This window comes from Pongo pygmaeus, chromosome 18 (genome assembly GCF_028885625.2).
Source record: "Pongo pygmaeus isolate AG05252 chromosome 18, NHGRI_mPonPyg2-v2.0_pri, whole genome shotgun sequence".
Taxonomy (NCBI): Eukaryota; Metazoa; Chordata; class Mammalia; order Primates; family Hominidae; genus Pongo; species Pongo pygmaeus.
Window position 1 is genome coordinate 54470087 of NC_072391.2, and position 70284 is coordinate 54540370.

At 47.1% G+C, this 70284-nt stretch overlaps 2 protein-coding genes across 6 annotated transcripts; both read left to right on the forward strand.

Annotated features, from left to right (window-relative positions):
* Positions 1–23165: 23165 nt before the first annotated feature.
* Positions 23166–38694, forward strand: CCL22 (C-C motif chemokine ligand 22). Of its 3 annotated transcripts, none has more exons than XM_063655174.1 (4): positions 23166–23289; positions 30879–30981; positions 32939–33062; positions 36004–38694. In XM_063655174.1, exons 1-4 carry the CDS (start codon positions 23257–23259, stop codon positions 36086–36088), a joined length of 345 nt encoding a protein of 114 aa, XP_063511244.1. In that variant the 5' UTR covers positions 23166–23256; the 3' UTR covers positions 36089–38694. The 3 variants fall into 3 exon arrangements, with proteins under 3 accessions (XP_063511244.1, XP_063511245.1, XP_054310973.1); XM_063655175.1 differs by lacking the exon at positions 23166–23289 and adding an exon at positions 23305–23418 and having other exon boundaries at positions 36004–38687; XM_054454998.2 differs by lacking the exon at positions 23166–23289 and having other exon boundaries at positions 30875–30981; positions 36004–38693.
* A 5807-nt stretch (positions 38695–44501) lies between these two features.
* CX3CL1 (C-X3-C motif chemokine ligand 1) lies at positions 44502–57132 on the forward strand. 3 transcript variants are annotated; one of them, XM_054455000.2, is made up of 3 exons: positions 44502–44671; positions 51691–51811; positions 54116–57132. In XM_054455000.2, exons 1-3 carry the CDS (start codon positions 44602–44604, stop codon positions 55116–55118), a joined length of 1194 nt encoding a protein of 397 aa, XP_054310975.1. In that variant the 5' UTR covers positions 44502–44601; the 3' UTR covers positions 55119–57132. The 3 variants fall into 3 exon arrangements, with proteins under 3 accessions (XP_054310975.1, XP_054310974.1, XP_054310976.1); XM_054454999.2 differs by having other exon boundaries at positions 44508–44671; positions 51673–51811; XM_054455001.2 differs by lacking the exon at positions 51691–51811 and having other exon boundaries at positions 44609–44671.
* The last annotated feature ends 13152 nt before the right edge of the window (positions 57133–70284 follow it).

The window sequence follows — 70284 nt, forward strand, 5'->3', positions numbered from 1 at the left end:
AAAATTGTTTTTGCCATTCTAGGCCCTTTGCCTTTTAAAATAAATTTTAGAAACAGCTAGTCAATTTTTGCAAAAAAAAAAAAAAAAAAAAAAAAGCCTGCTTGGATTTTGAGAAGAATTGAATTGGATCTATAGATGAAATAGAGGAGAAATTCCTTATTAATAATGAGTCTTCTGATTTGTAGAGAATGTCTATTTATTTAGACCTTCTTTAATTTCTCTCAGCAAAGATCTGTAATTTTCAGTGTAACAATATTGCATGTGTGTTAAATTTATTCCGAAGTTTTTTTTTTTTTTTTTTTTTGAGACAGAGTCTTGCTCTGTCACCCAGGCTGGAGTGCAATGGCGCGATCTCAGCTCACTTCAACCTCCACCTCATGGGTTCAAGCAATTCTCATGCCTCAGCCTCCTGAGTAGCTGGGATTACGGGTATGTGCCACCACATGTGGCTAATTTTTGTATTTTTAGTAGAGGTGGGGTTTCACCATGTTGGCCAGGCTGGTCTTGAACTCCTGACCTCAAGTGATCCTCCCACCTTGGCCTCCCAAAGTGATGGGATTGTTGGCATGAGCCACTGCACCCGGCCCCAAAGTATTTTATACTTTTCGATATTATTGTGAATAGAATTATTTTCCTAATTGTATTTTTTATTGTTCATGAGTAGTATATATAAATACAATTGATTTTTTTTTGAGACGGAGTCTTGCTCTGTTGCCCAGGCTGGAGTGTGATGGCACGATCTCGGCTCACTGCAACCTCCACCTCTCAGGTTCAAGTAATTCTCCTGCCTCAGCTTCCCGAGTAGCTGGGATTACAGGCGCCTGCCACCACGCCTGGCTAAGTTTTGTATTTTTAGTACAGATGAGGTTTCACCATATTGGCCAGGATGGTCTTGAACTCCTGACCTTGTGATCTGCCCACCTCAGCCTCCCAAAGTGCTGGGATTACAGGTGTGAGCCACCGAGCCCAGCCACGTTGATTTTTTAATATTGTTCTTCTATCCTGCAACCTTGTTCTACTCCTTTATTGTTTTTTTGTTTGTTTGTTTCCTTTTTTCTTTTTTCCTTTTTTTTTTTTTTTTTTTTTGAGACCTTTGTCACCCAGGCTGGAGTGCGGTGGTGCAATCTCGGCTCACTGCAACCTCTGCATCCAGAGTTAGTTAAAGTGATTCTCCTGCCTCAGCCTCCTGAGTAGCTGGGATTACAGGTGCCTGCCACCATGCCCGGTTAATTTTTGTATTTTTAGTAGAGACGGGGTTTCACCATATTGGCCGGGCTGGTCTCGAACTCCTGACCTCAAGAGATTTGCCCGCCTTGGCCTCCCAACGTGCTGGGATTACAGGCATGAGCCACTGCACCCGGCCTGCCTTCACTGTTTAGTAGGCTTTGATTGCAGTTCTTTTAGGATTTTCTTTGTATAAGATGATATCATCTGTAAATGGGAATAGTTCTTCCTTTCTGACCTGATTGCCTTTTTTGTTGCCTAATTGCCTGGTTAGAACCTCCAATAACATGTTGAATAGAAATGGCCAAAGCAGACATTCTCGTTTTATTCCTGATCTTAGGGGAAAATCATTCAGTCTTTTACCACCAAGACTGATGTTAGTAGTTTTTCACAGATGCCTTTTATCAGCTTGAGATCCCTTCTAGTCCTAGTTTTTGAGTTTTTTTTTTTTTTTAATCATGAAAGGTGTTGGACTTTTGTCATTTTTTTTTCTTTTTCATTTCTCTCTCTTTTTTTTTTTTTTTTTTTTTTGAGACAGAATCTTGCTCTGTCACCCAGGCTGGAGTGCAGTGGCGCGATCTTGGCTCACTGAAACCTCTGCCTTTCAGGTTCAAGTGATTCTCCTGCCTCAGCCTCCTGAGTGGCTGGGACTACAGGTGCATGCCACCACACCCAGCTAATTTTTGTATTTTTAGTGGAGATGGGATTCCTCCATGTTGGCCAGACTGGTCTCAAACTGCTGACCTCAAGCGATTCCCACCCAACTTGTCCTCCCAAAGTGCTGGGATTACAGGCATGAGCCACCGCACCTGACCTGTCAATTTTTTTTCTGTGTTTATTGAGGATCATGTGGTTTTTGTCCTTTATTTCACAGATATGGTGTATTGCATTGATTGATTTTTATATGTTAAACCAACTATATATTCTTGAGATAAATTCCACTTGGTCTTGGAGGATTTTTTTTTTTTGGAGAAATTTAGCATTTATATTTATAAAAGATACTGGTTTTAGTTTTCTTTTCGTGTGTATGTGTGATGTCTTTTTCTAGTTTTGATATAAGCGTAATATTGGCCTCACAGAATGAGTCAGGAAATATTCCTTCCTCTTCTATTTTTGGAAGGTTTTGAGAAAGACTGGTGTTAAATCTGTGCCTGGGCTCTTCTTTGAGGGAAATTTTTTGTTTTGTTTTGTTTTGTTTTGTCTGAGACAAGGTCTCACTCTGTCTGTGCAGTGGTGTGGTCATAGCTCACTGTAGCCTTGACCTCCTGGGCTCAGGTGATCACTCCCCTAAGCCTCCCAAGTAGCCGGGACTACAGGCGCATGCCACCATGCCAGGCTAAGTTTTGTATTATTTGTAGAGATGAAATTTTGCCATGTTGCCCAGGCTGGTCTTGAAACCCTGGGCTCAAGAGATCCACTTGCCTCAGCCCCGCAAAGTGCTGGGATTACAGGCATGAGCCACCACATCTGGCTGGAAACTTTTTGATTATTAATCTAATCTCTTTACTTGTAAATAGATCTATTCAGATTTTCTATGTCTTCTTTAGTGAGTTTGTGTCTTTCTAGGAGTGTATACATTTTATCTACATTATCTAATTTGTTGTCATAGAATTGTTCATAGTATTCCATTATAGTCCTTTATCTTTCTGTAATGTGGGTATTAATGCCTCTTCTCTCATTCCTGATTTTTTTTTTTTTTTTTGAGACAAAGTTTCACTCTTGTTGCCCAGGCTGGAGTGCAATGGTGGGATCTCGGCTCACCACAACCTCTGCCTCCTGGGTTCAAATGATTCTCCTGCCTCAGCCTCCCAAGTAGCTGGGATTACAGGCATGCGCCACCACACCCAGCTAATTTTGTATTTTTAGTAGAGACAGGGTTTCTCCATGTTGGTCAGGCTGGTCTTGAACATCCAACCTCAGGTGATCTGCCCACTTCGGCCTCCCAAAGTGCTGGGATTACTGGTGTGAGCCACCGCACCTGGCCCTGATTTTGTTAATTTGTATCTTCTCTCTTTTATCTGTGGTAAGTCTAGCTAAAGGTTTGCCAGTTTTGTTGACATTTTCGGAGAACCAACCTTTGGTTTCATCAATTTTCCCTATTGTTTTTCTACTCTCTATTTCATTTATTTCCACTTTAATCTAAATGACTTCATTCCTTCAGCTTGCTTTAGGTTTATTTTGCTCTTTTAAAAAATTAATTTCTTAAGGTAGAATGTTGGATTACTGATTTGAAGTCTTTCTCTTAATATAGACATTTATGAGGAAGCTGTAGCTGTATCCTATAAGTTGTGGTGTGTTGTGTTTTGTTTCATTTATCTCAAGTCTCTAATTTTCCCTGTGATTTCTTTTTACCCACTGGCTATTTAGGATTTTGTAGTTTATTTTTCACGTATTTGTGGATTTCTGAAATTTCCTTCTGTTATTTCTTTCAACTGTGGTTGGAAAACATGCTTTGGACGATTTCAATCCTTTAAGATTTATTGAGGCTTGTTTTATGGCTTAACATATGGTATATCCTAAAGAATTGTTCATGCACCTTTCAGTAGAATGTGGATTCTGCTATTGTTGGGTGGAGTGTTATATAGATGTCTGTAAGATATACTTTTTTTTTTTTTTTTTTTTGAGACAGGATCTTGCTCTGTTGCCCAGGCTGGAGTGTGGAGTGCAGTGGCAAGATCATAGCTCACTGCAGCTTCAACCTCTTGGGCTCAAGCCATCCTCCCACCTCAGCACCCCGAGTAGCTGTGACTACAGGTACACACCACCACGTCTGGCTAATTTTTAAACTTTGCAGAGATAAGGTCTCACTATGTTGTCCAGGTTGTTCTCAAACTCCTGGGCTCAAGCCATCCTCTGGCCTCGACCTCCCAAAGTATTGGCCTTATAGGTGTGAGCCACTGAGCCCAGCACATCTAGTTGTTAATGTTGTTCGAGTCTTCTATTATTGATCTTCTAGCTAGTTCTGTTCATTATTGGGTATTGAGGTCTCCAACAATTATTGTTTCATTTCTTTTTTTCTTTTTTTGAGATGAAGTCTCGCTCTGTCACCCAGGCTGGAGTGCAGTGGCATGATCTTGGCTCACTGTAACCTCTGCTTCCCAGGTTCAAGCAATTCTCCTGCCTCAGCCTCCTGAGTAGATGGAATTATAGGCAGCCGTGTTGGCCAGGCTGGTCTCAAACTCCTGACCTCAGGTGTTCCACCTGCCTCAGCGTCCCAAAGTGCTGGGATTACAGACATGAGCCACTGTGCCCGGCCTATTGTTTCATTTCTATTTGTCCATTCAATTCTGTCAATTTCTGATTCATATATTTTGGGGGTACTGCTGCTAGATGCATATATGTTTATAACTGTTACATCTTCTTTTAATTTGAGTAAAAGATTTTGCCTTAAAATCTATTTTGTCTGATATTAGTATAGGTACTCTAGCTCTCTGTTGGTTAATATTTTCATGGCATATCTTTTTCTATTTTTTTTTTTAAGAAAAAACAGGTTTAGTTCACTTTATTTATTTTTTGTTTGTTTGTTTGTTTTTTTAAAAAACCTTATATTGTAGCCACAGTTGGAGCCTGGATCCTCTATACAGGAACTCTGGTTTGGGTCTTGACAAGATAGTCAGTGAATTCCTAATAGGAAGAGTTGGTGATACTATCTCTTTCCAGATGTTGGGGGTCAGATAGCTATAGGTCTTGGCATCAAATGTGGGCTTGGCAAAGTTGCCCAGGGTGACAGTGCAGCCTCTGGCTTAAGTGTGGCAGCCCTGGATGCCACTGTGGAAGCCTCTAGGTCTTTCCACTGTACCGGAGTCAACTGGTATTTGATATTTTCTTGGAGAAGAAGCTCTTTTTTATCATGTAACTTTCAATCTATATGTGTCTTTGACAAGAAAGTGTGTCTCTTGCAGACAGAATATAGTTGAATCATGTTTTTAAAGAAATCCATCCTATCAAAATCTGCTTTTAATTGGGAAATTTAATACATTTATTTTCAATGTAATTACAAAAAGGTAAGACTTATGTCTGCCATTTTTCTATTTGTTTTATACATATATATTATATCTATATATATAGATAGTCTTTTTTTTCTTCTGAGTACATTCATGTGTAATTTTTTTCTTCTGAGTCTTTTTTTGTTCCTCTATGCCTCCATTATTACCTTCTTTTATGTTGAATAGATATTTATAGTATTTTATTTCATGTGTGTGTGTATGGCTTTAAAAATAGTTTTCAACCGTATTTTTAGTTATCTTCTTAGTGTTTCCCCTAGGGAGTACAATTAAGAACTTAATTTAAAAGAATCAAATTAGGATTAATGCCACCTTAATTTCAACAGTATAAAAAACCTTTGCCCCAATATAGCTCCAATCCATTTCTTCTCCTTGTGCTATTATTTTCATATAACTTACATCTTTACACATTTTAAACACATCAACATAGTTTTAATAATGATTGCTTCATGCAGCCATTTTGTAAATCAGATAGAAGAAAAGATTTACAAACAAAAGAAATTTATACTATCATTAATATTTACCTATGTAGTTACCTTTGTTAATGCTCTTTTATTTCTTTGTGTGAATTTGACTATCTAATGTCCTTTCATTTTAGTTTGAAGAATTCTCTTTAGTATTTCTTGTAGACAGGTCTGCCAGTGACAATTTTGCTGTTTGTGTTTATATAGGAATATATTTTATTTCTAATTTGCTTTTGAAGGACAGTTTTGCTGAATATGAAATTCTTGGTTGACAGTCTTCTTTTTTTTCTCAGCACTTTGAATAGGTAATTCTATTACCTTCTGGCATCCATAATTTCTGGTGAGAAAATGCCTGTTAATCTTTTCTTTTTGAGATGGAGTCTAGCTCTGTTGCGTAGGCTGGAGTGCAGTGGTGCAGTCTTGGCTCACTACAACCTCCATCTCTTGGGTTCAAGCAATTCTCCTGCCTCAGCCCTCTGAGTAGCTGGGAGTACAGACGTGCACTACCACATCCAGCTAATTTTTGTATTTGTAGTAGAAACGAGGCTTCGCCATGTTGCCAGGCTCGTCTAGAGCTCCTGACTTCAGGTGATCTGCCCACCTTGGCCTCCCAAAGTGCTGAGATTACAAGTGTGAGCTACCATGCCCAGCTGACAGCTGTTAATCTTATTGAGGATCCTTTGTCTGTGGTGAATGGGTTTTCTCTTGCTGCTCTCAAGATTCTCTCTTTAGCTGTCTTTCCAAGGTTTTGTAATGATGTGTCTAGGTGATGATCTCTTTGAGTTTATCTTACTTTAAGTTCATTGAGATTCTTTTTTTTTTCTTAACCCAATTTCACACTGAGAGATTCTTAAATGTGAGGATTAATGTTGCTCATTAAGTTTGGAAAGCTTTCAGCCATTGTTTTTTCAAATAGTTTTTCTACTGTTTTCTCTTTTCTCCTTCTGGAACTCCCACTACACATATGTTGGTGTGGTGTGTTTGATAGCATAACACAGGTCTTTGAGGCTCTGTTCACATTTTTCATTCCCTGCCCTCTACCATTTTATAGACTGGATAATCTTTCTTTCTTTCTTTCTTTTTCTTTCTTTCTTTTTTTTTTTTTTTTTTTTGAGATAGAGTCTCACTATGTTGCCCAGCCTGGAAGGCTGTGTCACAATCTCGGCTTACTGCAACTTCTGCCTCTGGGGTTCAAGCGATTCTCCCACTTCAGCCTATGAGTATCTGGGATTACAGGCATGTACCACCACATGCCCAGCTATTTTTTGTGTTTTTAGTAGAAACGGGGTTTCACCACGTTGGCCAGACTGGTCTTGAACTCCTGACCTCAGGTGATCTGCCCACCTTGGCCTCCCAAAGTGCTAGCATTACAGGCGTGAGCCACCGTGCCTGGCCAAGACTGAATAATCTTAATTAACCTATCTTCAAGTTCACAGATTCTTCCTTCTGCCAGCTCAAAGCTGCTTTAGAGCCCTTCCAGTGAATTTTTTCATTTCAGTTATTATATTTTTCAACTCCAGAATTTCTGTTTGTTCCTTATTTTACAATTTCTATCTCTTTATTGGTATTCTCTATAGGTGAGACATTGTTTGTATATTTTAATTCTTTAGACATGGTTTCTTTTTGTTCACTGAACATATTTATAATAGTTGACTTAAAGCTGTTGTCTCACAGTTCAATGTTTGAGCTTCCTCAGGAGACAGCTTCTATTGACTACTCTCCCTCACCTAATGTGTGGGTCATACTTTCCCATTTTTTGACATGTCTCCAAAATTTTTAAATTAAAAACTGGGAACTTAAAATGATATAACATGTTATCAAGCAGGGTCCCAAGGAAATAAAAGAAAAAAATAAAATGCTATAACATGGAAACTCTAGCAATCACATTCCACCTTCCCAGTTGCTTGTTATGAACTGAATGTTTGTGTCTCCAAAAATCCATATGTTGAAACTCTAAGCCCCAGTGTGGCTGTATTTGGTGATGGGCCCTCTAAAGAAGTAATTGAGGTTAAATAGGTCATAAGGATGGGGCCTTGACCTGATAGGATTAGTATCCTCATCAGAAGAGATACCAGTCAGCTCGATCTCTTAGTGTTAGCTACACTCGCATTGATGTGTGAGCAGTATGTAGAACATCTTCATTTTGCAAAATGGAACTCTATGCCCATTAAACAGCTCCCCACTCCCTCATCCCCCACAGCCTTTGACAACCACCATTGTACTTTCTGTCTCTGTGAATTTGACTACTCTAGTTACCTCACATGAGGGGAATTATACAGTATTTGCCTTTTGAGACTGGCTTCTTTTATTTTACTTGGCGTAATGTTCTCAAAGTCATCCATGTTGTATGTGTCGGAATTTCCTTCCTTTTTAATGAATAATATTCAATTTGTGTATATGCCACATCTGGTTTATGCATTCATCTGTTGATGGACACTTGGGTTGCTTCCACCTCTTGACTGTTATGAAAAATGCCACAGTGAACATGAATGTGCAGGTATCTGTTCAAGATCCTGCTTTCAATTCTTTTGGATATATACCCAAAAAAGGAATGTCTGGATCACATAGTATTCTACTTTTAATTTTTTCAGGAACCACCATACTGTTTTCCATAGTGGCTATACAATTTTATATTCCCACCAGCGGTGAACAAGAGTTCCAATTCTTCCACATCCTTGCCATCACTTGTTATTTTCCGTCTTTTTTTTTTCATTAGTCATCCTAATGGGTGTGGGTTGATATTTGTCTTGATTTGCAATTTCCTAATGATTAATGATGTTTAAGGTTTTTTCATCTTGGCCATTTGTCTATCTGTTTTTTTTTTGTTGTTTTTTTTTTGACGGAATCTCGCTGTGTTGCCCAGGCTGGAGTGCAGTTGCGTGATCTCAGTTCACTGCAAGCTCCGCCTCCTGGGTTCACGCCATTCTCCCACCTCAGCCTCCCAAGTAGCTGGTACTACAGGCGCCCACCACCAAGCCCAGCTAATTTTTTGTATTTTTAGTAGAGATGGGGTTTCACCATTCACGGGATGGTCTCGATCTCCTGACCTTGTGATCCACCAGCCTCAGCCTCCCAAAGTGCTGGGATTACAGGCGTAAGCCACTGTGCCTGGCCGGCCATTTGTATATCTTTTTAGGAGAAATACCTATTCAAGTCCTTTGCTCATTTAAAAATTGGGTTATTTGTCTTTTTCTTATTGTGTTGCAGGACTTCCTCATATATATATATATATAATTTTTTTTTTTTTGAGACAGAGTCTTACTCTGTCACCCAGGCTGGAGTGCAGTGGTGCGATCTCAGCTCACTGCTGCCTCTGCCTCCTAGATTTAAGCGATTCTCCTGCCTCAACCTCCCAAGTAGCTGGTATTACAGGTGTGCACCACCACACCTGGCTAATTTTTTGTATTTTTAGTAGAGATGTGGTTTCACCATGTTGGCTAGGCTGGTCTCTAACTCCTGACTTCAAGTGAACCACCTGCCTTGGCTTCCCAAAGTGCTGGGATTACAGGCGTGAGCCACTGCACCCGGCTGAGTTCCTCATATATTTTGGATATTAACCCTAGATATGTAATTGCAAATACAGTCTCTCATTCTGTAGGTTGTCTTTTCACTCTGTTGATTGTGTAATTTGATGCACAGAAGTTTTAGATTTTGATGGCAGTTTAATGTACCTATTTTTACTTTTGTTATCTGTGCTTTTGGTATGATTATCCAGAAAATCCTTGCCAAGTCTGATGTCATGACGCTTTCTTGTATGTTTTCTTCTAAAAGTTTTATAGTTTATTTTTTACATTTAGGTTTTTGATCCATTTTGATTTAATTTTTGTATATGGTGTATAAAGTAATGGTCTAACTTTATTCTTTTGTATGTGGATATTCAGTTCTCCTGTACCATTTGTTGAAGAGACTGTCCTTTCTCCATTGTATAGTCTTTGCACTCCTGTCAAAGCTCATTTGACCATATGAACAAGAGTTTATTTCTGGGCTCTGTATTTTGTTCCATCCATTTATATGTCTGTCTTTATACTGGTACCACACTGCTTTGATTACTGTTGCTTTGCAGAATGTTTTTTATTATTTATTTTTATTTATTATTATTATTTTTTGTAGAGATGGGATCTCACTTTGTTGCCCAGGCTGGCCTCAAACTCCTGGCCTCAAGCATTTCTCCCGCTTTGACCTCTCAAAGTGCTAGGGTTATAAACATGAGCCACCCTGCCTAGCCTGTAGTATGTTTTTAAGTCAGAAAGTGTGATGTTTCCAACTTTGTTTTTCTCTTTCAATATTATTTTGGCAATTTGGGTTCTCTTGAGTTTCCATATAAATTTTAGAATTTTTTTAAAAAATGATGTTGGGATTTTGATAGGCATTGGATTAAATTTGTAGATTGCTTTGGTTACTACTGACATCTTAAAAATATTAAGTCTTTTGATCCATGAACATAGGATGTCTTTCCATTTATTTGTGTCCTTGTTTCTTTCAGAAACATTTGTAGTTTTCAACATATAAGCCTTTTACCTTGTTGGTTAGGTTAGGTTTATTCCTACATATTTTATTCTTTTTGATGCTATTGTAAATGGAATTATTTTCTAAATTTTATTTTCAGATTGTTAATTGTTAGTGTGTAGAGATGCAATTTTTTTTTTTTTTTAACAAGATCTGGCTCTGTCACCCAGGCTGGAGAGCAGTGGTGCGATCTCGATTCACTGCAACCTCTGCCTCCCAGGTTCAAACCATCCTCCTGCCTCAGCCTCCCAAGTAGCTGGGACCACAAGCATGCACCACCACACTCAGTGAATTTTTGTACTTTTTGTAGGGACAGGGTTTCACCATATTGCCCAGGCTGTTCTTGAACTTGTGAGCTCAAGCGATCCATCTGCCTTGGCATCCCAAAGTGCTGGGATTACAGGCATAAGCCACCACACCCAGCTGCAATTGACTTTTATGTGACCATTTTGTGTCCTGCAACTTTACTGAATTGTTTGTTAGTTTTAATAGCTTTTTAATGGATGCAATTTTTAGGGTTTGCTACATATAGGATCATGTCATCTGCAGATAGAGATAATTTTACTTCTTCATTGTCAATATGGATGCCTTTTATTTCTCTTTCTTGCCTAATTGCTCTGGCTAGGATTCCAGTACTATGTTATTAGAAGTGGTGAAAGCAGGCATCCTTACTTGTTCCTGGTCTTAGAGAACAAGCTTTCAGTCTTTCACTATCAGGTTTGTTTTAATCTGTACATAACTATGCTTAGGTAGTTTCCTTCTATTCCTAGTTTGTTGTGTATTTCTCCATTGTTTTTGACAAAAGTCATGTGTTAATCTTATTGTCATTTCTGTGTATATGATGGATTTTCTTTTCTGCTTTCAAGTTTTTATTTTTTTTCTTTTCAACAGTTTAATTATAATGCACTCATGTGTGGATCTCTTTGAGTCTATCCTCCTTCTGGCTCATTCAGATTCAAGGATGTGTAGATTGTTTTCATCAAATTTTGGAATTTTTCAGCCATTTTTTTTCTTTGAATATTTTTTCTGCCCATTTCTCTATTTTTTCCCTCTTTCTCAGAGTCCTGTTACCTGGATGTTGGTGCATTTGATGCTAGGCCACAGGCTTCTGAGTCTCTGTTCATTTTCTTCAGTCTTTTTTCTCTCCATTATTCAGCTTTTACAACCTCTGCTGATCTATCCTCAAGATTGCCAATTCTTTATTTTGTCAGCTCAAATTTGCTTTTAAGCCCCTCCAGGGAAATTTTCATTTTAGTTACTATACTTTTCAAATCCAGAATTTCTATTGGTTCTCTTAAAAATAATTTCTCTTGGCAGGGCATGGTGGCTCATGCCTCTAATTCCAGCACTGTGGGAGGCTGAGGCGGGTGGATGACCTGAGGTCAGGTGTTCAAGACTAGCCTGGCCAACATGGCGAAACCCCATTTCTACTAAAAATACAAAACTTAGCAAAACTTATAGCAAAATACAAAAACTTATAACAAAACTGTGCAAAACTGTGAGAAAAAATAACCATTTGAAAACTGGAGATTGATCAAAATTATAAGTAGTAGGTAGAATAATGGGTGACAGAATGAGATTCTATCTCAAAAAAAGAAAAAAGAAAAAACTAACACAGTATGTAACAAATTGAGGAGTGTTTACTTTGAAAAGTCTTGAACTTTAATGAGAAAAGAATGAGGGCTTTGTGTGCGTGGGTGGGTGTTTCAGAGCTTCCTCACTCAGTCATTCTGGAAGTCCCACCCATATATGATACATTCTTACAATGGAATACTGTGGAGGAATGAGAATGAAGTAAAAGGACAAGCAAAGACATGGCTGAATCTCCTAAACATAATGTTGAATGAAAGAAGTCAGGCACAGGCCAGGTGCAGTGGCTCATGCCTGTAGTCCTAGCTGCTAGGGTAGCTGAGGTGGGAAGATAGCTGAGGTTGAGGCTGAAGCGAGCTGTGATCGTGCCACTGCACTCCCGTCTGGGTGACAGAGCGAGACGCCGTCTCAAAAAAAGAGAAGAAGTCAGGCATAAAGGAATGCTTTCTGTATGATTCAGTTCTTTTTTTTTTTTTTTTTTTTTTTTTTTTGGTTCTTTGTTTGTTTGTTTGTTTGAGACAGGGTTTCTCTCTGTTACCCACCGGCTCACTGCAGCCTTGGCCTCCCAGGCTCAAGTGATCCTCTCACCTCAGCCTCTCTAGTAGCTAGGGCCACAGGCTTGCACCACCATGCCTGGCTAATTTTTTTTTTTTTTTTTTTTTTTGTAGAGATGGGGCCTCACTACATTGCCTAGGCTGGTCTCAAACTCTTGGGCTCAGGTAATCCTCCTACCTCAGCTTCACAAAATGCTGGGATTAGAGGCATGAGCACCCAGTGCACCCAGTCACTTTTTCTATGATTCAAATAGAAATAACTAGTTTAGCTATTAGGAGCCAGAATGGGCTTTCCTTGGTGGTGGCAGCAGAGGGGTTGTGATGGAAGAGTTCATGAGGGGGTTTCTGGGTTCTTCTTCTTCTTCTTCTTCTTCTTCTTCTTCTTCTTCTTCTTCTTCTTCTTCTTCCTCTTCCTCCTCCTCCTCCTCCTCCTCCTCCTCCCTCCTCCTCCTCCTCCTCCTCCTCCTCCTTCGAGATGGAGTCTTGCTCCGTCACCCAGGCTGGAGTGCAGTGGCGCAATCTTGGCTCACTGCAACCTCTGCCTCCCGGATTCAAGCAATTCTCCTGCCTCAGCCTCCCGAGTAGCTGGGACTGCAAGCACCCACCACCACGCCTGGCTAATTTTTGTATTTTTAGTAGAGATGGGGTTTCACCATATTGGCCAGGCTGGTCTCAAACTCCTGACTTTGTGATCCGCCTGCCTCGGCCTCCCAAAGTGCTGGGATTACAGGTGCGAGCCACCATGCCCAGCTCTTCTTCTTCTTTTTTTATTTTTTAACTTTTTACCTTCAAGCAATTTCAAACTTATAGCAAATTTGCAAAAATAGAGTAAAGAAATCCTGTATTTCCATCATCCTGATCCACCAATTGTTAACATTTTACCACTTGAAAAAATAGTAATTCTTTCCATATGAGGAGTCCAAGCCCATGTAGATATAGCATCCCTGTGACAGTGACTTCCAGGATCCCACACTAAAAGAAGGGCAAGAGGAGGAGCCTTCTGCCACATGGTTGGTCCTGGGGGACCCATTCCTTAGGTAGGTGGCCACTGACCACAGAACAGATGACACTGTTCATTGTCCAGTTTGAAGGCTCCTGAGATTCCAAATGCTCTTGGTTCCCCACTGTCCTTCTCTATAATTCTCCATCTGTGTCCAGATTACCAGGCTTCAGGGTGAGTAAATAACAGGGAACCGAGGCTTGGGAGGCACTATGGAAAGAACCCTGGGCTCTGGGATAAACGTCCACACATTTTCTTCTTCTTTCTTCCCCTCACACAATTCCTCATGCTTTTCTGCTTCCCCTTTCTGCTTCCTTCCCTATAAGATGTCACCTCCTCTCAGTTTCAGCCACTACCTCTTGTCTGGGGACTGCGAGTTGGAGTTTCCCTGGGCCAAGCATGTCACCCTCCAGCTAGGGTGTTCCATCTGTGAAATGTGCAAGGGGCATTTATACCCTTTCAACCACCAAAGGCTGTTGTAAAGATCATTTGGAGCAGAGAATCTGCAAGTTGTTGATCCTCAAATAGCCTGGCAGTGGCAGGTATGACCAATCCCGTTTCACAGAGTCAGGGCCTAAGTCCCAAGGGCACGGGGCCTGGTAGTCAAGCTTCACTGCCAGTTGGTGGCAGAGCCCATATCTCTGAGACTTTGGATATAGCCATACTACTCACACCCTCACCCTACAGGCTATAAGATGACTCTCATTTTTATAGAATACCAAAAAGCCAATTGGAAATCCATGAAACATATCAAATGGCAGAAGAGGTAGATGGAATGTGTAGAATTGTTTGCTTTTCTAAGGGTTTTCTTCTTGAAGAAAGAGCAATTGTGGTTTTATAATGGGACTTGCTCTGGAAATCCAGGCCAGGACAAGCTGCTTATTCAGAACAAAGTCCTGGAGGGTAAGTCATCTTCTCTTTGCCCAATCATTGTTCCTTGGAGGACGTCCATTATTTGCAGAGCCTGGCTGGCTCTTTGCCAAACCTATTTCCTCTTCTCGAATACACCTCTTCTGTTTCCCAGCCTTCCTTGCAAAGAGGTGAGGTCAGGTGTCTGAATTCTGGCTAATGGAATGTGATCAGAGCTGATGCACCCAACTTCCAGGCTTGGACCAAAAAAGTTTCCCACGCTCCAGGCCTGCTTCTATTTTCCCTTTTATGACTTGATGCAGATGAACAAGGCGATCTGTTAACAACAGCAGAACCACAAATGGGAGGAGTCCGGGTGCCTGAACCGCCACTTGGAGAAGAGCTGCCCATTAATCAGGAACATCTGTTTTGGACTTATGTGGTGAAACATAAACTTACTGTGTCTGAGCCATTATACAATTTGAGGTTTGTTTGTTATGACATCTGACGTTACAGCATCTAATACATGCTAGTTTACCTGGTTCCAATGGTTCCTTTTTTAACTACAGAAGACATTTATATCCTTCACGTGTTCAACGACTTCTCCCACATAAATCATAAGTATTTTCTTAATCCCCTATTAGAACCTCAGGAATAAACTGTGCTCCAGGGTTTCATCTCTCCCCTCTCTGAAGTGGATCTTCCTCTCGTGACTCTGCCATCCCAAGGAATTCCTAAGAAGTATTTGCAATCAGAATTGGAATGAAGAGACAAGAAAAAGGAGAATTGATGATAGCAAGTATTGACTGTTCTTTTGAGTTTTACTGGAAAGGTCCAGCACCTGGAAGGGGATGTGGGATCTGTTTTCCTAATGCACTGTTTTCTTAAGATGGGAGAATTACTGGTTTGTTGCATGCCAGTGAGAATGATACTGTAGGGCTGGGCGCGGTGGCTCACACCTGTAATCCCAGCACTTTGGGACACTGAGACAGGTGGATCGCTTGAGGTCAGGAGCTCAAGGCCAGCCTGGCCAACAAAGAGAAACCCCGTCTCTAAAAACAAATACAAAAATTAGCCAGGCATGGTGGTGGGTGCCTGTAATCCCAACTACTCGGGAGGCTGAGGCAGGAGAATCGCTTGATCCCGGGAGGCAGAGGTTGCAGTGAGCCGAGATTGCACCAATGCACTCTAGCCTGGGCAACAGAGCGAGACTCTGTCTCAAAAAAAAAAAAAAAAAAAAAAAGAGAGAGAGAGAATGACACAGTAGAAAGGAGGAAATTGATGATGCAGGAAAGAAACAGGAGAATTGAGGAGTGATGTCCTTCAGGGGTATCCAAACTTTTGGCTTCCCTGGGCCACATTGGAAGAAGAAGGATTGTCTTGGGCCACACATAAAGTACACTAACACTAATGATAGCTGATAAGCTAAAAAACAAACAACAAAAAAAAGTCGCCCAAAAAATCTCCTAATATTTTAGGAAAGTTTACGCATTTGTGTTGGGCCACATTCAAAGCTGTCCTGGGCCTCAAGCGACCCACAGGCCTTGGGTTGGACAAGCTTATCCTTGAGTGAGGAACAAGGAAAATGCAGTGGGCAGATGCGATGGTTGCAGGTGGGTGTGGTCTTCTGGTAACTTCTCCTTTCTTGGGGACGTGGGAATCAGGGTCATAGGTTTCAAGTGCAGATCAGCGAGGAGGAGTTTGAAGGTTTGAGTGGAGATAGGAAAGTATGAAATAGTCAAAGAGAGTGGGAGAGCGAATGAGTCAGGGAAACGCAGTGGGACTTTTGGGTAGCACTGAGGTGAGTGATCTTGGATTTACCATTAGCATGACTGGGTGGCTTTCTCCAGCCATGTCAGCTGCACTGGGGCAGGTACAGAGTTGGTGGAGAGTTGGGTTTTCCGGGTTCCGGTTTTACCAGGAGTTAGCAGAAATGAGAGTTGAAGTTATTTGGGAAGAGAGTCGAGGGTGTAGGTAAACGATGCCTGTAATGAAAGACCACGGAAGTTGGGAGCTTAGCAAGGTGACAGTTAAGGACGTGAAGGAGAGGCAAGGGAAAGGGCAGGATCAGCCTGGGTGAGCCTAAAGGATTATTGGAGTTGGATGCTCAAGGCAATGAGCTGGACAGACAGATGGTGGTGGTTAGAGAGTGCGGTGTTTTATGTTGAGATTATGCAACGGCAGTTACTGGTAATGACATGGTTCAGGATATGACCTTGGCAGTGAGGGGCTGAGGCAGGTGGAGGACAAGCTCATGGGAGGAAAGGAGACCATGGGACAGAAAGGCTGGTTACTGAAATCACCATGTGGCTCCGAGATATGAGGGCCTCGTTTTCTTTCCTAGCTGTACACTGTGTGGGTCACCGAGCTCTCAGTTTGGTATTAGCAATTAATTTATAACACAGAGGGCCTTACCTGGGGAATTCAGCCAGATTGTATATTTGTAGCCTGCTCCCAGAATGTCTTTTTTCTTTTTCTTTTTCTTTTTTGAGACGGGGTTTTGCTCTGTTGCCTAGGCTGGAGTGCAGTGGTGTGATCACAGCTCACTGCAGCCTTGACCTCCTGGGCTCGAGCAATCCTCCCGCCTCAGCCTCCCAAATAGCTGGGACTACAGGCATGCATCACCAGGCCCAGCTAATTTTTAAATTCTTTTGTATAGATAGCATCTCGCTGTATTGCCCAGGCTAAGGTCTCGAACTCCTGGCCTAAAGCGATCCTCCTGCCTCGGCCTTTCAAAGTGCTGGGATTACAGGCGTGAGCCAGTGCACCCAACCCAGAATCTTACTTTTTAATGACTGAACTGCATTTAGTGTTAGTTACACATGTGTATGGCTGAGATATATGAAAATTCAATATATTTTATAGTTGAAGTATTCTAAAGTAATGGATGTTTCTAGCAAATAGTAGTGACTTCAGCTAATGAAATATTCCTTTTGCACCACAGTCCTTGGCTTAACAAAGATGAGAATCTTTTAACACAAGAACTCCGTGTTAAAGAGATGTGATTGGCTGGGTGCGGTGGCTCACACCTGTAATCCCAGCAATTTGGGAGGCCGAGGCAGGCGGATCACAAGGTCAGGAGATTGAGACCATCCTGGCTAACACGGTGAAACCCCGTCTCTACCAAAGATACAAGAAATTAGCCAGGCGTGGTGGCGGGCACCTGTAGTCCCAGCTACTCAGGAGGCTGAGGCAGGAGAGTGGTGTGAACCTGGGAGGCGGAGCTTGCAGTGAGCCAAGATTGCACCATTGCACTCCAGCCTGGGTGACAGAGCAAGACTCCGTCTCAAAAAAAATAATAATAAAATAAATTTAAAAAAGAGATGTGATCACCTGAGTTTAATGTAATGTAAGGGGAGGGCGTGTGTTTCCAGCATGAGGCACTCTTAGTAAGGAATTGTGAGCAATGGATTAACCACTATATCTAAGAATCCTGCAATTAAAACGTGTTCACACACACCCCCAAAAGGAAATCATGATTGTGTCAGAATCATGTTGGAGAGAATGACTATAAGCTGGGAGCTGTAACAGACATGGAGGGAGGGGGAATGACAGGGGTGTGTAGATGGCTGCAACCGGAGGGAACAATGGATGGTAAAGTGGTGACTTGCATTTCAAAGAATCTGTGGGGCTGGGTGAGGTGACTCACACCTGTAATCCCAGCACTTTGGGAGGCTGAGGCAGGAGGATCACTTGAGGCCAGGAGTTCAAGACCAGCCTGGGCAAGATAGTGAGACCCTGTCTCTACTTTTTCAAAAAATTTAACTAAGGAAAGAAGCTGGGGATTTTAGGGAGGAAAAATGTGTGGTTTGGAAGTAGCTATAAAGAGCAAGGGGCAATGCCTCTTCTATCCCCAGCCCCACAGTAGAACAGCTATTGAGGAGATAATAACCACCTCTTAGAAGCCTGCAGGGGAAGCAAGTCCCTCAGTGGATAACCAAGTTTAGAGCCAAAATAAACAAAAAGATGAAGGGAACAAGAAGGTGCACACTGGAATGTCCATTCATTACGGAACTACCAGTAATAGTGAAAATCTGGAAACAACGAAGTATTCACTGCCAGGGGAATCCAGGAATAAACAATGGATGAAACCAAACTAGAACTTGCTTCAAAGTAAAAATGAATGGACTAGAGCCATGTGGATCAACATGGAGAAAAAGCTTACAAAGATAAACGTGAACAAAACAAGCAGGTTGTAAAAGGTTACATCCTGTATGACGCTGCCTACGTAAAATACTAAGGCCCACAGAACAATGCTATATCTTATTTATAAGGCTATAAAATTACAATGACATCCTCGGGAAGGACCCCAGTAACTTCCTAGGTGGTTTTGTGGTTACCCAAAATGATATAGGGAAGGGAAATGGGTGGGGGTAGGGGTAGGGTAGCTCTGGTTGTATCTAAAATACTTTATTTCTTTATTTTATTTTATTTTATTTTATTTTATTTTTTGTAGAGACAAGATCTCACTATGTTGCTCAAGCTGGTCTTGAACTCCTGAGGTCAAGCGATATGCCCCCCTTGGCCTCTCAAAGTGCTGGGATTACAGGCATAAGCTATCATGCCTGGCTCTATCTACAATATTTTATTTCTTAGTGAACCAAAAGACAGTGAAATGTTAACTGCTGATAAATCTAGGTTGTGGATCCCAAGATTTGTTTTACTTTTCTGCATATTTGAAAGATTTGTTTGAAAATTAAAAAATAAGAAGACCTAGGAGGAGGGAATTACTATGAAGGACTGTAATCAAGATTGTGGACTGGGTGTGGTGGCTCATACCTGTAATCCCAGCACTTTGGGAGACTGAGGTGGGAGGATCGCTTGAGCCCAGGAGTTTGAGACCAGCCTGGGCAACAAAGTGACACCCTGTCTTTCCAAAAACAAACAAACAACAAAATTAGCCTGGTACAGTGCTGCATGCCTATAGTTTCAGCTACTCAGGTGGCTGAGAAGGGAGGATGGCTTGAGCTCAGAAGTTCAAGGCTGTGATTGCACCACTGCAAGCCTGGGTAACAGAGCAAGCTCCTTGTCTCTTAAAAAAAAAAAAAAAAAAAAAAAGATTGTGTAGAAATTGAGAGTCCAGAAATAAATGAATACATTTATGGGCAGTTGATTTTTGATAAGAGTGCCAAGATAATTCAATGGGGGAAAGAACAGTCTTTTCAATAAATAACCTGACATAACTGGATATCCATATGAAAAAGAGTAAAGTTGGATCCCTCACTCACATCATTTACCAAATGTAACTCAAAATGAATCAAAATATAAAACTCTTAGAAGAAAACATAGGAGCAAATCTTCATGGCCATGGGTTAGGCAACTGTTTCTTAGATATAATATCTAAAGCACAAGTAACCAAAGAAACAATAGATAATTGGATATTATCAAAGTGAAAATGTTTTGTGCTCCAAAGGCGTTATCGATAAAGTGAAAAGTCAACCCAAAGAATAAAATATGTGTAAATCATACATCTGATAGAGATCTAATATCAAAATACATGAAGAACCGTTACAAGTCAACAACAAAAAAGACAAACAACACAACTGAAAAATGGAAAATGGGCAAAAGACTTGAATAGACATTTTTCCAAAGGAAATAGACAAATGTCCAATACACACATGATAAGATACTCAGCATCATTAGTCATTAGGGAAATGCTAATCAAATCCAGAGAGACAGCACATCACCCTCACTCGGATAGCTGTAATCAAAAGGACAGGCAATAGCAAAGGTTGGTGGGAAAATAGAGAGAACACTCATGTAAAATGGTAGAACCTCCTTGAAAAGGAGGCAAGAGAATAGGGAAAATGAGGCAGGAGAATAGCAAAGGGAATTGAAAGTTGGACAGAATAAGTAAAAGCAGAGAACAGAAACAAGGTGAAGGGGTGGGTGAGCAAGAAGTGAGATGAAAAGCAGAGGTTCAGCAGCCAAAACAAAAGTGAGATAAAATAGTGAGCAAGGAGGCAGGGTGCAGTGGCTCACATCTGTAATTCCAGCACTTTGGGAGGCCAAGGCGGGTGGATCACTTGAGGCCAGGAGTTTGAGACCAGGCTGGCCAACATGGTGAAACCCTGTCTCTACTAAAGATATAAAAAAATTAGCCGGGGCATGGTGGTGCCCACCTATGATCCCAGCTACTCGGGAGGCTGAGGCAGGAGAGTGACTTGAACCTGGGAGGCGGAGGTTGCAGTGAGCCGAGTTTGCGCCACTGCATTCCAGCCTGGGCAACAGAGGGAGACTCGTCTCAAAAAAAAAAAAAGTAGTGAGCAAGGACCCCATGGCCAGCAAGATCCAGACCAAACCACTAAGGGGAAGCTCTTCAGAGATGGGCATGCGCATTAGAGAAAAAGTATCTTTCACATAATCCTGCATGATTATCAGCTACTTAAGCTTCATGCATATGGGCTGTATATCATGCATGTACTTAAAATTATGGGATAGAGGAGACACAGAAGCGCACAAGGGCCCAAAGTAACTGAGCAACACACCTATCAATCAAAAGCCAAACACTGGCTAGAGATTAGGCAGCCTTGGGATGAGAAGAAAAAAACTCATGAAAAGACCCAAATTATACCAAGCTGATGCTGATCTCATCTGCAGAGGTCAGTCCGCTCCCCCATCCGAGAGTGGACACTGCACTTCTTACCCTGTTGCTGCTTTGCTTTGCTTTCCATGTGTGTCTCCTCCAGTTCTTTGTTCGGGACACCAAGAGCCCAGAGCGGCACAGCACCATCCAGTAACAAAACCAGCCTGGTAGGTTCTCCAAAAGTTAAACCTAGAGTTACCATATGACCCAGCAATTCCATTTCCACATATATGCCCCAAAGAATGGAAAACATGTTCACATAAAAACTTGCACACAATTGTTCATAGCAGCATGATTCACAAGAGCCAAAAAGTGGAAATAGCCCAAATGCCCATTAGCTGATGAATGGATAAACAAAATGTGGTCCATCCATACAGTGGAATATTATCCAGCAATGAAAAAGAATGAAGTGCTGATACATGCTACAATACAGATGAACTCTGAAAACGTTAAGTGAAAGAAATTAGACACAAAATGCCACGTATTATATATATGATTCCATGGGTATGAAATACCCACAAAAGATAAACCCATAGAGATAGAAAATAGATTCATGGTTGCCAGAAGTTAGGGATAGGGGAAAATGGGGAGTGACTGTTAATGATATGGGGTTTCTTTTTGTGGTGATGAAAATGTCGACTGGGTGCGGTGGCTCATGCCTGTAATTCCAGCACTTTGGTAGGCAGAGGCAGGAAGATTCCTTGAGCCCAGAAGTTCAAGACCAACCTGGGCAATGTGGTGAAACCCCATCTCTATTAAAAAAAAGTCTCGGGCTGGGAGCGATGGCTCACGCCTGTAATCCCAGAACTTTGGGAGGCTGAGGCTAGTGGATCACTTGAGCCCAGGAGTGGGAGACCAGCCTGGGCAACATGGTGAAACCCCATATCTGCTAAAAATACAACTGAGGTGGGAGAATCACCTGAGTCTGGGGAGATCGGAGCTGCAGTGAGCTGTGATTGTGACACTGCACTCCAGCCTGGGCGAGAGAGTAAGATACCACCTTAAAAAAAAAAAGAAATCAGTGGTTGAAGTGGTCCTCCCAACCCCATGCAGAGCCTCTCCTGGGGCACCCCCTGCGTCTGCTGAAAAGAGGAAGCTCTGAGACAGTTGTTCAAGGCAGGGGCTTTCTTTTTAAATTTCTGTGGATATATAAAAGCCCAGCCACCCTACTTCTAGGAATTTGCCCACCAGAAGCATTCCCCCTTGCAAGTACACTCAAGGAAGGTTATTTTGACGTTATTCTATAAATGAAAAAGACTGGAAAACCCCAAAATATCCATCAGTAGGGGACTGGCTATAGGCATTATGGTATATCCTTATCGTGGAAAACCACCCAGCCAATAGAAAGAACACGGTTTGGCTAGATGTTTTGATAGATGCATTTTACGTGAAAAAAGCAAGGTGCAAAACAATGTTTTTGTATATCTTATCTGCTGCTCTTCCTTCCTGCCTCCTTCTTCCCTCCTTTCTTTCTTCCTTCCTTCTCTCGCTCTTCTATCCTTCCCCCCTTCCCTCCTCCCTCCCTCCCTCTTTCTTCCTTTCCTCCCTCCCTTCCTTTCTTCCTCCCTTTTTACCCTCCTGTGTCCTTCCTTCCTTCCATCCCTTCCTCCCTCTCTTCCTCTTCACTTCCCATCTTCCTTCCTTTACATAGAAGCTTGCAATATGCATAGCCTATTTCTGAAGGACAAACAAGAAATCATTAAGCCTGTTTGCTTCTGAGGAAAGGAAATTAAACCTGGCATGGGGGTGAGGAGCATCTCCGAGGTGGGAAAACTGCTTTTCATTCTACCCCTTTTGTAATGCATGAATTTAAAATTTTATCTTTTTGCATAGGTCAGTCACGCACATGGAAAAATGTTCAAATCACACGAAAGGGTATTTGGTGGAAAGTCTTCCCCTCTGAACACCTGCCCCACCCACTACCCTGAGTCCTTGGAGGCAACTAATAGAGATGATTTGTGTATCTTTCCACGTATATACTATACACTTGTGCAAATACACATTTATATGTTATTGTGTATTTTTATTGTGCTAAAATATACGTAACATAAAATTTACCATCTTAACCATTTTAAGTGTACAGTTCTGTGATATTAAGTACATTCACATGGTTGTGTAACCATCACCACATTCCATTCCAGACCGCTTTCATCTTCCCAAAATGAAATTCCACCCTCATTAAACAATAACTCCCCATTCCCCACCTCCCAGACCCACCCTGGCAGCCACCATTCTCCTTTCTGTCTCTCTGTGAATTTGACTGCTCTGGGTACCTTATATTAGTGGAATCATACCCTATTGTCTTTTTGTGACTGTTTCTAGAATTTCTTTTCTTTTTAAAGCTGAATAATTTTCTTTTCTTTTTCTTTTCTTTTTTTTTTTTTTTTGAGACAGGGTCTCACTCCATCTCCCAGGCTGGAGTGCAGTGGCGCCATCTCAGCTCACTGCAGCCTCCACCTCCTGGGTTCAAGTGATTCTCATGCCTCAGCCTCCCGAGTGGCTGGGATTACAGGTATGCACCAACATGCCCAGCTTAGTTTTTTGTAGTTTTAGTAGAGACAGGGTTTCACCATGTTGGCCAGACTAGTCTCAAACTCTGGACCTCAAATGATCTGCCCACCTCGGCCTCCCAAAGTGCTGGGTAAGTCTGAATAATTTTCTATTGCATGTATGTACTGCATATATTTTATGTTTTAAATTGAGATTTCATAGTTGTATATATTTTGGGGGTGCATGTGATATTTTGATAACTGTATACAATACGTAATGATCAAATCAAGGTAATTAGGACATCCATCACCTCAAACATTTATCATTTCTTTATGTTGGGACCATTATAAATCTTTTCCAGGCCGGGCGCTGTGGTTCACACCTGTAATTCCAGCACTTTGGGAGGCCAAGACGGGCAGATCACAAGGTCAGGAGATTGAGACCATCCTGGCTAACACAATGAAACCCCATCTCTACTAATAATACCAAAAAAAAAAAAAAAATTAGCTGGGCATGGTGGCGGGTGCCTGTAGTCCCAGCTATTCAGGAGGCTGAGGCAGGAGAATGGCGTGAACCCAGGAGGTGGAGCTTGCAGTGAGCCAAGATCGTGCCACTGCACTTCAGCCTGGGCGACAGAGCGAGACTCCGCCTCAAAAAGAATATATATGTATATATATAAAAATCTTTTCCAGCTATTTTGAAATATATGATAAATTGATAAATTATTTTTAACTATAATCTCCCCACTATACTATCAAATACTAGAACTTACTCCTTCTATCCAACTGTCTTTTTTACTTCTTAACCAATTACCGTTTATCCCCCCCATACCTCCCCCTTGCCTCTGGTAACCCACCATTGTACTCTCTACCTCCATGGGATCAACTTTTTAGCTCCCACATATGTGGAAACATATGATATTTGTATTTCTGTGCCTGGCTTATTCCACTTTACATAAGGGCCTCCAGTTCCATCCATGTTGCTGCAAATGATGGGATTTCATTCTTTTTTACGGCTAAATAGTATTCCATTGTGTATATATACCACATTCTTGTAATCCATTCCTCCATTGGTGGACACTTAGGTTGATTCCATATCTTGGCTATTGTGAACAGTGCTGCAATAAACATGGGTGTATGGACATCTTTCGACATACAGATTTCCTTCCTTTTGGATAAATACCCTGCAGTGGGATTCCTGGATCATACCTATACCACATTTTCTGTATCCACTCATCAGTTGATGGACATTTGGGTTGTTTCTACCTTAATGTATTTTTAATAAACACATTAATTTAAACAAAAGAAGAAGGAAGGTTGAGGAAAAGAGGGTTAGATCTGGGAGCTTTCCACACATTGCAGCATGGACAGAAGGATAACACCAGCATAAAACACCTGACAGGAAGAGAGAAGACACCCCCATCAGCAACAGCTGCCCTCTGTGTCTCTGGTGATTCCCCACCTGCAGCCCCAAAAGGAACTCCCCTTTCCTTTCTTTGAAAGCTGGTTCCCTGTGTCCTTTTTGGCCATGGCATTGAATGCCATGCCTGCCTCTTCTCCAGCTCCCAGGAGGTCAAGGGCACTGGGGGTGCAAAGGTTGCTGGCCCCCAGGTGTGACTTACCTTCCTTGTAAGCCCAGGGAGAAGGGTGATGGGGAGGGTGGCTGCTGCAAAGGCTGAGCCAGCAGCAAGGACTTGGAGCCCTGCTGAGTCGCTGGGGACTCAGGGGCTCTCCAGGGGGGAGCCCCTGAGCCCACCCAAGGAGGGACCTTGGCCTTGGAGTGCCCCCTGTAAGAAAACCCCAGGTTCAGATGAAGAGCCACCAGGCCAATTCTCTGTCACTCACTTTCAGTCCTCCAACAGCCGCCCATAGGCCACAGGATGACTTCCACATTTAAAGAAGATTTCTTCTCCGCCACCCCAAGTTTTTATTATGACACATTTTATTCTTATTTTGTTTTTTCTTCCCCCCTAATACCTTCAGCTGCCTTTATATGACACATTTTAAATATTCAGGAAAGTCCTTAGAGTAGTTCAGTGATCACCAGTATATCCACTGCCAAGCTGCAACATTGTTGATGCTCAGTTTACCACATATACTTAGTCTCTCCTTTCTCTCTCTGGGAGATATGCACACACACACACACACACATATACACATTATACACACATATACACATACATCTATGTCTACACATGCACATATGCATATATATAAACACATGCATACTACATACACATCCATTATATACACACATATACAGACACATATTACATAAATATTCATATATATACACATAGATATGCACATACATCTACAGTTATACATACACATATATATACACATACTACATACACATCCATATATATACACACACATATATAGATATGTACATACATCTGTAGCTATACACACATATATGAACATATATTACATACATATTCATATATGTACACATATATAGATAGGCACATACGTCTATAGTTATGCATACACATATGTATACACACATATTGCATACATATACATATATGTCTACACACATTTTTTTTCCCATGAACTCTTTGAAAGTAAGGCGATCATGACCTTTATCCCTAAATACTTCAGCGTTTTATGACCTTTATCCCTAAATACTTCATCTTCTAGGAATGAGGACATTTTCCTACATTACAGCGAAGAAAATCAACAATAAAGCACTAATATCTACTATACTATCCAGCCCGTATTCACATTTTCACATGTCCCCACTGGTTCCCAAAAGATCTTTTTAGACCTGTTTTTTTCTTTTCCTTTTTTTTTTTTTTTTTTTTTTTTTGAGATGGAGTCTTTCACTGTCGCTCAGACTGGAGTGCAATGGTGCCATCTCGGCTCACTGCAACCTCCACCTGCTGAGTTCAAGCAATTACCCTACCTCAGCTTCCTGAGTAGCTGGGATTACAGGTGCGCACCACCATGCCAGGCTAATTTTTGTATTTTTAGTAGAGATGGCGTTTCACCATTTTGGCCAGGCTGGCCTTGAACTCCAGACCTCAGGTGATCCACCTGCCTCGGCCTCTCAAAGTGCTGGGATTACAGGCGTGAGCCACTGTGCCTGGCCCCCTGTTTTTTCTTTTTCTTTTCTAAGATAGGGTCTCACTCTGTCACCCAGGCTGGAGTGCAGTGGCGTGATCTTGGCTCACTGTAACCTCTGCCTCCTGGGCTCAAGTGATCCTCCTATCTCAGCTTCCCGAGTAGCTGGAACTACAGGTGCATGCCACTCCACTCGGTTAATTTTTTTGTATTTTTTGTAGAGAGGGGTTTTCACCATGTTGCCCAGACTGGTATTAAACTTCTGGCCTCAAGCGATCCTCAGACCCACAAAGTGCTGGGATTACAGGCAAGAGCCACTGTGCCCTGACTGTTTTTTCAAAACTAGGATTCAATCAAGGTCCGTGTATTGCATTTGGCTGTTATGTCTTTTAAGCCTCTTTTAACCTTAAATGTTCTATTCACTTTATTATTTTTTTAAAACAACATTAACTTTTAAAAAAAATTTTGGATACAGAGTCTCACTTTGTTGCCCAGGCTGGAGTGCAGTGGCCCGATCTCAGCTTACTGCAACCTCCTCTTCCCAGGTTCAAGTGATTCTCATTCCTCTGCCATCCAAGTAGCTGGGACTACAGGCACGCACCACCACACCCAGCTAAATTTTTGTATTTTTAGTAGAGATGGGGTTTCACCACATAGGCCAGGCTGGTCTCAAACTCCTGATCTCTAGTGATCTGCCTGCCAGGGCCTCCCAAAGTGCTCACAGGCTTTAGCCACCGCGCCAGACCAACATTAACTTTTTGATGATCTGAGGACAGTTATCCTGAAGAGCATCTGGAAGGTTCCACCTTCTGGGGTTGTCTGCTTCCTCACAGGGCCATTTATCTTTTTCCTTTAGCCCCTGTATTTATTGTCAACTGGTAATTAATACTAGGGACTTGATTTGATTGTAGGGGAGCACCTTTTAAAAAATGGTAAAACTATGAATCACATACATTTACCATTGTAACCATTTTTAAGTGTACAGTTCAGTGGAATTAAGTACATTCACATCGTTGTGCAACCATCACTACCATCCACCTCCAGAACTTTCATCTTGCAAAATGGAGACTGTGTCCCCATGAAACACTAACGCCCATTCCCCCACCTCCAGCCCCTGGCAACCACGATTTTGCCTTCTGTCTCTGTGAATGTGACTATTCCAGGTTCCCCAAAGCAGTGGAATCATACAATGTTTGTTCTTTTGTGACTGGTCCTGGGTCATGGCTTTTGAAAAGAGGTCCTCCGAGGTGATGCCGTGCACTTCAGATTGCATCCTAGCAGGAGCTCACAGGAACCCTGCGGTCCCTGCCTGCCAGCCTCTCCACTCGGCTGGGCTCTGCATCTCTACCCACTCTGTCTCTACCCACTCTGTCTCAGCTGTTCAGCCCTCTCACTCTGTCTGGGCCTTTGCATTCGCTGTGTCTCTCCCTCGTAGGCTCCTTCCTATCTTTTTTTTTTTTTTTTTTTTTGAGATGGAGTCTCGCTCTGCCACCCAGGCAGGGGTACAGTGGTGCGATCTCGGCTCACTGCAATCTCTGCCTGCCTCCGGGGTTCAAGCGATTCTCCTGCCTCAGCCTCCCAAGTAGCTGGGATTACAGGTGCATGCCACATGTATGGCTAATTTTTGTATTTTTAGTAGAGACGAGGTTTCACCATGTTGGCCAGGCTGGTCTTGAACTCCTGACCTCAAGTGAGCTGCCTGCCTCAGCCCCCCAAAGTGCTGGGATTACGAGCATGAGCCACCGTGCCTGGCCTCCTTTCTATCTTTGAATTTCAGCTGAAATGTCACCCCCTTCTAGAGTCCTTTCTTGACTGCCTATCCCAAAGCTGCTTCTTTGTTTCATTCGCTTCCCAGTGTTCCTCCCAGCCTGACATTACCTTGTTTGCCATGTTTGTCTGTTGTGGAAGACAAACTCCATGAGAGCAGGGGCCCCTGCTCTCCTGTTCAGGCTGCCTTCCCAGGCTCTGGCAGTGCACTTGGCACATAGTAGGTGCTTGTATGAGCTTCCTCTGGCTGCTGTAACAAACGACCATGAACTTGGGGGCTTAAAACATCACAAATTTATTATCCAATAGCCTGGGAGGTCAGAAGTCCTAAATCGTCTCAGTGGACTAAAATCAAGGTGTGGGGAGGGATAAGTTCTTTCTGGAGGCTCTAGAGGAGAATTTGTTTCCCTGCCTCTTCCAGCTTCTCCAGCCGGCCTGCATCCCTGGGTTCACAGTTCCACGTCACTGGGACCTCTGCTCTATCATCCATCATCTCTTCTGACTCTGACCCACTGCCTCCCTCTTGAAATAACTCTGTGATTGCCTTGGGCCTGTCTAGATAATCCAATAAATCTCCCTCTTTAAAGATCCTAGGTCAGGTATGGTGGCTCACACCCATAATCCTAGCACTTCAAGAGGCCGAGATAGGAGGATTGCTTGAGGCCAGGAGTTCAAGATCAGCCCTGGCAACATAGTGAGACCCCCATCTCTACAAGAAATGAAAATGAACAGGGCATGGTGGCACACACCTGTAGTCCCAGCTACTTGAGAGGCTGAGGCAGTAGGATCGCTTGAGCCCAGGAGGTCAAGGCTGCAGTGAGCTGTGATTGCACCACTGCACTCCAGCCTGTATGACAGAGTGAGATCCTGCCTCTAAAACAACAACAACAACAAAAATCCTAACCCTAAACAGTCACATCTGCAAAGTCCTTTTTACCATATAAGGTAACATATTCATAGATTTTGGGGATTAGAATGCGGACTTTTAGGGGGGCCATTATTCTGTTTACCACAGCGTTCAATAAATATTTGCTGAATGAAGGAATTGGATGAATGGATGGATCCCTTTATACATGGAGTCCCAAGTTCCGAGTTCCAGGCCTAGCGTAGCCTCTGTGTGGCTGTATGAACTGGGCAAGTCCTCTCTTTCTCTGAACCTCAGTTTCCTCCTTCATTCGATGTGTTCTTTTTTTTTTTTTTTTTTGAGATGGACTCTCATTCTCTCACCCAGGCTAGAGTGCAGTGGCGCAATCTTGGCTCACTGCAACCTCTGCCTCTCACCGGATTCAAGCGATTCTCCTGCCTCTCAGCCCCCCAAGTAGCTAGGATTACAGGTGCATGCCATCATGCCTGGCCAATTTTTGTATTTTTGGTAGAGATGGGGTTTCTCCATGTTGGCCAGGCTGGTCTTGAACTCCTGACCTCAGGCGATCCACCTGCCTGGGCCTTCCAAAGTGCTGAGATTACAGTCATGAATCACCGCACCCAGCCCATGTGTTCTGAGCACCCACCATGTGCCTAATCCTCAGAGGGCCCTGGGAATGTCAAGAAAAATGAAGGGAGACCCCAGCCTCCTAGAGCTTAGAGTCTGGTAGGGAGGGGCTTGAGAAAGAGAAAACCTGACCCAGTCTGCTCAGGGCCACATTCCAGGTGCCCTAGAAGGCTTTGAAGTCCTGAGAGGGTGTGCTTACCAAGGACGTGACATTTCAAACAGCTTTGACGCATAAGTAGGAGTTTATGTGGTAGAGATGTGGAAAGTGACATTAAAGGCCAGGGACAGGCCGCAGTCCCTTTTGAGGAAGTGTGAGGAGTGTGGTGTGATCCCTCAGGGGAGGGAGACCAGTGGGGAAAGGCCTGTCCAGAAACGGGGACTTGAAGGCCATAGACAGGAGCCGGGGACCTGCCCTTAGGTGAATGGGGAGCCACGGCAGGGTTCTGAAGCAGGAGAGAGAGTGTGTAACTCTGGACCGCTCACGTTGGCTGCTGCAGGATGGGGATGGCATTGAGGGGGCCAGCATCCCAGCCTGAGGTGGAGGTGGCCTGGACTGGGCAGGGACAGTGGGGTTGGAGAGAAGGAGCAGATCTGAGAGAGATTTAGGAAGCAGAATCAACGGGACACGGACATGGTGAGGGACTGAGACAGGAGTGGGGGAGGGAGAGCCCGGCAGCCACTGGGAAGGAAGATCAGGCAGGACAGAAGTGTGGGTAGATGCTTTCCATAAACCGTTGAGAAATCCATGACCTGGCCCAAATGTGGACTTCACGAGAAGCCCCAGAAGAGGCTGGCGATGGGTCAATGAGTCCATAGGCCTCTCCCACTGAAGAGAGATCAGTAATGCCGTCATTAAGGGTACAAGACAGGCCTCAATTCTGGGTGAGGGTTGGTCCACGTTCTCACTTGATTTACAACCAATGAAGTCAACAGAGCTGTGAAACCATCTCCCCCATTTCCAGATGGGGAAACTAAGTCCCAGAGACACCCAGACATGGCCAAGGCCACACAGCGCAGAGACCCTGGGGAGCACAAGCCTCTAAGAGGGGGATTTGACAAGTCTGTCTAAAACCAGAGGAGAGGACAGAGTTGAGGGGGGGTCCCCTCTGAGTGGTTCCCCGCCAAAGAGAATTTCTCCACTTTGGAGGAAGTGGGAGGTAGTTCTCCTTTTGAGATGTGAATGTCAAGTGACTCTGGGCACCCCGGTGACTAAGAGGTAAGTAAGTGAGGCTTGTGGGTGGAGCCAGCACCTTAAATAGCAGGTCTTCCTATGTCCCTTTGCAGACACCTGGGCTGAGACATACAGGACAGAGCATGGCTCGCCTACAGACCGCGCTCCTGGTTGTCCTCATCCTCCTTGCTGTGGCGCTTCAAGCAACTGAGGCAGGTGAGGCTGGGGAGCAGGAAGGCCCCCTACAGAGGCCAGGGTGGAAGGTGGGGTGACTTCCTCATGTCTTGGACAAGCACTGGACCGAGAGCAGAAGACCTCAGTCTGCTGTTGGCTCTTGCGGCCTTCGGCTAGTTGCAGCGCTTCTCTGGGCCTCAGTTTACAAGTCTGTTGAATGGGCAGTCTTGAAGGTTTGAAGTCTAGGATCTGTCTCAGCTGGGTTGGGGATTGCGGTGGGCATAGCCTCGGGATCTCCTGCCCCAGAAAACTCAAGCATAGGGCCCTAGGGGTGTGTGTGAGGAGCTTCTAAGGGTCAGGTCTGAGTGAGGGAAGGCAGGGCTGGGGCAAGGGGTTCTCCCTTGGAAAGCTGGTGTTGCCCTCCCACCATCCATTTTTTAAAATGTTTTTATTATTTTTATTTATTTTATTATATTATATTTTATTTTTTGAGACAGAGTTTCGCTCTTATTGCCCAGGCTGGAGTGCAGTGGGGCAATCTTGGCCCACTGCAACCTCCACCTCCCAGGTTCAAGCGATTCTCCTGCCTCAGCCTCCTGAGTAGCTGGGATTACAGTCATGCACCATTCATGCCTGGCTAATTTTTGTATTTTTAGTGGAGACAGGGTTTCACCATGTTGGCCAGGCTGGTCTCAAACTCCTGACCTCAGATGATCCTCCCACCTCGGCCTCCCAAAGTGCTGGGATTATAGGCATGAGCCACCGCGTCTAGCCTAAATTTAATTTTTATTTCATTATATTTATTTATTTTTTGAGATGGCGTCTCTGTTGCCCAGGGTGGAGTGCAGTGGTGCAATCTCGGCTCACTGCAACCTCCACCTCTGGAGTTAAAATGATTCTCCTGCCTCAGCCTCCTGAGTAGCTGGGATTACAGGCACCTGCCACCATGCCCGGCTAACTTTTGTATTTTTAGTAAAGATGGGGTTTCACCATGCTGACCGGGCTTGTCTCGAACTCCTGACCTCAAGTGAAACTCCCATCTTGGCCTCCCTAAGTGTTAGGATTACAGGCATGAGCCACTGCGCTGGGCTCACTATCCATTTTTGTCCAGAACCTGTCCTAAGCATGGATTCCTGACTCCTCTTCTCCACTCCACTCTATACTGGAGCTGTGTTGGGTGGAGGAGTGAGCACTGGAGTGGGGCTGGGCAGCTATAAACAAGAACTCCTCCCAGCTGCTGGGCTTTCTGAGCGCTTTTCATGCATTAAAGACCCTCTGAAGCTGATACTGTTATTACCCCTTTGGTCAGAGGAGGAAATTGGGCCTCAGAGGATTCAATAACTTGGTCAGAGTGGCCCAGTGAGTCAGGGGAAAGCAGGACTCGAACTTGGGTCTACGTGACTGTCCTCTGTTGAGCCTTGGTCCTGACTCGCTGCATCTTGCTGTGTGACCCTGGGCAAGTGTCTCGCCCTCTCTGGACCGCAGCCTTCCCACTGCACACTGAAGGGGGTCAGAGCAGATATGAGCAGAAGCTGACTTCTCAAATGCCCATGTGCTGATGGATCACCAGGGAGCTTGTCAAAATGCACACTAGATTCAGCAGGTCTGGGGCTGGGAGCTGAGCATTTCTAACAAGCTCCCAGGTGACGTTGATGCCATGGACCATGGACCCCACCTTTAACAGCAAGGATCTAAGGCCCCTTGTGGCTCAGAGTCACCGAGTCCCATCTTGGGCTACAGCTGATGCTTAGTTGTTCTGAATCCCTGCTCCTAGAGCTGACTGTCCCAGAGTGTAGACATTGGACCCTAAGAGGCTTCTCAGAAGCTCCAAGGGTAGGGTCTTGGAGGGCTCAGAACCCTCTGGTCACCATCCTTCCACATGAGAATAGAAAAACTGCATCTCTTTCCTGGAGCCTGGAGAGGCCGAGATCTGGGGCTGGGGCCGAGGGTGACCTCTCTGGGCTCCAGCTTGTGAATTCACTGGGCACCCCTCCCCTAGGCCCCTACGGCGCCAACATGGAAGACAGCGTCTGCTGCCGTGATTACGTCCGTTACCGTCTGCCCCTGCGTGTGGTGAAACACTTCTACTGGACCTCAGACTCCTGCCCGAGGCCTGGCGTGGTGTGAGTAGGGAGCTGGGGCCACAGGGTCTTGGTGGGCCTGATGGGTACAGCCTGGGATGGCCCAGGTGCTGGTGGGTGGGACACACCCAGGGATGAGAGGGATGTGGCAGGGCTACCGGATGCCTGCCAGGATGGCTTGGCTGGAAGAGATGGCTCAGTTCAGGCTTGGGTGGACTACAAACAAAAATAATGTGATCATTTAGCAAATATCATCAGGCACTTACTAGGTGCCAGGCAACATGTCAGGTTCTGAGGATGCAGAGCTGAGTGAACAGGGTGCCACCAGAGTGTGGGCATGGCAGTAGGTAGTCAGTAGCTGTGGCATCTAGGGTATTTGGGTATAGCAGGTATAGGAGTATACCTAGTGCCACTGAGTCAGCAAAGATGCTCCCAGGTTCTGGGCAAAAATGGATGGTGAACCAGGAGTGGTGGCTCATGCCTGTAATCCCAGCACTTTGAGAGGCCGAGGCAGGCAGATCACTTGAGGTCACGAGTTCGAGATCAGCCTGGTCAACATGGTGAAACCCCATCTCTACTAAAAATACAAAATTAGCTGAGTGTGATGGTGCGTGCCTGTGGTCCCAGCTACTTGGGAGGCTGAGGCAGGAGAATCATTTGAACCTGGAAGGTGCAGGTTACAGTGAGCCGAGATCGCTCCACCTCACTCCAGCCTGGGCAACAGAGGGAGACTCTGTCTCAAAAAAAAAAAAAAAAAAAAATGCTCACACCAGAAGAATCTTGGATCCTCTCCAGGCTCCCAGAAGTCCGAGGCAGCCCATTTTGACCAGAAGAATAACATTAAGAGCTAAAATTTCCAAGGTGCCTCCTGAGTGCCAGGCTGTTCTGATCATTACCTGTGTTAACTGGTTTAATTCTCACAACAATCCTACGAGGAGGTTCAACGATTCCCATGGTAGAGATAGAGAAACAGGCTTAGCAAGGGACAGTGACCTGCTCAAGGCTGCCCAGGCTGGAGCCAGAACTCACTCCTGGTTCCTCATTCAGGGCTTTCTCCTGAGTTTCTTGTTCTCCTTTGCTTCTTTCTTTGGTTTCTTTGCCTCCTTTTCCCTGGCCTGGGGCCTGCACCTGCACCTGGCCGGATGACAGGTCCTGCCCTCTCTGCGGTAGCCTCTCTAGCTGCTTCTCCAACTGCTCAGAGCCTGCTGCCTACCAAATCTCACACCTGGGGAGGCTGGGTTTGGGGACTCATGACCCGCTTTGGGCCTCTATTATCTTCTCGTCTTCCTCCTCCTTACTGCTGACACCGTCTCTTAGAGGGATCTGCAGGTGAATAATAAAAATAGCTGAAGCAGGAAGCCCTCCCAGAGTTTTTGTCTCTTTAACTCTGAGCCTCAGTTTCCCCAACAGTATAATGAAGTAATAACCTACACTTATTTGACTTATTTGTATTTATCAAACACATAGAGAGTGCTTGCTAAGTGCTAGGCACTGTTGTAAGCACTTTATAAATATGAACTCATTTAATCCTTGAAATAATTCTATGCAGTAGGTGCCGTCATGACCCCCTTTTCACAGGTGAGGAAATGAGCACAAAGAGGTTAGGGGGCCTCTTGAGCGTTACAGGGCACAGTAATAGTAAGAGGAAGGTGAAGAGCTCAATGTCTAGCACATAATAGATGCTCAATTGCTGGGCATGGTAGTGCCTCTCAGCTACTTGGGAGGCTGAGGCAGGAGGATTGCCTGAGCCCTGGATTTTGAGGCCAGCCTGGAAACTTAGTGAGACTCTGTCTTTATTTATTTATTTATTTTTTAATAAAAAAGGCTGAGTGCAGTGGCTTACACCTGTAATCTCAGGACTTTGGGAGGCTGAGTTGGGAGGATCACTTGAGGCCAGGAGTTCAAGACAAGCCTCAATAGAGTGAGACCCTGTCTCTAAAATCAATCAATCAATCAATCAAATCATATGTGATCACTGGATTTTGAGCCAGAAGGGACCCTAGAAAGAATGTGTCTTGAGGCTCAGAGTAGTTAAGTGATATTATCAGACTCTTGGGGATTCTGGCTTGGCGCAGTGGCTCACTCCTGTAATCCCAGCCTTTGGGAGGCCGAGACAGGCAGATCACTTGAGGTCAGGAGTTCAAGAGCAGCCTGGCCAACATGGTGAAAACCCATCTCTACTAAAAATACAAAAATTAGCGGGGTGTTGTGGCGGGCACCTGTAATCCCGGCTACTTGGGAGCCTGAGGCAGGAGGATCGCCTGAACCCGGGAGTTGGAGGTTGCAGTGAGCCAAGATCGTGCCACTACACTCCAACCTGGGTGACAGAGACTCCATCTCAAAAAATAAAAACAAAACAAAAAAACAAAAACAAAACCCAACTCTTGGGGACTCTATTTCATGGCCTGATCTGGAACTCAAGGCTGGGATTAAAGAGCTGAGGGTCCTGGAAGTCCTTGCTGCCTCTTCCTTTTTTTTTTTTTTTTCCTTGACACAGGGTCTCATTCTGTTGCCTAGGCTGGAGTACAGTGGAGCAGAGATCTGGGCTCACTGCAGCCCTGACCTCCTGAGCTCAAGCAATCCTCCCACCTCAGCCTCCCAAGTAGCTGAGATCACAGGCACATGTCACCATGCCTGGCTGACTTGTACGCTTTTGTAGAGACAGGGTTTTGCCGTGTTGCCCAGGATGGCCTCAAACCCCTAGGCTCAAACAATCCTCCTGCCTCGGCCTCCCAAAGTGCTGGGATTACAGGCGTGAGCTCCTGGCCTCCTCTTCCTCTTGAGAAATATTCTTTTCACACCACAGGTGGCTTGTAAATTTTGAACCACTCTATTTAGCAGATAATGTCATGTGTAGTAGGTGACTCATAAATGCTGAGCCCTGCATAAAGTAGGTGGCTCATAAATGCTAAGCTCCCGAGGGTGTGGCATCCCTGCTGCGTGCTAATGTTGCTGCATTGTCTCTGGGGTCTCCTCCTTCCAGGTTGCTAACCTTCAGGGATAAGGAGATCTGTGCCGATCCCAGAGTGCCCTGGGTGAAGATGATTCTCAATAAGCTGGGCCAATGAAGAGCCTACTCTGATGACCGCGGCCTTGGCTCCTCCAGGAAGGCTCAGGAGCCCTGCCTCCCTGCCATTACAGCTGCTCCCCGCCGGAAGCCTGTGCCAACTCTCTGCATTCCCTGATCTCCATCCCTGTGGCTGTCACCCTTGGTCACCTCTGTGCTGTCACTCCCATCTCCCCCCGACCCCTCTAACCCATCCTCTGCCTCCCTCCCTGCAGCCAGAGGGTCCTGTTCCCATCAGCGAGTCCCCTGCTTAAACCCTTCCACGACTCCCCACTGCCCTAAGCTGAGGTCAAGCTCCCAAGCCTGGCATGCGGCCCTCTGGATCTGGGTTCCATCTCTGCCTCCAGCCTGCCCACTTCCCTTCATGCATGTTGGATTCTAGCTCCCTGTTCTCCAAACCCATACTACACATCCCACTTCTGGGTCTTTGCCTGGGATGTTGCTGACACCCAGAAAGTCCCACCACCTGCACATGTGTAGCCCCACCAGCCCTCCAAGGCATTGCTCGCTCAAGCAGCTGGTAATTCCATTTCATGTATTAGACGTCCCCTGGCCGTCTGTCCCCTCTTAATAACCCTAGTCACAGTCTCTGCAGATTCTTGGGATTTGGGGGTTGTCTCCCCCATCTCCCCACGAGTTGGACCAAGGTTTCTAGCTAAGTTACTCTAGTCTCCAAGCCTCTAGCATAGAGCACTGCAGACAGGCCCCAGCTCAGAATCAGAGCCCAGAAAGTGGTTGCAAACAAAATCAATAAAACGAATGTCCCTCCCCTCCCTGCCAAAAGGCAGTTCCACATCAATACAGCGACTCAAGGTCACTAGAAATGGGCCAGCTGGGTCAGTGTGAAGCCCCGAATCTGCCCAGATTCACCTTTCTTCCCCCACTCCCTTTTTTTTTTTTTTTTTTTGAGATGGAGTTTCGCTCTTGTCACACACGCTGGAGTGCAATGGTGTGGTCTTGGCTCATTGAAGCCTCTGCCTCCTGGGCTCAAGTGATTCTCTTGCCTCAGCCTCCCGAGTAGCTGGGATTACAGGTCCCCGCTACCACATCCGGCTAATTTTTGTATTTTTAGTAGAGACGAGGCTTCACCATGTTGGCCAGGCGGGTCTCAAACTCCTGTCCTCAGGTCACCCGCCCACCTCCGCCTCCCAAAGTGCTGGGATTATAGGCGTGAGCCACAGCGCCTGGCCTCTTTCCTCTCCCCACCCCCACCCTTTTTTTTTTTTTTATGACAGGGTCTCACTCTGTCGCCCAGGCTGGAGTGCAGTGGCGTGATCTCGGCTCACTACAACCTCGACCTCCTGGGTTCAAGCAATTCTCCCGCCCCAGCCTCCCAAGTAGCTGGGATTACAGGTGTGTGCCACTACGGCTGGCTAATTTTTATATTTTTAGTAGAGACAGGTTTCATCATATTGGCCAGGCTGGTCTTGAACTCCTGACCTCAAGTGATCCACCTTCCTTGGGCTCCCAAAGTGCTGAGATTACAGGCGTGAGCTACCACACCCAGCCTCCGCCTTTTTTTCCTAATAGGAGACTCCTGTACATTTCTTTCCTGTTTTACCTATGTGTCATGTCTGCTTACATTTCCTTCTCCCCTCAAGCTTTTTTTGGGTGGTCCTCCAACCTCCAATACCCAGGCCTGGCCTCTTCAGACTACCCCCCCTTCCACTTTCCCTGCCTCCTTCCTTAAATAGCTGACAATCAAATTCTTGCTATGGTGTGAATGACTACCCTTGACTTGGTATTATAAGCTGGAGTCATATATGTAATTGAAAACAGAGTAAATACTTAAGAGGCCAAATGGGTGAATAGAAGAATTTTAGGAACTGTGAGAGGGGGACAAGGTGGAGCTTTCCTGGCCCTGGGAGGAAGCTGGCTGTGGTAGCATAGCTCTCTCTCTCTCTCTCTCTCTCTGTGGCAGGAGGCAAAGAGTAGGGTGTAATTGAGTGAAGGAATCCTGGGTAGAGACAATTCTCAGGTGGTCAGGCCAGGCTAAAGACTGGGATTTGGGTCTATCTATGCCTTTCTGGCTGATTTTTGTAGAGACGGGGTTTTGCCATGTTACTCAGGCTGGCCTCAAACTCCTGGGCTCAAGTGATCCTCCTGGCCCAGCCTCCCAAAGTGCTGGGATTACAGGTGTGAGTCACTGCGCCAGGCTTCCTCTTCCTCTTGAGAAATATTCTTTTCATACAGCAAGTATGGGACAGCAGTGTCCCAGGTAAAGGACATAAATGTTACAAGTGTCTGGTCCTTTCTGTGGGAGCCTCGTGCCGCTCTGCAGTGTATTTGAAGCTGTGGAACTGGAGGAGGCCATTTCACTCCCTGAACCCAGCCTGACAAATCACAGTGAAAGTGTCCACCTTATAGGCTTGCTGTGGGGCTCAGGTTGAAAGTGTGGGGAGTGACACTGCCTAGGCATCCAGCTCAGTGTCATCCAGGGCCTGTGTCCCTCCCGAACCCAGGGTCAACTTGCCTGCCACAGGCACTAGAAGGACTAATCTGCCTACTGCCCATGAACAGGGCCCTCAAGCGTCCTGGGATCTCCTTCTCCCTCCTGTCCTGTCCTTGCCCCTCAGGACTTCTGGAAAATAAATCCTTTAAAATAGTGTCTGCTTTGGTTTCCTGGCATTTGCTGTCCCTGTGAGATGGGGCAGGGGGCACCATGATCCCCTCTATCCCCCTGGGGAAGCCTTCCCATTGAAATAGGTGGTGACTTGCCCAAGGTCACCCTGTGAGTGGTGGGAGTCAGGGCTGGACACAAGGGCCTGGGAGGTGGCTGCACAGGTGCTGATGGAGAAGCCCAGACATTTGTCCCAGAGTTCCCAGCCCACCTAGGGACCAGCTGTCAGGAGGATTTGATGAAACCATTAAAGCAGTCCCCACATTTCGAGCTTTCAGCAGCATAATCACTCAACCACTCAGCCTTCACCTTCCCCCTGCACGGGCAGACACTGGAGAAAGGGAGGGAGTATCAGTCAGGAAAGGCTACCTCCTGCAACAAACACCTCCAAATCTCAGTGGCTCAACTCAACAGAAGCTATTTCTTCTCACACGAAGTCTAATCAAGCATTCGCAGTCTTAGGCAACCTTCCACATGGTCACTTCAGGGACCGAGGCCCCTTCCTTCTGGTACAGCCGGCGTGGTCACGGGCAGAGGAAATGCTAAGCACACGTGGACAATCCTCCTTACTGGCCAGAAAAGATAAGGTGGGAGAGCTGGGTGGGGCTGGGCCCCAGGGTCCCTGGAGGTGGCAGCAGGGGTGGCCCCCTGGTCATGCCTGTCCCTTCTCCCACCTGGTCCTGCAGGAGTGCCCCGATCTCCCCATCCTCCTCTCCAGAGCTGTTTCTGTGCTACTTCTGGGGCTGGGGGAGTCCCTCATGGCCCTCAAGAACAGCACAGGCTCCCTGCTCTCTGGGGCACAGGGTCCTGGCCACCTGAGGGCTTGTGGAAGGTAGGGACAAGGACAACCCCATTCTCACCACCACCACCCCACCCCAGAGGAAACTTTTTGCTGTCCAGTGCTACCCATTTTTTTTTTCTCATCATTACTCTAGTTAGCCTTCAGTCCAAGACCTTCCCAGCTCTCTCCGGCTTGTGAATAGCATCCTCATTCTTCACTCCCGCTTCATAATTCTCCACAGTTTGGCCCTGCTGCAGCCTCCACTGGAGCCAATGGCATCGGACCCTTCCCCATCCCTGAATACGTCCTGTACCTTCCACCTTGGTGAGGCTTTCGCCTCTGCCTGGAATGGTCTGTCAAAATCCTGCCTAGGTGCATGCGGCAGGGTGCCAGCCCAGCATGCCACAGCTGACTTGCAGATCACAAGGGGACTAATTCTTCTACAATAAAGATGTCTAGCAATCACCCATCGATCCATCAATCCCATCTATCCAAGGAAAAGTGGAGCAACTCGTCCATGTGAAGTGTACAGTATTACTCATAATAGATCCTTGCCAAGAGGATGTAGCCTGGGTCTAATCAAGCCTTTAGATCTAACTCTCGGTTTACAGGAAATAAATAGGATAGAGAAACAAACTAGGTGACATCACAAGGAAATAACTAAATAACTATATTAAGAATGAGAACACCGTATAAGACAATGGACTTGACTTTGCTCTTTTTTTTTTTTTGAGACAGTCTCACTCTGCCACCCAGGCTGGATTGCAGTGGCATGATCTCGGCTCACTGCAACCTCCACCTCTGGGGTTCAAGCAATTCCCTAGCCTCAGCCTCCCAAGTAGCTGGGATTATAGGCGCATGCCACCATGCCCACCTCATTTTTGTATTTTTAGTAGAGACAGAATTTCACCATGTTGGCCAGGCTGGTCTCGAACTCCTGACCTCAAGTAATCTGCCTGCCTTGGCCTCCCAAAGTGCTGGGATTACAGGCATGAGCCACCACACCCGGCCGACTTGACTCTTAAGAAAGTTGAAGTCATTAAAAAATGTACAAGTGGTCTATGTAGACTGAAAAATACCCATACGCAGTGCATGAACCTAGATCGGATCCTCGTTCAAAAAATAAAAGAAAGGAGGGAATAAAGGAAAGAAAGAAGGAAGGGAGAGAGGGAGGTGCCAGGTGTGGTACCTCACGCCTATAATTCCAGCACTTTGGGAGGCCAAGGTGGGCAGATCGCTGGAGCCCAGGAGTTTGAGACCAGCCTGGGCAACATGTGAAAACTCCATCTCTACAAAAAAAAAAATACAGTAATTAGCCAGGCATGGTGGCGTGAGCCTGTGGTCCCAGCTACTCGGGAGGTTGAGCTGGGAGGATCGCTTGTGCCTGGGAGGTCGAGGCTGCAGTGAGCTGAGATTACACCATTGCACTCCCGCCTGGGTGACAGAGAGGGACCTTGTCTCAAAAAATAAATAAATGGCCGGGCGCGGTGGCTCACGCCTGTAATCCCAGCACTTTGGGATGCCAAGGTGAGCGGATCACAAGGTCAGGAGATAGAGACCATCCTGGCTAACACAGTGAAACCCCGTCTCTACTGAAAAAAAAAATACAAAAAAAAAAAAAATTAGCCGGGCGTGGCGGCGGGCGCCTGTAGTCCCAGCTATTTGGGAGGCTGAGGCAGGAGAATGGAGTGAACCCAGGAGGCGGAGCTTGCAGTGAGCCGAGACGGCGCCACTGCACTCCAACCTGGGCAACAGAGCGAGACTCCGTCTCAAAAAATAAAATAAAATAAAATAAAATAAAATAAAATATAAAATAAAATAAAATAATGAAATAAAAATAAAAAAGAAAGGGAGTGAGGGAGAGAAGAAAGGAGGCAGGAAGAAGGAAAGAGGGAGAGAGGAGAAACTACAAAATACATTTTCGGGACAATTGGAGAAATTTGGATATGAACTGGGTGTTAGATGACATACAGGAATTATTGTTAATTTTGTTAGATGGGATAATGATATTATATTTATGTAAGACAATAGCTTTATTCTAAGGAGATGCATGCTGGAATATTTAGGGGCAAAGTGTCAAGCATCTATAATTTACTTTGTAACGGTCTGGCTAAAAAATAAAAATAAAAAAGATAAAACAAATATAAAAAAATGCTAATCATTGGTGGTAGAGGTTTTGTTTGTTTGTTTGAGGCAGAGTTTCTCTCTTGTTGCCCAGGCTGGGGTGCAGTGGTGCAATCTCAGCTCACTGCAACCTCTGCCTCCCGAGTTCAAGCAATTCTCCTCTCCCAGCCTCCCAAATAGCTGAGATTACAGGCGCCCACCACCACACTCGGCTAATTTTTTGTATTTTTAGTAGAGACAGGGTTTCACCATGTTGGCCAGGCTGGTCTGTAACTCCTGAGCTCAGGTGATCCACCCACCTCGGCCTCCCAAAGTGCTGGGATTATAGGCGTGAGCCACTGCGCCCAGCCATTGGTGGAGATTTGAAAGTCTTTGTATGATTCTTTCTTTTGTATTGTTGAATATTTTCCAAAACAGAAATTTTAAAGAGACAAAGCAAAATTCTGCCCATCTTCAGATGGAAAGATCATCTCTCTCACCCACCTTTCTTGTTTCCCCAGCAAGCATGCAGTTCTCCCTTCCTCCCCAAGCCCACAGCCTCTAGCCCTCTGGTAGGGCTGGCAACTTCTCTCTGCTACTGAGCTACAGCTCCTGGGGGCAAGGACTTCAGCTCACTTGCCTTTGTGTCCCCCATCCCACCACACTGCCCGGCACACACCGGGCTCAATAACAGATACTAATGTCTCTGCATACCAGGCACTGTGAAAGTCCTTAGTTTTATTCACTGTCGTGGTGGCTTGATGAGGTGGCTGTTTGCATCCCATTTTACATATAGGGAAGCTGAAATGCAGAGAGAGGTTAAGTCACTTGCCCAAGGGAACACCCCTTATCCGTGGTGGAGTCCTGCTATGTATTTATTTATTTTTTTCAGGCAGGGTCCCACTCTGTGCCCAAGCTGGAGTGCAGTGGCATGATCACGGCTCAATGCAGCGTCAACCTCTCCGGGCTCACTTGATCCTTCTACTTTAGCCTCCTGAGCAGCTGGGACTGCAGGCACAGGCCACCACACTAATTTTCGTATATTTTTTGTAGGGAGGGGGTTTCGCCATGTTTGTAGAGAGGGGGTTTCGCCAGGCTGGTCTCAGATTCCTGGGCTCAAGCCATCCTCCTGCCTCGGCCTCCCAAAGTGCTGGGATTACAGGTGTGAGCCACCGCATCTGGCCTGGAGTCCTGTTTAGCCTCAGGTCTGGCTAGCCTGAAAGCCTGGTTATTATGTCCAAATTAAATCTAAGTTCAGTCCTTAACATCCTAATGAGATAGATGGGGGTGATCATTCCCATTTTATGGGGGTAGAAGCTGGACCTGGGGAGGGTAGAGGGTGCCCAAAGGGTCGAATGAGGAAAAGCAGAGCCGTGCTTTGCATTTTCGCTTCTATTTTATGCCAGGCTCTGACCCGTACCCTATGGACATAAACTCACTTAGTCTTCACATTGGTCCTCGCAGTGGGGGTGGAGGCAGGTGGTGGACCCTACTGGTCTTGAGCTCAGACCTCAGAGCCAGCTGGCTGGGACGAATCCAGGATCCCTCATTTCCTGACTGGTGAACTTAAGAAAATGTCCTTTTTTTTTTTTTTTTTTTTTGACAGAGTCTCACTCTGTCACCCAGGCTAGAGTGCAGTGGTGTGATCTTGGCCAGGTTCAACCTCTGCCTCCCAGGTTCAAGCGGGGGGGGGTTGAGGAGAGAGAGGTCCCTGGCCTTGGGATCTCTGGCCCCTCTGCCCAGCCCAACTGGCTCATAGCGTGGGATGCTGGCTCCACAACTGGTTTCCCTCAGACTGGCAGCCTGGAGACACCAGTACAGCTCAGTCCTAGACCAAGGCGGAGCTGCTGACTCTTCTGGAGTCTCAGAGATTGTTGCCACTGCCTTTAGGGAAGGCTGCCATGAAGACAGACTGTGTTTTGATGTGCTCCCAAGGCTGGCAAGCCTCTGCACCCTTTGGCGAGAGCCTGTTGGAGGGCCGGTGCTGGGAAGCCCTCTCCCCAGTGCACTAGCGCAGTGCTCTCTTTGGGCAGATAGAGAACTCAGGCCCCACAAGAGGCAAGGCTTATCCAAGGCATGGCTACAGAGTTGAGGAGCCAAGAGCCACAGAGTTATCGGGGATGGGTTGGCAGCCACCTTGTTCTTTGGGCTAACAGCGGCCAAAGCAGAGGTGGGAGTGGGTGCAAAGCAGGGAGCGGGAGACCGGGAGGTGGAGGCAGGGAGGCCAGGGCTCTCTCTGGGTCCTGAGCTGTCCACATTCTGCTCATCATGGTGGTGGGAGGGGGGTTCTCCACTCTGATGCTGTGGATAACCTGGGGTGGATCCGGGCCTCAGTTTCCCCATCTATCCATATGAAGTTGGACTCAATCCTTCTTTCAGCAGACCCTGCACCAAGTCCCTGCTGACTTCAGGCTCCCTGCTGGGCTCTGGAGACGCATAGATCAACAAGGTCCTCCAGGAGCTTGGGATTCTAAGAGGGGAAATTTAGGGGTCCATCCTGATGTGGGCGAGGCATTCCCTGGATCAAAGAAGAGTTTGTCAGACCCAGGATGGAGGGGCCTTGAGTCCCTCCCGGCCCCTTGGCGCCCCGCTCTCTATTCCGTGGCCTGCTGGCCTTTTGTGTGTTGCCCACTTAGGAGAAAGGGCCCCAGGCCAGATCCTAGGGCATGTTCCCAGCTCATGGCAGGAGAGGAGGCCTTTGTACCCAGGCAGACCCGGTCCAGCCTCCTGGGGAAGGTCCCAGTATGACGAGCCTAGGATGGTGAGAAGCCCAGGGACACAAAGCCGGCTTGGTTCCTTGGCAACATCCTGAGGAATCCAGCGGCTGCACACTGGCTCCCTTCCTCTCCCCTCCCACCCTCCTGCCTGCGGGGGCTGGAGGCGGAGGCAGCCAGCCCCATTATAAAAAGCCACAGAGCTCTGGCGGGCGGCAAGGGGACAGCACTGAGCTCTGCCGCCTGGCTCTAGCCGCCTGCCTGGCCCCCGCCGGGACTCTTGCCCACCCTCAGCCATGGCTCCGATATCTCTCTCGTGGCTGCTCCGCTTGGCCACCCTCTGCCATCTGACCGTCCTGCTGGCCGGTAAGTGGGGCCTGGACTTGGGCACGAACAGGGTAGGGAGCCCTCAGCCCCTTGTCTATCCCTCAAGCCTGACATCAGGGGCCCCAGACCCTGCCTGGGTAAAGCTCAAGGCCGGTGGCAGCCCCTTCCCCAGGGATGTGCGGGAGGGGGCTGGGCGCCTCCCTTCCCCCAGATGCAGCGCTGGACAGATTTCCAGTTGCCAGCGACTGCCCTGCCTGGCCCAGCGAGCAAAGTGGCTGTGCCTGGAAGCATGGAGAGGTAGTGTGGGTGGCATAAGGGAGCCAGGTGTGGGTGTGCCAGGAGGGTGGGGGTGGAGGGAGCCTGCAGAAGCTCCTGCTGGGCACTGGGGTGGGAGGCCCTGGCTGACAGTGGCTGGCTCTTTCCATCAAACGTTAATGTGTAACCTGCAGCCCTGGCCCTGGGCCAGGCCACAGTTGGGACTTTCTCCTGTCCTGTTTTCAAAGCCCCCAGGATTAGGGGGCCCAGGACCAGTGAAGGTCAAGGTCACTGCAGCTCATGGTTGGGGTTTGCCACTGCTGTGCTATTCTATAGCCCCAGTTGCTCTGCCTGTGTCTACCCATCATGCTGTCTTCCTCCTCCAAGCACAGTATAGAAAATGCTTTTGCCTCTAGTCACTCGCTTACTGAAGCCCAGGACCTGGTAGGGGTACATAATTAACCATCCTACCTGATATGGATAAGATGGAGGCCCAGAGAGGTTTAGAAACTGGCCTGATGATGCACAGCCAGTAAGTAGGGCAGGAGAGGGTAAGACTCATGGGACTGAATGCAGGAGAGAGCACAGATGCACATTCACCACCTCTGTGGGCCACATCACCTCCATGAACCGCTAGCCAGCCCCCTCCTCAGGGAGTGCCCCCACCATCTGGCAGGGTGACATTCAGAGAAGGTGGGCACACAGCAAGTCTGGGAGAATGAGAAGTAGTGCCCAGCATCCAGATATTTCCATGGAGCAAACTCACCCTGGGGCAGGCAGCAGGTGTGTGGGTGGATGGGCACGTGAGGGTGGTGGAGGTGAATTCCTGCTGGCTTCCTGCTTTCTGGGCTTGGGCCCTGAAGCCTGAGGTGTCTGGGGACAGTGAGATCTGGAAAGTGGGGAGTCAGATGGCGGCTGCTTTGCCACAGTCTTGCTGTGTGACCCTGAGCAGGGTCTTGCCTCCTCTGGTCCCAGTTGCTGCATCTTTAAATATAGCTATTACCTCTCCGGTGGATTGGGGGAGGGTGACAAGGTTCCAATGCCTATGGGGGTGTTTTGAAGAGGGCGGAGGAGGAGGATTACTTTTACTAAGCTGAGAGGGGGAAGGGTCCTAGGCTAGGATGGAAAGGGGACCCTAGGGGACCCTGGGTGCTCAAACTACCAGCCTGAGACTTTAGAACCAGGCTTCTGCCCTCATCTTGGTCATTGGCTTTACTGGAAGATCCTGGGCATTACTGGAACCTTTCTCAGCCTCAGTTTCTCCTCCTGTAAAACTGGGCATTTGACCAGGCTCACCTTGGAAGTCCTCTCCCGCGCTGACATGTATGGCTCTGAGAGGCCCTTGGGAGCCCCTATAGGACAAGGGGGTGGTTTGGAAGCCAGAGAGACCCCGAGAGGAGGCTGGGGGGTTCGTAGCTGCTGCCCTGACTAGTGTGGGGCAGCTGCGTCAGTCCCCAAATGTGGGTTTGTGGGGCTGTGTCAGGCAGGAGGCTTCCGTGCTTTATATAACAAACCTGCAGCTACGAGTCAGTGCAGAGCATTGCACCCCCCACTCCAAGAGCTGACGCATTCACTCCCACTCAAGTCCTGGCAAGAAAGAGAAAAAAACGAATCTGTTTTAAGCTCCTATAGCCTACCCGCCTCATTAGCAGTGGGGGTGGATGGGGAGGGTATGGGAGGATAAATTCAAGAGTGTCAGATCCAGGCCCCTGTCGAATTTAAATAAAAATTCCTCCATTTTTCTGTTGGTTAAGGTATTATGTCACAAAGCGCTTCCTTAGGCATTTTGTCCATTCATTAAACAAATAGTTATTGGACACCTACTGTGTGACAAGCCTGGTTCTAGGTACTGGGGCGGCATCAATAAATAAAACAGCCAAGGACCTCAGCCCTCGGGGTGCTGTAATTCAACTGCAGAGGACAGATAATACACAAAGTAAATCAGTAAACAATGTGGTCTGTTGGAAGGAGAAAAGGCACTGTGATCAAAAAATAGAGAGGGGTGGCTGGGCGCAGGGGCTCATGCCTGTAATCCCAGCATGTTGGGAGGCCAAGGCAGGCAGATCACCTGAGGTCAGGAGTTCAAGACCAGCCTGGCTAACATCGTGAAACTCTGTCTCTACTAAAAATACAAAATTAGCTGGGCGTGGTGGTGCATGCCTGTAGTCCCAGCTACTTGGGAGGCTGAGGCAAGAGAATCGCTTGAACCTGGGAGGCAGAGGGTTGGAGTGAGCCGAGATCATGCCACTGCACTCCAGCCTGGGTGACAGAGCGAGACTCCATTTCAAAAAAAAAAAAAAAAAAAAAGAAACGAAAAGAAAAAGAAAAATAGAGAGGGGAGAAGAGAGGTGTTGACATTTTAAATAGGGGTTAGGGAACACTGAGTAGGTGGCTTTGCACAGTTTGGAGGGGGGTGAGGGAGGGAGCCATGTGGTTATCTCTAGAGCAATGGTCCTCAGTGAGTAATTTTGCTCTCCTATGGGCCATTTGGCAATTTCTAGAGACATTTTTTACTTGTTACAAATGTCCCAATATTTTTGGTTCAGTTGAGCTACTTGCCTCTAGTGTGTAGAGGCCAGAGATGCTGCTAAACCTCCTACAGTGCCCGGGACAGCCCCCAAAACAAAGAATTGTCTGGTCCAAAATGTCAGTAGTGTCACTGTTGAGAAACGTTGCCCTGAGGGAAAAATGCTTATTCTCACAACCACACTGTGCAGCAGGTATTGTCACGTCCATTTTACAAGTAAGGAAACTGAGGCTCAGAGAGTCCGAGTGACTTGCTCAGGACACACAGCTGGGCAATGGCTCAAGCCCTCTCTTTATCACCTCATCCAGCAACCTAGGACATTTCCTGAGTCTCCTTCTAAGACCCTGGAAGACTCTGAGAAGTCCTTGAGGTCCAACCTAAAGGAGAATTCCTCCAAGAAGCCTCCCCTGATCGTTTGAAGTTGGAAGTGGTCTCTCCCTCATGTAAACCCCAGTATGTTTGTGGTATGTTCTGGAACACTGTGTTTCTACCTGGCATCTAGGGTAGCCTAGAACAGTGGGGTGTTTAGGGGCTGGGTAGAAAACTAGCTCTGCCACCACGCAGCTGTGTGGTACTAGGCACATTTAACCTCTCTTATTTCCAGCTTCTGCATCTGTAAAGTGGGGATAATAATACTCCCTTTGCAGGGATGTTGGGAATTAAAGAGAGCAGATGTGTACATGCTGGACACAGGGTCCGATACACAGTAGGTGCTCAATTAAAAAAAATAAAATAAAAGCTCCGATACTTTGTGTGCCTGTTTTACCTGTCCATCAGGCTGGGAGCCTTCTGAGGCCAGAGGCATTCCTTGTTCATCTCACTGTACCTCACAGCACCCAGCACAGGGCCTGGCAAGAGGAACCAGCATTTGTTGGTTGACTGAATAAACAGAGTGATCTGATGGCATTTATTGGGATGGAAGCACTCTCTCCAAACTCAGCACCAGTGCCTATGGGAGAAAGAGCTCAAGGTTAAGGATAAGAGGGCCTGAGATTTTTGTATATACTCAAAAGTAATTCTAGCCAGTGTTGGCTGAATCAGGAAGTGGATGGATGGATGGATGGATGGATGGATGGATGGATGGATGGATGGATGGATGGAGAGATGGATGAATGGATGAATGGATGGATGGATAGATGGATGGATGGATGGATGGATGGATGGATGGATGGATGGATGAAGGGATGGGGAGGGGATGATGAGGGATGGATGAGTGGGTGAGATAAAAGCGGGTGGAAGATTGACACGTGGTAGGTAGGGGAGAGGGAGTGGGTAGATGGATGAATGGAGATGAATAGGGGTTGGGCAGGAGGTGGCAGGTGGGTGAGGAATGGGTAGAAGATTGATAAGAGTGGGTGGACGGGTGGATGGATAGGTAGATAGATGCATTAAAGAGAGATAAGTAAATTGAGACTAATTTCATTCAATGAATATTGATTGAGTATCCACCTTGTGCTTGATGCTGGGAAACTGTGATACCAAGATAGACGAGGTCCCTGCCTTCCTGACATTCCTATGACAGATAATATATGACTGGCTGGATGAGGCATGTCTCCATTTACAGAAAGGAAAACTTCAGCTCTGAGAAGGGACAGGCTCCCCAGGTTAGTTAAACAATCTTCCTGGCAGAACCAAGAACTGAGCTGGGCCAGGACCATTCAGGGACCGTGGCAGAGGGTGGGGACTTTGGAGACAGGATGACTCTGTGGCTCTTTAAAGCCCTGGAAGTGGGCAATGGTTTTCCCCATCTTGGATTTGGGGCGCACAGAATGGACCTTCTTTCCTATCCATTGGGCAGCCTCCCTTGCCTCCTCCTGTCTCTGGTCACTCAGAGGCACCATATTTTCTGGGGCTTCCCAAAGAAGACACCTGCAGGCCATTTTAGGGGACTGCCACCTGGCTCCACTCAATAGGGCCTGGGGAGGCTGCAGGTGAGTCAGTCTGAGGTCCCATTGCAGAAGGAGGGTGGCCAGCCCACACAGTGACTTTTATATCCTGGTTACTCAGAGAGAAAGGACAGCCTGTGACCTGGGGAGCCCCTCCTGCACACAGCCCCCAACCCCCTGAGGCTACTAGTGCTGCTCCTTGATGACTCAACCCAGACCTGCCGGCCCTAAACCACCTTCCCACAAAGCAGGGTGGGCCAAAGCTAAGGGGGAGCGATGGAGAGAGGAAGCAGCAGACTCTACAAAGTCTCTGTGTGTGCACACGCGTGCATGCACCTGTATTTGGGAAAGTGGAGTATGTTTGCATGGCCACATATATGTAAATATTTCTGTATGAGCAGTTCGTGTTCTGGTGGAGCCCAGGGATGCCCTGGGAGTTTCCCAGGCTCTGGAGGACTAGATAAGATCAGCTTGCTCTCTTGTCTGCCCTGGCCTCCAGATGTTTGCAAAACCCTCTGGGGTCTTGCTTTTGCTGCACATAACCTTGACCTAGATCTGAAACTCAAGCTCTTCCTTGTTTTTTATACTCATCCTCCTTGAGCTCACGCTGAGCAGAAAAAAAATTTGCTGGAGATTATAGGGGAAGAGAAAAGGTGGAAATGCAATGTAAACAACTTCAAATGTTTATATCAAATAGTTGGGTTTATTTGTCCTGTCCCCGGGTTTCTCTCTGATTCCACATGACACTCAGCTACTGCCTGCCCCTTCCGCCCCACTCTGCCCCCACCCTATTCATACTGTCCATCTCCAACCCTCCTCCTTACTCTTCTTGCTCCAAGAATTTCAAATGCCTCTTCCCTCTTAGGTAGGATGACTCAGTACCTTTCAGCAACTGCTCTCAGGCTCATTCTGGCTCTTAGCAGCAGAACAAAGGATCATCTATTCAGCAGATCCCACCTTCCTTAGAAAGCAGTTGTACTTATATATTTTTTTAAAAGTTTATTGCTGGGCATGGTGGCTTGCATCTGTAATCCCAGCTATTCTGAAGGTTGAAGTGGGAGAATCGCTGGAGGTCGGGGTTCAAGACCAGCCTGGGCAACATAGCAAGACTCTGTCTCTTAAAAAAATTAGCCAGGCATGGTAGCATGCACCAGTAGTCCCAGCTACTTGGGAGGCTGAGGCAAGAGATCTCTTTTTTTTTTTTTTTTTTTTGAGACTGAGTCTTGTTCTGTCACCCAGGCTTTAGTGCAGTGGTACGATCTCGGCTCACTGCAACCTCTGCCTCCTGGATTCAAGCAATTCTCCTGTCTCAGCTTCCCAAGTAGCTGGGATTAAAGGTGCAAACCATCATGCCAGGCTAATTTTTGTATTTGTAGTAGAGACAAGGTTTCACCATATTGATCAGGCTGGTCTCAAACTCCTGACCTCAGGTGATCTATCTGCCTCGGCCTCCCAAAGTGCTGGGATTACAAGTGTGAGCCACCACACCCGGCCATGAGGATCTCTTGAGCCCAGGATTTTGAGGTTGCAGTGAGCTAGGATTATACCACTGCACTCTAGCCTGGGTAACAGAACAAGACCCTATCTCTTAAAACAAAAAAAAAAAAAAAAAAAGGCAGCAGGAAGAAATAAGGCAGAGGTGAGGGGATAGGCAAGGCCACAGGCCTGGTGGGGACTAGAGCCGGCCTGGTAGGAGAACCTGTTCCATCACTTGCTGGCTGTGTGACCTTAGCAGGTCCCTGTCACTCTCAGATTCATCCCCCCTGCTGCACAATGGACCACTTAATTTTAAAAATTAACCCAGGCATGGTGGCTCATGCCTGCAATCCCAGCACTTTGGGAGGCCAAGGAGGGCAGATCACCTGAGGTCAGAAGTTTGAGACCAGCCTGACCAACATGGAGAAACCCCGTCTCTACTAAAAATACAAAATTAATCAGGCGTCATGGCACATGCCTGTAATCCTAGCTACTCAGAAGGCTGAGGCAGGAGAATCGCTTGAACTCGGGAGGTGGAGGTTGCGGTGAGCTGAGATCATGCCATTGCACTCCAGCCTAGGCAACAAGAGCAAAAGTCTGTCTCAAAAAAAAAAAAAAAATTGAACTCTTAATATGTGCCAGGCAAAAAGAACTCTATAAATAAGAATTCACATTTCTTATTCTTACAACAAGACTATGAGGTAGATATTATTTTTGTTCCTATTTTACAGGTGGAGAAACTGAGGCATAGAGAAGTTTGGCGGGGGAGGGAGGCTGATTCAAAGGCCTTGAAGGTCAGGGCGTACAGGGGATCAGCTTTGGCTTGGGTGGTGTGGCCGGGACAATCTGGCACGGGGTTGAGAAGCCAGATGCCCACAGACATCCCTGCTGACCAGGAACCTCTTTGGACTCAGGACAGCACCACGGTGTGACGAAATGCAACATCACGTGCAGCAAGATGACATCAAAGATACCTGTAGCTTTGCTCATCCACTATCAACAGAACAAGGCATCGTGCGGCAAACGCGCAATCGTGTAGGTACTGCCCTCGAGGCCTCTGAAATCCCCTTCGGGCCCTTGGAATATTCCCAGACCTCTGAGAATCTATGTCCACACCTCCGCTCCCATACCTGGGCTCCCAGGCAAAGACCTCAGCACACGCTTCTCTTGCCCCGGCCTGCAGGCCACCTCACTGACCTTAATTTCTGTGCTACATGGCTAAGGTGGAGAGTGGCTTCCTGAATGGCCCAGTGTAGCTGGGTGGCAGCCACCCTGGCTTGTGGCCTGGAGCAGCCATGAAGGGTGGTAATTCCTCCTGGGCTGAAGCACATGTTACCCACACTCGAACCCACTATATTTCATGGGGCGGTGTGAGTAGGCATAAAGCATGACGGTCTTACTTAAAATGCAGGTTCCAGACTCTAACAGACCTGATGCAAATCCTGCCTTCCCTCTTACTGGCTGGGTGGCCCTGCTTCCATTGCTTACTTTTTGCACCTTGGTTTCCTGGTCTGTAAAATGGGTAGCTAGGACAGGATGTAACTAAAGTGCTTGGCAAGGGTGCGGGTGGCTAATGCCTGTAATACCAGCAGTTTTGAAGGCTGAGGCTGGTGGATCACTTGAGGCCAGGAGTTCAAGACCAGGCTGGCCAACATGGTGAAACCCCCTCTCTACTAAAAATACAAAAACTAACCGGGCATGGTGGTGGGCGCCTGTAATCCCAGCTACTCGGGAGGTTGAGGCAGGAGAATCGCCTGAACCCAGGAGGTGGAGGTTGCAGTGAGCCAAGATGGCACCACTGCACTCTGGCCTGGGCAACATTGTGAGACTCCATCTCAAAAAAAAAAAAGAAAAAAAAGAAAAGAAAAAAAGAAAAAGACAAAGAAAAATAAATAAAGTGCCTGGCAGGGTGCTGTCAGTAGGAGCTGCAGAGATCACTATCTCCATTTGACAGACAGGAAACAGGGCCATTTTGAGACTTTGGGGAGGGATTGAGCCATTGTCCCCCTGGCTGTTGAGGACCCTGGCCATCTTGGTCACTTGCTCCTCCTGGGGGCTCTCTTGGGTCCTGTCTAACCAGCCAGCCCTGAGACCTTTCCCCAGGACTGACTTTTGGGACCTAAAGCAGCCTCAGCCAGACCTAGGGGCCAGGCAGCAGGAAATGGCCAATGGCCCTTTGCTTTCTAGGCTCAGCTAAAGGAAGTCTGGCACTTCCTCTCCTCAATTATGCAGTTTCTAAGGTGGGCAAGGTACTGAGCGTGCTCCTGCCGGACCTCTTTGCTGATCGGTCAAGGCTTACTTCCCCAAGACACCCCCAAGTATTTTTTGTTTTCTAGATGAAGGGGAAGAAGGAAGTGGGGGAGGGGATCACTGTGCCCAGGGGGCCCGCAGGGTCATACTTGCTTCCTGGACTTCTCTGGCTTCCCAGCATCCTGGAGCCAGGTGCCTTTACTTCACCTCTCTGAGCCTTGGTTTCCTCATGTGTAAAACGGGGATGAGCCTGGTAGCCATCTTGTGGAATGGATGTAAGGTTTAAACATGGGCAAAATGCCAAGCACAGGCCGTGGCATGGAGCCAGGGCCTCTGTCAGCTCTGAGCTGTGGGCTTGGTGGTGAACCAGCCACACAGGGCTTCAGAGGAAGTTCAAGATTTGGAGGGCACTCGGGATCCCAATGAGGCCGCCACATATTTGGCTCTAGCCCCTTCTGTCCGTGAACACACATCAGGCGGGGAGGAGAGGGGCCCTGAGCACAGCCTGTAGCTGTGAAACTGAAGGAGAGGAGCAACAAGACTCACAAAGTCTCATAAGGCCTGTTCTAGAGTAAGGAGGCCCCATACAGAGCTCATCTGAGGTCCCCTCCCCAGCAGAAGACTCAAAGCCCACAGCCCCCTGCCTTAATTGTAACAATATTATCGACATTGTTATTATTTTCAGCTATTACTGATCTACTCGGAGCCGGGTGCTTCACATAATTTACCTTTTTTTACAGTAACACAGAAGTAGGATGATCAACTCGTCCCTGTTTGCCTGGGGACTTCCCCAGTTTTAAAATGGAAAGTCCCTCATCCTGAGCACCCCCTCCATCCCAATTTTTCTGGGACGGCTGGTCACCCTACAGATGGGAGGCTTTCCTATTTCCATTACTCGGGTGAGGACCTGGGAGCTCAGGAGGGCAGGTTGCCCCAGCTGGTCAGTTGCCTCACAGCCGCTAAGTGGGAGGGCAGGGTTTCCAGCCGGGTGTGTTCACCTGCAGAGTATTGGTGCTGTGCCCCCACACCACGCTGGCCCGGGTTTCTGGTATCTGGGCATCACCGGATCCCTGTCTTCCTCCCTTGTAGCTTGGAGACGAGACAGCACAGGCTGTTCTGTGCCGACCCGAAGGAGCAATGGGTCAAGGACGCGATGCAGCATCTGGACCGCCAGGCTGCTGCTCTAACTCGAAATGGCGGCACCTTCGAGAAGCAGATCGGCGAGGTGAAGCCCAGGACCACCCCTGCCGCCGGGGGAATGGACGAGTCTGTGGTCCTGGAGCCCGAAGCCACAGGCGAAAGCAGTAGCCTGGAGCCGACTCCTTCTTCCCAGGAGGCACAGAGGGCCCTGGGGACCTCCCCAGAGCTGCCGATGGGCGTGACTGGTTCCTCAGGGACCGGGCTCGCCCCGACGCCAAAGGCTCAGGATGGAGGGCCTGTGGGCACCGAGCTTTTCCGAGTGCCTCCCGTCTCCACTGCCGCCACGTGGCAGAGTTCTGCTCCCCACCAACCTGGGCCCGGCCTCTGGGCTGAGGGAAAGACCTCTGAGGCCCCGTCCACCCAGGGCCCCTCCACCCAGGCCTCCACTACGTCCTCCCCAGCCCCAGAGGAGAACACTCCGTCTGAAGGCCAGCGTGTGTGGGGTCAGGGACAGAGCCCCAGGCCAGAAAACTCTCTGGAGCGGGAGGAGATGGGTCCCGTGCCAGCGCACACGGATGCCTTCCAGGACTGGGGGCCTGGCAGCATGGCCCACGTCTCTGTGATCCCTGTCTCCTCAGAAGGGACTCCCAGCAGGGAGCCAGTGGCTTCAGGCAGCTGGACCCCTAAGGCTGAGGAACCCATCCATGCCACCATGGATCCCCAGAGGCTGGGCGTCCTTATCACTCCCGTCCCTGACGCCCAGGCTGCCACCCGAAGGCAGGCGGTGGGGCTGCTGGCCTTCCTTGGCCTCCTCTTCTGCCTGGGGGTGGCCATGTTCACATACCAGAGCCTCCAGGGCTGCCCTCGAAAGATGGCGGGAGAGATGGTGGAGGGCCTTCGCTACATCCCCCGGAGCTGTGGTAGTAATTCGTATGTCCTGGTGCCCGTGTGAACTCCTCCGGCCTGTGTCTAGTTGTTTGATTCAGACAGCTGCCTGGGATTCCTCATCCTCATACCCACCCCCACCCAAGGGCCTGGCCTGAGCTGGGATGATTGGAGCGGGGAGGTGGGATCCTCCAGGTGCACAAGCTCCAAGCTCCCAGGCACTCCCCAGGAGGCCAGCCTTGACAATTCTCCACCTGCCAGGGACAGAGGGGGTGGCCTCCCAACTCACCCCAGCCCCAAAACTTTCCTCTGCTGCTGGCTGGTTAGAGGTTTCCTTTGACGCCATCCCAGCCCCAGTGAACAATTATTTATTAAATGCCCAGCCCCCTCTGACTCATGCTGCCCTGTGAGTACTACAGTCCTCCCATCTCACACATGAGCATCAGGCCAGGCCCTCTGCCCACTCCCCGCAACCTCATTGTGTCCTTTGGTCCTGCGGCAGTTGCCAGTCACCCCGGCCACCTGCGGTGCTATCTCCCCCAGCCCCGTCCTCTGTACAGAGCCCACGCCCCCACTGGGACATGTCTTTTCTTGCATGAGGCTAGTGTGGTGTTTCCTGGCACTGCTTCCAGTGAGGCTCTGCCCTTGGTTAGGCATTGTGGGAAGGGGAGATAAGGGTATCTGGTGGCTTTCCTCTTTGGTCTACACTGTGCTGAGTCTGAAGGCTGGGTTCTGATCCTAGTTCCACCATCAACCCACCAACACACTCCCATCTGTGAAAGGAAAGAGGGAGGTAAGAAATACCTGTCCCCCTGACATCACTCACTGACCTGAGGCCCTTCTCTCCAGCCCCTGGATGCAGCCTCACAGTCCTTATCAGCAGAGCACCTTAGACAGTCCCTGCCAATGGACTAACTTGTCTTTGGACCCCGAGGCCCAGAGGGCCTGCGAGGGAGTGAGTTGATAGCACAGATCCTGCCCTGTGGGCTCCCAAATGGAAGTGGGCAGAGCAGAGACAATCCCTGAAGGCCCCACCCAGGCTTAGCCACTGAGACAGCCCGAGCTCTGCCTCCCATCACCCCCTAAGAGGGAGGAGGGAGGGCTCCAGACACATGTCTAAGAAGCCCAGGAAAGGCTCCAGGAGCAGCCACACTCCTGACGCTTCTTCAGAGACTCCTGCAGGCAGACAGGCCACAAGACCCCTGTGGTCCCACCCCACACGCGCTAGATTCTTTCCTGAGGCTGGGTTCCCTTCCCACCTCTCTCACTCCTTGAAAACACTGTTCTCTGCCCTCCAAGACCTTCTCCTTCATCTTTGTCCCCACCGCAGACAGGACCAGGGATTTCCATGATGTTTTCCATGAGTCCCCTTTTTGTTTCTGAAAGGGACACTACCCGGGAAGGGGGCTGGGACATGGGAAAGGGGAAGTTGTAGGCATAAAGTCAGGGGTTCCCTTTTTTGGCTGCTGAAGGCTCTAGCATGCCTGGATGGGGCCGCACCGGCTGGCCTGGCCCCTCAGGGTCCCTGGTGGCAGCTCACCTCTCCCTTGGATTGTCCCCGACCCTTGCCCTCTACCTGAGGAGCCTCTTATGGGCTGGGTTCTACCCAGGTGCTAGGAACACTCCTTCACAGATGGGTGCTTGGAGGAAGGGAACCCAGCTCTGGTCCATAGAGAGCAAGACGCTGTGCCGCCCTGCCCACCCGGCCTCTGCACTCCCCTGCTGGGCGTGGCGCAGTATATTCAGGAAGCTCAGGGCCTGGCTCAGGTGGGGTCACTCTGGCAGCTCAGAGAGAGTGGGAGTGGGTCCAATGCACTTTGTTCTGGCTCTTCCAGGCTGGGAGAGCCTTCCAGGGGTGGGACTCCCTGTGATGGGGCCCTGCCTCCTTTGTGAGGAAGCTGCTGGGACCAGCTGGTCTCCCTTCCATGGACTTTGTTATTTTCTCCAAGCAGGACATGGACAAGGATGATCTAGGAAGACTTTGGAAAGAGTAGGAAGACTTTGGAAAGACTTTTCCAACCCTCATCACCAATGTCTGTGCCATTTTGTATTTTACTAATAAAATTTAAAAGTCTTGTGAATCAATACGGGTGATTTCTCTGGGGACAAGTCCAGCAACCAGGGCTTCAGAGGGGAAGGAGTGGGGCAGGGGTGGGGGGCTGGGGGCAAGACCCCTTTCAGCCCTGGAGACCCCTATCTCCAGTTCACCTGGGGCAGAAGAGCAGACATTTTTACAGTCAGCAAGAGAAGAAGCACCAGGGATTGGAGTGAGGAGTGCCGAGCCCTCAGCCCAGCTCTGTTCTGCCCGGCTGTGTGATGTTGGGCCAGGGCCCTCAACTCTCTGGGTGTTATAAATGTGAGGCCTCTCCTAGTCTGGCAGGACTCAGAATCCCTCATGAAGCCCTACCCTATGCCTGCTGAACTACCATCCCAGGGGCCCTGGGACCACTCTCAGTGAACTGGTGCCCCATGGGAGGAAACTGGCCCCTAGATTCCTCTTTGCAGCCTTCCTGGTTCAGATGAAGATCAAAGAGGGATTACTTCTTAAGGGACTTGGGAGTTCATAGATGTGCCCCAAGTGTGAGCCTTGTGGTGGCCCCTAAGCTCTTCAGTGTTCTGGGAGACTTCATAAGAGCTGCTGTGTACAGTTGTGCAGGTTGGAAACTGCACAAGGCTGCCACAGACCAAGTCCAGCCTACTGGTATCCAATATTTCATGAATGTTAGGATGCATCCTTTTCACACTGTGACGTGTGGAATTGAGACTCATTTTGTAATCAATGGCTTGCCACAGCTTAATTGGCAGACTTTTTTTCTTTATTAGTAATTTGTTAAATATCGGAACATCTTACCATCAGTCGGATCTTAGATTCAATGTCTACATGAATGGTGTTTTTTAGTAGGCAGGTCCAGGCAGCAGCTGCCATTTGAGATAGAGCAGGCTTGGGTCAGCAATCCTGTTTCCTACCATCTCCTCCACCTCCTGGATCTCCTGGACCTTGTGGCCACATCAGTTACCATTTATCATTGCTTTTCTCTTGTTTTTCTTATAGTGAGGATATTTTTCTCTAAGCCAAGTCTCCATCAAAAGTAGGTCAAGGGCCGGTGCGGTGCCTCATGCCTATAATCCCAGCACTTTGAGAGGCCGAGGTGAGTAGAGCACTTGAAGTCAGGAGTTCGAGACCAGCCTGGCCAACATGGTGAAACCCTGTCTCTACTAAAACTACAAAAATTAGCCAGGTGTCATGGCACACCCCAGTAATCCCACCTACTTGGGAGGCTGAGGCAGGAGAATGGCTTGAACCTGTGAGGCAGACGCTGCAGTGAGCTGAGATCGCACCACTGCACTCACTCCAGCCCAGGCGACAGCGTGACTCCGTCTAAAAAAAAAAAAAAAAAAAAAAAGTAGGTCAAAGAAAGGAAAGCCAGACCATGATGGGCACATGGCTTCTGTCATACCCTGCTGGCTTCCCTTGTTTCACTACCTGCTAAACCTCATAGATTGAGGCTTGTAGGAATCACTCTGCCTCTGTGCAATGCTGTAAATTGCGGCTCTCTCCTCTGCAGTGAGCTCCCCCTGCTCTGCCCCAAACCCAAGCTTGTGTAGATTTCGCCCCTTCCCACCCGCAGGAAGGAGCTCCACCGCAGGCCTGGTTCCAGCCCCCAAACTCTCCCTGCACACCACCCACCAGCAACACAAGACACCAGCAGAGGCTTTGAAATGAAAAGATGTGTCTCTGTCTTTTCATCACATTCTTAGGTAAGATTGCAGCCTTCTCAGCAGGCTCAGGATGAGAAGCAGGAGTGGGAAAGACTTGTATTCTGGCTCAGTCCAGAGCAATTCCCCAGGGATCCTGGAGTGTTTGTGTAGTTTCATTTTCTTTCAATTTCAGAGCTAAATGTTAGCTGAAGCCATTCCCACAATTAATGCACAGTTTGGATGGGACCTTTTTTTTGTTTTTTTGAGACAGAGTCTCACTCTGCCACCCAGGCTGGAGTGCAGTGGGTGATCTTGGCTCATGGCAGCCTCCACTTCCCAGGTTCAAGGGATTCTCCTGCCTCAGCCTCCTGAGTAGCTGGGACTACAGGCGCGTGCTGCCACCATGCCCAGCTAATTTTTTTTTTTTTTTGTATTTTTAGTAGAGATGGGGTTTCACCATGTTAACCAGGATGGTCTCGGTCTCCTGACCTTGTGATCCACCCCCCTCAGCCTCCCAAAGTTCTGGGATTACAGGCGTGAGCCACCACGCCTGGCCCTTGACCTACTTTTGATGGAGACTTGGGCTCAGAGAAAAATATCCTCACTATAAGAAAAACAAGAAGGGCAATGATAAATGGTAACTGATGTGGGCACAAGGTATGGGGGATCCAGGAGGTAGAGGGGATGGTAGGAAATGGGAGAGCTGACCCAAGCCTGCTCTATCGCAAATGGCAGCTGCTGCCTGGACCTGCCCACTGTCACCCTGGGGGAGTACAGGTGTTATTATATAACATTAGTTATAAAATAATAGCAGACATTGTTCATGTAATGTTTACCATGTGCCAGGCAATGTGTGAAATTCTTTATGTACAATGATCCTCATCTTACTAATGATGAAAGCAAGGCTCTCAGGTTGGACGTGGTGGCTCAAGCCTGTGGTCCCAGCACTTTGGGAGGCAGAGGCGGGCAGATCACTTGAGCCCAGAAATTAGAGACCAGCCTGGGCAACATGGTGAAATCACATCTCTATAAAAATACAAAATTAGCTGGGCGCAGTGGCATGTGCCTGTAGTCCCTGTTACTTGGGAGGCTGAGGTGGGAGAATCACCTGAGCCCAGGGAGGTCGAGGCTGCAGTGAGCCATGATCATGCCTGTGCATTCCAGCCTGGACAAAAGAGCAAGACCCTGCCTCAAAAAAAACAAAAAAAAAAGAAACAGGGGAGACAGAGAGAGAGAGAGAAAGGGAGAGAGAGGAGGGAAGGAAGGAAGGAAGGAAGGAAGGGAGGGAGGGAGGGAGGGAAGGGAGGGAGAGGAAGGAGAGAGAAAGAGAGAAGAAAGAAAGAAAGAAGAAAGAAAGAGAAAGAGGAAAGAAAGAAAGAAAAGAAAAAAGAAAGAAAGAAAAAGAAAGAGAGAAAGAGGAAAGAAAGAAGGAAAGAAAGAGAAAGAAAGAAAGAGAAAGAAAGAGAGAAAGAAAGAGAAAGAAAAGAGAAAGAAAGAAAGAGAAGAGAGAGAAAGGCTCTCAAAGGACACGTGACTTGCTTAGGGTGACGCAGCTTGTAAGCAGCAGAGCAGGGATAGAACTCAAGGTCTTTCTCCAGAACTCAGCCTGAGCATTACAGAGAAAAGTGTGAGACACAGAGTCTCAAAAGTGCAGGCTCCTGAGCCCCACTTCTGACCTGCTGAGTTCAAGCTTCAGGTGTGGGGGTCGCCCCTTCAAGCTGCACCATTCTCCGACCCCCGCCTCAGGCTCCTTCTCTCTCCTCTTCCTCAGTCCACCCTGCACTGCCTCCAAATTAGGGGATTTGATGCCTGGCCAAAGTTTTGGAGCCCACTGCAGCAGACCACCGGCTCCCACCCCCCAAGGTTCTCAGGCCCTGAGCTTCTCACCCTCTGATCTTTGCCGTTGAGTCCCCTGTGTCCTCTGTACATTCCCTAAAAGGGTGAGGCCAGACAGAAAAACACAGAAATGAATGGCTGGGAATTCCCAGCTTGAGACTGAATAACAGGCGCCCGGAAGGCATGGTGTATGTGTGTGTATTGTGTGTATGTGTGTAGTGTGTGTGTGTGTGTGTGTGTGTGAGCGTTATATGTATGTGTGTAGTATGTGTGTATATGTGTAATATGTGTGTATATGTGTATTGTATGTGTGTAGTATGTGTGTATATGTGTATAGTGTATTGTGTAGTATGTGTGTGTATATGTGTGTGTGCATTGTGTGTATGTGTGTAGTATGTGTGTATATGTGTGTGTAGTGTATGTGTGTGGTATGTTTGTATATGTGTGTATGTGTATTGTGTGAATGTGTGTAGTGTGTCTGTGCATTGTGTGTATGTGTGTAGCATGTGTATATGTGTATGTGTATTATCTGTATGTATGTAGTATATGTATGCATGTGTTTATGCATATATGTATATGTGTATGTGTGTGCTGTGCATATGTGTGCATTGTACACATGTGTAGTGTATATATGTGTGTAGTGTATGTATGTGTTTATATGTATGTGTGTATGCATGTGTATGTGTGTACTATGCATGTGTGTGCATTGTGTGCATGTGTGTAGTGTGTGTATGCATACGTTTATGTGTATGCATGTGTATATGTGTACTGTGCATGTGTCTGCATTTTGTGTATGTGTAGTGTATATGTGTGTATTCATGTAGTGTATGTATGCATGTGTTATGTGTATGTGTGTATGCATGCGTATGTGTATACTGTGCATGTATGTGCATTGTGTGTATGTGTAGTGTATGTTTGTATGAGTGTGTGTAGTTTGTATATGTGTATGTTTATGTGTGTATATGTGTGTTCTGTGTGTATATGTGTCTGTGCTCTGCATGTATGTGTCTGTGTGTGTGCGCACATGCCCAGCTCCTCCCAGATGTACATAAGCGCTCAGGAGACCACCCGTGCCCTGTTCACTTCTGCTCAGTCATGTGCTTTCCTGGATAAATAATGATTGAGCTGCAAACACTTAAGAAAAGATCTACTGCCAGGCTGGCTTTCCTGAACTGGCAGCAAAGTTCGACGGCTGAAACCCATGCAGGATCTCTTTAATCATGCCAAACTGGGGTGGGGAGTGTGCCTCTGAACCCAGGAGAATTCCAGAGCAGCACATGTTTTGAAGAGATGCCCCTCTCTTATCTTCAGGGCATCCTGTTATCCCCAGAGGCCAGAATAGGATTATTTGCAATGAGCAATTTCTAGCAATGCAGGAGCAAACATAACATGGGACTCCCTGGCTGCATGACTTTGGGCAGGTTACTTAACCTCTCTGGGTCTTGGTTTTCTCTGTTGTAAAATGGGAATAATAACAACTCATCTCAGGGGTGAAGATATCATGAGATAATCCTTAAACACGTAGAAAAATGACATTCCCATAGTGAGCTCTCAGTAAACAGACGTATGATCATGCAATAGATGTTTTCAAAGGGTTTGAAGTAACCTATTTATATTTATATTTGCTTTTGTTATTGGGTACCCAAACAAGACTATAGAATTGTAAGATATCTATAAAGAAATGCAGTCTTCTTGTTTTTCAGTAAGGTAGGGTGAAGAAACATTATAGTGTCATTAACGAGAGCAGAATAATTTGTGACTGAGTGCAGTGGCTCACACCTGTAATCCTAGCACTTTGGGAGGCCAAGGCAGGAGGATTGCTTGAGGTCGGGAGTTTGAGATCAGCCTGGGCAGCATAGTGATACCCTATATATACAAAAAATAAAAAATTAGCCAGGCATGGTGGCACCCATCTGTTTTCCCAACTATTCAGGATGCTGAGGCAGGAGGATTGCTTGAGCCAGGAGTTCGAGGTTACAGTGAGCTATGATTGCACCACTGTACTTCAGCCTAGGTGGCACAGTGAGACCCTGTTTCTAAAAATAAATAAATAAATTGATTAATTAAAAATAATCGTCTTAATTTGCATAATTTTTCCCTAAGCCCATAGATGCTGTTCAAGTTGATGTAACTCTTCTAAATTACTTTTGAACTTGGTGCTATTGCTTGAATATGACTCCCAAAAGTTTGTGTGTTGGAAACTTGGTCTCCAATGGTGGCAGTGTTGAGAGGTGGGATCTTTTGAAGGTGATTGGGTCATTAGAACTCTGCCCTCGTGAATGAATTAATCCATTCACGGAGTAATGGGTTATTGGGAGGGGTGGGTTAGTCATCACAAGAGTGTGTCTGTTATAAAAACCAGTTTCACTCTCTCTTCTTGTGAGGCCCCTCACCATGTGATACCCTGCCCCACCTTGGGACTCTGTAGAGGCCCCATCAGCAAGATGGTTCTCACCAGATGCAGCCCTTCAACCTTGTGCTCTCTAGCCTGCAGAACTGTAAGAAACAAATTTCCTTTCTGCATAAATTGCCCAGTCTGTGGTATTCAGTTAAGCAACAGAAAATAGGCTGAGATACTTGGTAAAGTCAAAATGCACAAATCTCAACTAATTAATTGTTGACTAGCAGGCTGACTTGAGACAGAAAGGAAAGTCTGTTTGCTTTCAAGAACTTGGCGACTGGAGTACTCAGTTTCCTGAATATTTCTGTCTTGCTGCCTCCTGAGCACTCGAGGGGACTGCTCTTCCTGAGCCTTTTGGGGTTTTGGTGGGGGTCAAATGACCAGTTCTGGCCAGTGAGCTGGGAGTGGAAGCAGCGTGTGTCACACAAGCTTCAAGCATTTAATTGCTAGTGGAAGACCCACCAGAGCTTTCAGTACCTCCAGCACAGCATCTGACAACACTCCAGAAAATGGCTGGGTCCTAGAGTGAGGGTAACTCAGAGCCTCCAGCCATGGAAAGAGCCCCAGCGAATCTATGTCAGGAAGTGTGAGGAAGAAATAAACCTTCGCGGTTTAAGCCACAGAGAGTTTGAGGATATTTGTTATTGCAACATATCCTAGCCCACCCTGATGGATGCAGCATCCAGGAAGAAAAAATATGACTGCTTGGACTAAATAGACATGACTTGTCAGTAATCTGCATGATGCTATTAAAAAGCTTGAAAACACCAGGCACAGTAGCTCACACCTGTAATCCCAGCACTCTGAGAGGCTGAGACGGGTGGATCGCTTCATCCCAGGAATTCGAAACCAGCCTGGGCAATGTGGGGAGACCCCGTCTGTACTACAAACACAAAAATTAGCCTGGTGTGGCGGTGTGCATACATAGTCCAATTCCAGCTACAGGGACTCAAAAAAAAAAAAAAAAGGAAAGGAAAAAAAAAAGCTTGAAAACAAGCTGGACGTGGGTGGCTCACACCCGGCGCTTTGGGAGGCTGAGGAGGAAGGATCGCTTGAGTCCAGGAGTTGGACAGCAGCCTGGGTAACATAGGGAGAGCCTATCTCTACAAGAAAAACAAAACAAAACAAAAACAAACAAAAAACGAGTGTGGTGCCACGCACCTGTAGCTCCAGCTACTGAGGTAAGAGGATCGCTTGAGCTTGGGAGGTTGAAGCTACAATGAGCCATGATCGTGCTGCTGCACTCCAGCCTGGGCAACAGAGCAATTCCTTGTCTCAAAAAAAAAAAAAAAAAAAAAAAAAAAGCTTGAAAACATGCTGTTAGCTGGCTCGCCTCTTCATCTCTTCATTCGTCCTTTTTGCAGCTGCTTGGAGGTCACCCTCAGCACGGCCCATTGTCTATGGTGTCTATGGATTTATCTGGAATCCTCACTGAGTGGAGTTGGAAAGAGGAAAGGCTTTAGAGTTCCTCTGAAATACGTTGGTGCTCGAGAGTTTTAATGGCTCAGATGTTGTGATGGTTAATGTTGAGTGTCAACTTGATTGGATCGAAGGATGCAAAGTATTGTTCCAAGGTGTGTCTGTGAGGGTGTTGCCAAAGGAGATCAACAGTTGAGTCAGTGGAGTGGAAGAGGCAGACCCACCCTCAATCTGAGTGGACCCACTCTAATCATCTGCCAGCATGGCCAGAATAAAAGCAGGCAGAAGAACGTGAAAAAACTAGACTGGCTTAGCCTCCCAGCCTACATCTTTCTCCCATGCTGGATGCTTCCTGCCCTCGAACATCAGACTCCAAGTTCTTCAGCTTTGGGACTCAGGCTGGCTTCCTTGCTCCTCAGCTTGCAGATGGCCTGTTGTGGAATGTCACCTTGTGATCATGTAAGTCAATACTCCTGAATAAATTTGCCTTTATATATACATCTATCTTATTAGTTCTGTCCCTCTAGAGAACCCTGACTAATATAGATCTGCTTCAGCAGACAAAGAAGTAAATAGGGAAAAGAATAGTAACATTATCTAGCCTCACCTCGTTGCCCGTTGATCTGGGTTGGCCAGTTTTGCAAGCACCTCCTAAGCCCAGAAGCCAAACCAGGGTAACCTGGGCCTGTGGGCACAGGAATCAGGGGTGTAGGCACAGCTCTAGGGACCAGCAAGGGCAGTTTCTGTGTCTTAGTTTTCCTGGAGGATTTCCACGGATCAACTGGCTACACCCTCATCCTCCTACTGTCAGTTCCCAACCTTCTCACCCTTTCCCAGCACCTTTGTCCACAGATTTTTTTTTTTTGAGATGGAGTCTCACTCTGTCACCCAGGGTGGAGTCCTGTGGCACACTCTTGGCTCACTGTAACCTCTGCCTCCTAGGTTCAAGCAATTCTCCTGTCTCAGCCTCCTGAGTAGCTGGGTTTACAGGCACACACCACCACACCCAGCTAATTTTTTTGTGTGTTTTGTTTTTGTTTTTGTTTTTTTGTATTTTTTGTACTTTTAGTAGAGATGGGATTGGCCAGGCTCGTCTCGAACTCCTGACCTCAGGTGATCCACCTGCATCCCAAAGTGATTGGTGCTGATTGGTGCATTTTATAGATTTTTAAGTATTTTTTTTCTTTTTTCTTTTTTTTAACAGAGTTTGTGCTCTTATTGCCCAGGCTGGAGTGCAATGGCACAATCTCGGCTCACTGCAACCTCTGCCTTCTGGGTTCAAGCGATTCTCCTGCCTCAGCCTTCCAAGTAGCTGGGACTACAGGCGCGTGCCACCATGCCTGGATAATTATTTGTATATAGTAGAGACAGGGTTTCACCATATTGGTCAGGCTGGTCTCAAACTCCTGACCTCAGGTGATCTACCCACCTCGGCCTCCCAAAGTGCTGGGATTGCAGGTATCAGCCACCACACCCAGCTGATTTTCTTTATATTTCAAGTCAGTCTTCTCTCTGTCTGAGAGAACTTACCCCTTCACTAGTCCCCTGGCCAACTTCTATTCATCCTTTGTCTCAGCTTAGATGTCACCTCTTCCAGGAGGCCTTCCCTGACTTCTAAGTTTAAGGAAGGTTTCCTGTTAAGGGGACTCATGGCCCCTGGGGTCTTCCCTCATAACCCTCATGTGACCTGGCTGTACCTGCCTGCCCCACTGTGTTTCTGAAAGATCTGTGAGGGAAGGCATGGATGTGCCCTGTTCCCCTTTGTGTCCCAGTGACCACTGCAGGTCCTGGAAAGGGTGAAGAGGGGAAAGGCCAGAGCCCACCCATCTGTGTCTTTTGACACTCCTTGTGCTGTGCCCCTTTCCAACTGATGGAAAGCCCACCTTGTCCTTGTGGGGCGCCGAATTTCAAGGAATTTCCTGGTGGAAAATATTTAACTCCCTCAAAGGACTGTCAGAGACTGAAAGTGATCATCTGTGATGTGTTCAAGTCACTCCTGAGCTCCTCGAATCCTCCAATTGTTACCAAGTAATGGACTTGCTGCCTGATGTGAGTAGAAGCCAATATTATAGCACCACTTTTGCGAAAAGAAAAAGCTTTATTCCAAGTCACCTGGCAAGGAGACAGGAGACAACACTCAAATCTGCCTCCCTGATCCCTGGGTGGGTCAAGTTTTTATGGCACTGTTAACTAGTCCTAGGGGATGTCAATGTGGCCGGTTGCCACGCTGGTGGTGCTAACGATCAGGAGGTGGAAGTTTTCTCCGATTGCACCCGGCCAGGCTACATGACATGCAGTTTTGGTTCCGCGCCATCGGTAACAACTTAAGCAATGGTTAACTGGTTTGAGCTGGTCCTGTGTTTATGCAATCACCAGCACATCCTGGCCAAGACATTGTCCCCAGGCAGGCCAGAATCCCCAGGAAGCCTGGACTGGGTCACGCCCTGCTTGTCGCCCAGTCTCTCCAGAGGAGTGAGGAGGCAAGGGAGAATCTAGAAGCTCTGGAGTCTCAGTGTGTTTTAAGTTGGTTCCTGCCAGTGGGTTTATGGTCTCGCTGACTTCAAGAATGAAGCCGCTGACCTTCGCAGTGAGTGCTACAGCTCTTAAAGATGGCACAGACCCAAAGAGTGAGTAGTAGCAAGGTTTACTGTGAAGAGCAAAAGGACAAAGCTTCCACAGCATGGACGGGGACCCAAGCAGGTTGCTGCTGCTGGCTTGGGGTGGGCAGCATTTAGTCTCTTATTGGCCCCACCCATGTTCCATTTCTGTCCTATCAGAGTGCTCTTTTTTCAATCCTCCCCACGATTGGCTACTTTTAGAATCCTGCCAATTGGTGTGTTTTACAGAGCTCTGATTGTTGCATTTTACAGAGTGCTGGTTGGTGCAGTTTACAGAGTGCTGATTGGTGCATTTTACAATCCTCTTGCTAGCTACAGAGCACTGACTGGTGCGTTGTTACAGAGCACTGATCGTGGCATTTTACAATCCACTTGCTAGCTACAGAGTGCTGATTAGTGCATTTTTACAGAGTGCTGATTGGTGCATTTTACAATCCCTTTGGTAGCTGCAGAGCGCTGATTGGTGCATTTTACAATCCTAGCTACAGAGTGCTGATTGGTGCATTTTACATTCCTCTTGCTGGACAGAAAAGTTCTCCAAGTCCCCACTCGACCCAGGAAGTCCAGCCGGCCTTTCCTCTCAATCCCCGCTCTAAACAGGACACCCCAACTGCTGTTAAGAATTGGGCGATGAATACTCTAGCTACTTCCTGCTGGATAGGGGCAAAGAAGGGGCCCTGCAGTGGTAGTGTCCTCCAGAGGAGAACTCTCTGGGCCAAAGGGCCAGTGGGTCGATCCAGGGGTCCTTGGTAGAAGTTGTTAGTTGAGCTCATTTGGGGTTCCATTTGTAAGACCATCTATAGCTTGATGGCCTCAATCCTGGAGGAAACAAATTTGACAAGGAGGTAAAAAATACAGGGCCCGAAGGAAAATAATAGCAAGATGGCTGTCACGGGACCTAGAAAGGGGAGAAGCCATGTCGCCCAACCCCAGAAGTGGGTATAAGAGTTTGAAAGGCATTGTCTGATTTCAGAAGCCTTTTCCTGTAAACACCAGGCAGTGTCTCATACTATCCCTGACAGGTTAGTGTAAAAACAACACTCTTCCCCTAAGAAGGTACAGAGTCCTCCTTTCTCAGCAGTGAGGAGGTCTAGGCCTCAGTGGTTTTGGAGAGTCACTGCTGCCAAAGAGTCTATTTGGGATTGTAGAGTAAGGATAGATTTTGTCATTTCTTGCAAACTATCTTAGAAATCCTTTGAGAGTGTGTGGTAGTAGGATAATGAAGTAGATACACTGGTTATTCTGGTTCCTGTAACAGTGGCCATTCCTAACCCTATAAGTAGGGGTATTCATTGTATTGCTCTGCACTGACGGACTTGAGCTTTGAGGCACACTGATAGGGTCTGATTTCCTGGGGCAATGTCAATGTTGGGACTTAGGAAGACTAAGGTGCAGGTGCCTGTCCAGTTGGTGGGGAGGCAGATAAAGGTTGAAGTTCCACGCAAGAAGAATATGCCTTGGCTGGGTAGACAGAACTGGTTGTGTATGTTAAAAAGGTGTGTGAGTTTGTTGTTTTCATTTTCCCATACTCCTAGAGTACTTGCCAATGTAGCTCTGGTGAGCGACTGGAAAGGAGTGTTGGGAGCAAACTGAGTGGCTCCCTGTGTTCTAGTTTACCATTGGAAAAAAAATTGTTTTGTATCTACTAGGAACCATTCAAGAGAGTCATTGAAATAGGGGATGAGAAGGCATTCACTAGTGGTGGGGGCGCTGCTGCAGGGGGTCCAGGGGTGAATGGTCATGCAGGGAGTATGTTTGCCATTACAAAACCTGGACTGTTTGTTAAGCAGGAAGGAGGTGATGATTTTTGGAGGCCCTGAGAAGTGGACAAGCCGTCTGAGTGGAGCTGTTTGGGTGAATCGGAAGTTACTATGGTAAGTTGGGGCTTGAAGTTGTAGTATGTAATTACACTGATGGGATAGTGGGTGCCCCAGGGGCAGGCCTGATAACAGGTTGCGTTGGATGCATAAAGGGGCTTGGAAAGTTAAGACAGTATTCGTGGTTATAGGGCCATGTATGGGTTTTTCATTGCTCGTGTAATAGGTGAGGTTGGAAATGTAAGAGTGTAAAAGCTGGATTGCGAAACTTTGTGGAAGCCCAAATCTAGGAATTATTTCATGAATTAGGACTTTAACCACTTCCTGATCCTTCTCTGTCTTGCAAGGGAAGGCTTCTATCCAATTTGTAGAGGTATCAACACAGACCAACAAGTATTGAAATCCCCTTGACTTAGGCATCTGAGTGACGTCTAACTGCCAGTCTTCTCTGGGATAGTGCCCTATTCTTTGTTCCCTCAGAGGGGCCTTACGATGGGCCAAGGGATTATGCCTTTGGCACACATCACAGGCTTTGACTACTTGTCAGATGGTCTGGAGGAGATTTGGCCCTGTAAACAGGGATTTGGTCATTTGATGAGTGTTCTCAATACCCATATGAAAAGTTTGGTGGAGGGTCTTAAGTATTTTCCACTGGCTGCCCTCTTCTGTCATTAACCATCCCGAGGGGAGAAAACTATGGCCCTGTGAAAGTCCCCGTTCTATTTCAGTCGAGGAATACTGGGGCTTAATCTCTTGGAGAGGGTTGTTCCATACCAAGGGTCCTTCTGTAGGTATTTCTAATGGGAGGTTCCACCTGGCAGCAATTTTGGCCTCAGCGTCTGCCCGACGGTTTCCTTCTGCCTTTTCTCCTTCACCTTTTTGATGGCTTTGGCAGTGTAAGACTGCCACTTCCTTGGGGTCTTGCACTGCATGCAATAACTCCATGATTTTCTTGTGGTATTTAATGGGAGTTCCACCAGAGGTTAGGAACTCCCTTTCTTTCCATATTGCAGCACGGGCATGTAGGATTAGATAAGCACACTTGCTATCTGTATACACATTTATTCTTTTTTTCCTTTCCCAGTTCTAAGGCTTGGGTAAGTGCCACTAGTTCTGGTAACTGGGCTCTGGTCCCTAGGGGAAGAGGCTTACTTTCAAGTACTGTTACATCACTAACTGTGGCATAACCTGCCCTTTGTATCCCATTCTCCACAAATGAACTTCCATCGGCATATAGGTTAAGGTCAGGATTAGTTAAGGGGACTTGAAGAGATCCTCTTGGGTGGCATAAGTCTGGGCTGCAATTTGTTGGCAGTCAGCTCAATTGGTTCCCCATCCTCTGGGAGAAAAGTAGCAGGGCTGAGGGCCGCATAGGTGCATATTTGAAGCACTGGTCCCTCAAGGAGTAGCGCCTGGTATCTAAGCTGGTGGTTGTCTGATAGC

What these genes read in the sequence shown, in the direction of transcription:
- CCL22 (XM_063655174.1), top strand. Translation starts at nt 23,257, where the DNA reads ATGCCTCAGCCTCCCGAGTGGCTGGGATTACAG. An exon ending in CCGAGTGGCTGGGATTACAG is followed by an intron (nt 23,290 to 30,878) that starts GTATGCACCAAC and finishes GTCCCTTTGCAG; the next exon opens with ACACCTGGGCTGAGACATAC. An exon ending in TGCCCGAGGCCTGGCGTGGT is followed by an intron (nt 33,063 to 36,003) that starts GTGAGTAGGGAG and finishes TCCTCCTTCCAG; the next exon opens with GTTGCTAACCTTCAGGGATA.
- CX3CL1 (XM_054454999.2), top strand. Translation starts at nt 44,602, where the DNA reads ATGGCTCCGATATCTCTCTCGTGGCTGCTCCGCTTGGCCACCCTCTGC. An exon ending in TCTGACCGTCCTGCTGGCCG is followed by an intron (nt 44,672 to 51,672) that starts GTAAGTGGGGCC and finishes CCTGCTGACCAG; the next exon opens with GAACCTCTTTGGACTCAGGA. An exon ending in TGCGGCAAACGCGCAATCGT is followed by an intron (nt 51,812 to 54,115) that starts GTAGGTACTGCC and finishes CCTCCCTTGTAG; the next exon opens with CTTGGAGACGAGACAGCACA.